The following is a 72,089-nucleotide window of genomic DNA, read 5'->3' on the forward strand; positions in this document are numbered from 1 at the left end:
GCCTCAAAAACATTATTCCAAGTCTGTTGGCTAATAGCATGACAAAAGGAATCGAGATTTTTATTAGTTATAGACTGTGTATAGATTATTCGCCTTTTTCTTTTGTTAATATGCACGGGCTTGTTAACTAACATGAAGATTCAAGATGATCACTAATATTTGTGTAAACAACGTCTGCGGTTATTAAATTAGTGTCAATATTTGTAATGAACACATCTAATAAAGATGTACTTTTTAAAGTCACTCGTGTGGGCTTTGTTATTAGGCTAAAGAAACCATTCATTGCAATTAAAGAATGGAGTTCCTTTTGTGATTGCGAAGTTGAAAGCATATTTATGTTGATGTTCCCACCTAAAACCATATCTATAGATTCATATGATGCATAGCTAAAAATATTTCCAAGGAATGCTAAGAAATGACTGAGGACGCCAGATGGTGGCCTGTACATGACACAAAAAAGTTGGTTGGAACTTCGCAAAGTGAGCACTTTGTAATCAGCAGTTGTTGCCGTGTATTCCTCGACTATTTCACAAGATATTGTATCTTTAAGTAGAAGCGTAAAAGGACAAGTCCACCGAGGAGCGAGAGAGGCGGCAAATCCTTTTGAGGCATCACTTAGCGGGTGCCAGCGGCGTAGTACCTCATCCCCAACCTCCAACTGCAAATGACGCCTGTCCTTGTTGTAATGGCTGCAGTGCTCCAGGGGGGCGAGGTATAAGCTCTCTCTGGCCTCCTCTAGGGTCTCAGCGAGACGACTGGAGAGATCCTGGGTTAACCTGGAATAACTGGGAGCCTGTAATTCAGAGTCATGGGTAAGGGCATGTTCAATAGGAAATCGAAGCTCGCGACCAAGAAGTATAGCCGCCGGCGTAAAACCATTCGACCGGTTTACTGTGGTCCTTGTGGCGAAGGCCATTCCCTGCACACGCGAATCCCAGTTTTTGTGACGCTTCGTAAAAGCCACGAGCAGGTTTTTCAGGTTTCTGTTGACCCGCTCTGTGATGTTGGCCTGAGGATGGTAGGGCGTAGTCTTTTTGTGCTGCATGCCAAGAGCTTTGCAGGTGTCAGCAAATATCCTGCCCGTAAAATACGTCGCATTATCAGTGATCAGCTGCGCCGGAAAGCTGAATCGAGTGAATGCGTGTAGGAGTTTATCCCAGGTTACCTTCGAGTCCAGTTTACGCAGCGGGTATAATTCTGCCCATTTAGAAAAATGGTCAGTGGCCACTAGCAAGTAGCGATTTCCTTCCACAAATCTAGGATAAAAGCCCATTACGTCACAGGCAACAAATTCCCGTGGGCAACGGCTCTGCACAGGTTGCAAGAAGCCCGGGGGTTTACCTCCCCTGGCCTTCGCTGTCTCGCATGTAAGACAAGTACGGACGTATGTCACGACATCCTTTCCCATGCGGGGCCCAGTCACGATGCCACTCAACGTTTCATTGTTTTCTTGCCATTGCTGTGGCCTGCAAAGCGTGTGTCGTGAAAATACTCTAAAAGAGCTTGCGGAGACTCTTCGGTACAACAACACGAAATGGGGACTCACCACCGTCTGTGTCAGCAGCGGGTATATACCTCAGGAGAGGTCCATTCTCTGCTTCCAGGTAGCAGTCATAGCTGCCGGTAGGCGCTGTGCTTCCTGCAGGGTTGGCGCTGTCCAGGTCTTTTCGTATCTGGATGCACTGCGGATCGCTTAGCTGAGCTTAGAGCAGCTGTTGACGGGAAACCAGTGTGCCCAAGGCATCAGCGGATTCTGCCATCACCAGGACTTGCGGTGCTTGCTCGCCATCTGCGGGTAACGGAGCACGGGACAGGGCGCCGGCTGCCTTGTTGAAGGTGCCTTTCTTGTATTCCATCCTGTAATTATGCTTCTGAAGAGCGAGCGCCCAGCGGGCTAGACCGCCGGCTGGGGTTTGCAGCTTTGACAACCAAGACAGTGCCCGATGATCGATCTGAATCGTAAACTCAGCCCCATCCAAATATATGTCAAAATTGTTTAGCGCAGATACAATTGCCAAGCACTCTCTCTGTTACCGTGTAGTTTCGCTTCGGCGATGAGAGTGCGACATGCAAATGCCAAGGGGCAAAGTTTTCCCTCGTGTTTCTGAATTTCCTCGTGTTTCTGAAGCAAAACAGCACCGATTCCATACTGACTTGCATCAGCCTGCACTATAAAGGGCCGGTATAGGTCTGGGGGCCGCAGACGAGCAGTATCGGTGATAGCCGTTGACAGCGCCCGAAACGATCCCAGCTCCGTGTCTGTCCAGGACCAACGGGCACCTTTCCGGAGAAGCCGAAGACGGGGTCTTGCCAGGTCCGCGCAGTTTGGAACGAAGTGGCAGTAGAAACCCATCATGCCCATGAATCGCTGCAGGCTCTTGACGTTTGTTGGTGGTGGCAGCTGCAATATGGCCTGCAGTTTCTCCTCGTCAGGTCGGACTGTGCCCTGTTCAACAATGAAACCAAGCAGGTTGATTCTGCGTGAAACCAACTGCACTTTGCGGGGGTTAATGGTGATGCCCGCGGCCTGCATTCGTTGCAAAACAGTGGTTAAATGGATCAGATATTCACCTAGGCTTTCTGAAAACACCATGACGTCATCAATATATGCCATTGCATAATTGAATTTCGCGTCTCCGAGTCCTATATCCATCACGCGCTGAAAGGTAGCAGGTGAATTGCATAAACCGACAGGCAGTTTGACAAACTCGAATAATCCCCGATGGCAAGTGAATGCAGTTTTTTTTGTCACTCTGGTCAATCGGTACCTGACGGAATAGGGTACGAATCTCTGTTACGGCATTCAGCCGCTGATAGACCCATAAGCGTGCTATGCGTCTTTCTTGGGCGCAAGAACAACGGGAAAAGCCCACGGGCTCTTTGAGGGTTTTACTGCACCGGTAGCCAACATTTCATCCAGAGCGGCATCCAGGAGTCCTCGCTTGTAGACGCTCAACGGCCTCGGGTCGAAATGGAACGGCCGGGAGCTGCCGGTGTCAATCCTGTGCATCAGCATGTTAGCTTTTCAGGAGCCTCCGTGAGCATGGTAGCGAAGGGCTCAAGTGTCGCCCGGATTCTGGATCTTTCCGTTTGTGACCCAGTGAAAGACTGCAGGACAGTGATAACACCACTTTCTGCTACTCCGACTGAGGGGGTGTCGGCGACCAGAACATTTGAGTGACGTTCTGTTATCTCTGTAATGAACTTTAGTGGTTCTGCATTAATATATAGGTAGCTGCCTGCATGTAGGTCGACAATGATTCCTGCCTTCGAAATGAAGTTACTGCCCAAAATTACCGGACAAGAGAGTCCGCGAAGATGCAGAAAGCGCTACCTAATTTTCCGACCATTCACGGTAACTGTCAGACGTGCTGCAGAGGATGCCGAGGCTATCTGTGGCGATGCCGTGGCTTTATGGTCACGTTTCGTAACTGCAAATGTCTTGCATCGCGTGCTCGCTTTACCTCAGCCAGGTCTTTGAACTCAGGATCCGAGCGCTGCCGCAGTGCAAAACCGCTGGTTCTTACTGGTCCCAAGAGGGCGTCTTCCTCGTCTTCTTTTGACGGCGTGTCAATGGGGGCCAGGAATACGCAGTCTACACCAGAATGCTTGCGGCCGGTATTACAGACAGACGACTGTGATGTCGAAATATTGAAGGCGCAGGCTCCATCGTTCAACGCGGCTGGAGGGATCTTTTAAGTTGGCGAGCCAGCAGAGAGCATGGTGAACGCAAACTACCCTGAGTGGTCATTCATAGAAGTAGGGGCAAAATTATGATGTGGCCCAGATGACGGCAAGACATTCTTTCTCCCTCGTTGAATAGCTGGCTTCAACTTTCGACATGGAACGGCTAGCGTACGCGATAGCTTTTTCCTTTCCGCCAGTTTTCTGACCAAGAACGGCGCCTAAGTGAGCGCTCCTTGCGTCGGTGTGTATTTCTGCATCGGTGTTTTCATCGTAGTGTCCAAGGGTAGGAGGAGACTATAAGCGACGCTTAAGTTCCTTGAAAGCTTCCTCTTGCGGCGCTTCCCATTTAAAAGGCGCATCAGCCTTTGTAATTTGCTTCAATGGTTCGGCGCTGTGCGAAAAGTTCCTGACTAGTCGGCGGTAGTAGGCGCACAGCTCAAGAATCTGCGCACGGCTTTGTTGTCGGAAAGCTGCGGTAACTGGGCGATCGCACCATTTTTCTGTGGATCTGGGCCAATGCCATCATTGATAAGGATATGGACCAAGAATAACAGCTCCTCGCAGGCGAAGTGTAACTTTTCAGATTTTAATGTCAGTCCTGATAACTTGATGGCATCCAGCTCTGTCCGTAGCCTTTTCAGGTGTACTTCAAAGTTTCACGAGGAGACAACGATGTCATTCAAGTATACTAAACAAATCTGCCACTTCAAGCCAGCCAGGACAGTGTCCATTAATCGTAGTAACGTGGCTGGTGCGAAGCTCAGGCCAGATGGCATTCGAAGAGACCGTCTGCTGTTATGAACGCCGTCTTGTCACAGTTTCTCTCATCTACCTAAATTTGCCAGTGCCCGCTCTTCAAGTCCATGGACGAGAAATACCTAGCGTTGCAGGGAGGTCAAGAATGTCGTCGGTGTGAGGGAGCGGGTCGAAATCCTTCGTAACGTTATTCAAGTGGCAGTAACCAACGCAGAAGGGAAATGCGTCGACTTTCTTCTTTACTAGGACGACTAGTGCCGCCCCGGTGGCTGAGTTGTCTCCGCGAAACATTTACTTAACTTGATCTCGGATGGCTTGGCGTTCACGTGGTGATACACGGTAGGAGCTTTGACGAAGAGGTTGGGCGTGTTCGTCTGAGATAATGCGGTGCTTTTCCAACGGAGTTTATCACACCTTTGGCGCTGAGGAAAAGCACTCGCTACAGCTTTCAATAAGACGGCGAATCCTGTCGTGTCTGTCTCGGGATTGTGCTGTGTTGATGCCGAACGTGGGCTGCTTAGATAGGTTGGGCGCATCGTATTCGGGTTGGCCGGGAGGGGCGAACACATCTCGACTGCTGGAAAGCTCTTCGAGGAAAGCGATCATCGTGCCCTTGGTAAGGTGCCGGTATTCTTCGGTGAAGTTCGTCACCAGCACCTGCGGCTGTCCTCCTCGGATATGGGCGACAACTCTTGCTATGCCAAATCCTCTTTCCAAAAGCGACTGGGTGGTTCCTTCGACGACACCGTCGGCGGGTTAAATGTTTGCGCTACACACGCTGGCTACGACGCTTAATCGGGGCGACATGGTCGAGGACGTTTAGGGCGACGTGTTGCGTCGAAGTCGTCATAGCAGGTATCGCTTAATCCACTGAGATCTTGATATGCTTGGATTGGAGGTCGATGATCGCCCTATGTTCATTTAGGAAGTCCATGCCGAAAATCACGCCGCGGGAACACTGCTGTGAAACCATGAAGCTCATGAGGCGAGTATGCCCATTTACGGTTACTCTTGCAGTGCATTTCTGCGACGGAGTAATGAGGTTACCACCAGTGCTGCGAATCAGGGGACCCTTCCAAGCAGCCGTTACTTTCCTGAGCTGGGAGGCAAATGGTTCACTGATGGCTGAATAGTCAGCTCCGGTGTCTACTTAGGTAGTGACCGTCGACAGCAACTTCAAGGTCGCTTGTTAGCGTCCTCCCATTGCAAGTGGGCCTTGGTCTCAGCTCCATCGTTTATTGAGGTCACTGCCGGGGCGCACCGTTGTTATTTCGTTGGGTGGTGGTGTCGGCTTACACTCTGGTCGTCTTGTTGTCGATGTTGTCGTACGTAGCGTCGGTGTCACTTTAGAGCCTGGGCGCGTGATCGTCGAGGTAGTCTTCAAAGGGTGCGTCGTTGTAAAAGCGGTGTGGTCGTCTCTCGTTGTCGGCGGCGGAGGATCTTGGGTTTTTCGCCGTTGAGCAACCTCACATCCGAAGGTTGCTGCTTTAATCTCCCCTACGGGGGTAACTACGTAACTACAGCCCGGTGATGTAAATCGTGAGCGGTACGGCGACGGATAGCGGGATCGGCAGTTTGACGACGCGTACTCTGCCCAGCACAGGTAGTCGTGGATTACATGTTGTCGCTCGCAAGGACGGGGGTCTTTGGCGTCGATGGCGAAGCCGCGCAGGCCGATGCGTCTGTATGGGCAGTAGCGTAGGATGTGGCCGGCCTCACCAAAATAAAAACAGAGTGGTCGATTGTTTGGTGTCCTCTAGGCGTCACATTTCCTATGGCTTGAGGGTCGTTCGAAGACTTGGCGGACGGGGGCCAAGTGACGCGTTTGGGTGTAGCTTGTTCGCGTCGAGGGGGGTTTGGTTGGTCGCATCGGGGTGCCGGACACCGAGAACGTGCCTCGTGACCAAGCTATCGCCACATCGGCCTACCTACATAAAGCACCACTTCTGCAGTGTACCCTTCAGTGGGCTTGGCAGCACGGAAATGATGGGCCACACTAACGTCCGAAACCTTCCAGTCTTACTTGTGCAGCTCCTCGGCCTGTGGTGCGTCAACCTTCTGGTGCCTTCCGGCCAGCCGTCCGTGGTCTCATCGCCTTCTTTGAGGCCAGCAGCCATGCTGGCATTGCAACCTTGCCACGCTTTCCAGCCACAAAACAGCTGCCCTGTTTAGACGAGCGCTGCTGCCACATAGTCAACGCAACGACCTGTTGCGCATCACTTTGTGCGCAAGCGTGTCGTTTTGCTGTGGAAAAGCCGTTCCAACCACAGACACTGGGAACTTGCGTCGTGACCAAGCTATCGCCACATCTGCCTACCTACCCTTTCTGCAGTGTACTCTTCAGTGTGCTTGGCAGCACGGAAATGATGGGCCACTCTAACGTCCGAAACCTTCCGGTCTTACTTGTGCAGGTGAGAAATCGTCATTTTATCTATGCGAAACGCTCAAGCAACCGTTTACTATTCGTGCTGCCAAGCACACGTTGTGCATGCAATATTGCTTATGAATGTTCTTGCGTTATATTCGACTTGCTTCTGATGGCCGGCGATATTGAATCTAATCCAGGACCATCCACTGAGCCATCTGTATTCGACTCACTTAAAGCCATCCAAGCCGTCCAGTCTGGGCAGCTAACTGTGCTCGAAGAGCTAAAATGAATCAAATCACCTCTTACCGACCACGAAAATGCAATCAGCGAAGTTATCAACCGCCTTTCTAAGGTCTAAGAGGATTGCGTTTCCTTCTCTTCAGTAAAATCCGAAGTTCAGTTCAGTTCAGCCGTTCAGTCGTGTCCGACTCTTCGTGACCCTATGGACCATGTCACGCCACGCTTTCCGGTCTGTCACTATCTTCCTAACATCACATAACTTCATCTGCAGCGCTATCTTCGAAGTAGATGCTATCAAATCTACAACAATCGAATGCAAGGCAGAAATTGCTGCGTTAACTGCTCGCCTCAATGATGCCAAAAATCGTGCACGAAGAAATAATCTGGTGTTATATGGTTTGGAAGATTCTAATAAAGAATCATGGCAGAACACTGAAAAATAATAATCATGGAGCCCTGCAGCCAGTACCTTATTGTATGTATCGTCCTCGTGACATCGAACGCACCCATCGTCTTGGCAGTTTTTCTTCAGGCAAGAAACGACCTATCATTGTCAAATTGGCACATTTCGAAGACAAGCAACATGTGCTGTCTTCAAGTAGTAAATTTAAAGATACTGGCTACAGCGTCTCCGAGGATTATTCTCCAAACACCCGTCTTGCGCGTAAACGTCTCTATGAATACGGTAAAAGTAATCAACTCACCTTTAAAGTACGATATGGCAGGCTAATCGCCGGGAATCAGAATCGCCCAGTAAAACAGCCTCATCCCATCCAGTTATCATTCTTGTACACAAACATCCGTAGTATAATTCCAAAGCGCGATGCATTATCTAACCTGATAGAATCATGCAGCGCTAACATAGCCTTAATAACCGAAACCTGGCTTACACCTACAATTAACGACACTGAGATATTACCCCCCCCCCCCTTCCTAAATTTGATATATTCCGAATAGATCGTAGTGACGTAAGGGGTGGCGGAGTCCTTATTACTACTGATACTTTATTACGTTGTTCTCGAGTAAACATTTTATTTCATTCGAAATAATCTGGCTTTGCTGTGGCGCATCCTATCCACGTCTTTTCATCATGGTATCTTTTATCATCCTCCAAATCATGACTCTTCATGCAATGGCTTGATTTATGACACCTTGAGTAGAATAACGCAACACTCCATCCCAATACTTCAATTCTACTTTTTGGCGACATCAAATTTCCTTCTATCATATGGTCTGATTTTGCTTCCACGCTTTCAAAAAGTAACCCTGTCAGTGAATTTGTTCACACCTGTCTCACTTTCGGGCTAGAAGTTATTGGCCGACCCACTCGAATCACTGACCATTCTGCTAATAGCCTGGACCTCGTGCTGACGTCACAACCAGGTAGCTTTTCAACCATCACTTACCTAGAAGGTTCTAGCGATAACTTGGCAATTCATGCTACCTTCTCTTGTCATGTACAAAGCAGCAGAAAAATAAAAAAACAATTACCCTTACGATTAAAGTGATTACGCCGGCTTCAACCATGACCTCGCTACTTTTCTCGACAAGTTCACATCTGGTTTTTCATACCGCTCCCTCAAAGATAACTGGCTACTAAAATGCAACGTCTAATCACCATATATGTTCCGACTATCACCCTAACTGAACGCCCCGGTTCTCCATGGTATAACAAAACACTGAAAAGACTAGGCAACAAGAAGAAACGATTATTTCATGCAGCTAAAAACTATCGGCACAGCCCAGTCCTGGAATAAATATTGTCACATAATGATGACAAGGCCGTTGACACCAAAAGACACAGGCTTGATACTACTGAAATAAACTCTTTATCGGGCTGACTTGCGCCCGCAAAAGAACTAAGCAACTCTGCGGCGGCGATAGCAACAAACGTGCTCGTCGATCGTCGAACCAAGAAAGCCCGTCACAGTCGTCAACGCTCAATTTAAAGGCTGCTCAGAACCATCTAGATAACATCGCAAACTGTTACTGGCACAACCTGGAACATTGTAGAAACATACGCGAGTGATCGGAATCTTCGAGACAGATCTCGGCGCATCGTTCGCGACAAAGAAAATGATAACGCGTCGTATTGCGACAACGAGCATGAACGAACACGGGATAGAGAATGGATACGAGTGCCAGAATCACAGTGATAAGGCCGCATGCCGGCGGCTGTTAAAAACAAGAAATACAGTTCTGAAGGTTTCGCGGCAATATCACACTGCAGCTGCTAATTATGATTTCGAGGTAGCCAGAACCAAGAAACATTTTATCTCTACCCCCTTGCCTATTATTCTGAAGGATAACCCGAAACGTTTTTGGAAAACTATAAAGCACCCTACTTCAAACATAATTTCCCTTACTGATAATTCAAGACTCACCCTTTTCGAATCCGACGTTTCAGATATTCTAAATGACACATTTTGCTCCGTATTCACACAGGAACGCTTTGACAACCTCCCTGAAGCCCCTTACTTTCCCCGCCGCATATGTAAAGTATCATCTTTGAACCACACGGCAGTGCTAAAATCATAAACGCACTAAAAAATTCTTAATCAGCAGGTGTGACCGGTTTAAACGCAAAATCTTAAAGAACACCAAAGACCATTGTAGCATAATGTTATCCTTAATTTTTCAGGAGCCGCTTTCCTCGTGCTCATTACCGCGTGACTGGCGGATCGGCAAGGTTATTCCAGTCTTCAAGAAAGGTAACCGATCTTCACCCCTGAACAATAGGCCAATCTCATTAACCAGTGTTTGTTTTAAAATCATGAAACATATAATATATTCGCACACTGCCCATTTTTTATCATCAAATAAATTATTTGATCCTAATCGGCATGGCTTCCTAAAAGTCGTTCCTGTGACACTCAACTTGTTCTTTTTCTTCACGATATACATTCATGCCTTGATCGCAACAATATCATAGACTCCATATTCCTTGATTTCGAGAACGCATTTGATAAAGTCCCTCATAGACGCCCAATACTTAAACTGTCACGCCTAAACCTGCATCTTTCGGTTCTGGATTGGAATCGTGCATTCCTAACTGATTGCTATAAATTCGTCCGTGTTAATACACACTCATCATATCTCTCTCCCGTCTTGTCTGGCGTTTCGCGGGGTACCGTTTTAGGTCCTCTTCTCTTTCTTATCTATATAAATGGTTTACCCTTTAACATCAGGTCTAACGTCCGGCTATTTGCCGATGATTGCGTTATCTACTGCCCAATAAACACTTCGACTGACATCAACATCCTTCAAAAAGATCTTGTCCGCATCGAGGAATGGTGCGGAAGTTGGCTTATGTCACTAATAGCACTAAGACTTCTCTCTTTCCATCGCCGGCGTAACCACTAGGATACTACTTACACAATTGCCTCTAATCCTATAATATCAATTGACACCTATCAATACCTTGGTATCCACTTAAGCAAAGATTTAACCTGGTCCCATCACATACATCATGTTACTAATTCAGCAAATCAAGTTCCATAAAACTACTCCCTTACCTAACTTTTATCCGTCCAAAAAATTAAATTTGCATGTTCCGCGTATGATCCTTTGTATGCTTCTTATCACTCACCACGCTCGAATCTGTCCAGAACCGTGCAGCACGATTCCTTTGTTCTGAATACTCTTATCACACTAGCGTTTCTGCAATAAAATATAAGCTCTACCTTCCCACAATAGCCTGTCGTCGCAAAATTGCCCGTCTTTCCCTGTATCACAGATTTTATCATAGCTTCATCCACGATGTTACACCCATTACACGCGCTCATAGAATATCCCGCAATTGCCACCCTAATGCAGTCTACCCTGAGCAATCGCACACTGTAACATATCCGCAGTCTTTTTTCATCAGAACAGCCAACGACTGGAATGACCTTCCATCCGAGGTAGCAACCATCATCAATCCACTTCACTTCAAATCTGCTATTGAAGATCATCTGTATCCACATTAATATTGTCTTGTCAGCCCGCCAATTATGTAATGTCCTTCGTATACCTTTGAGGAGTAATGAATAAATAAATAGGTCACTAAGGCACGTTCGTACGGCTTGGTTAAAGCTGGGCTTTATATGTGGGCTGAGGAAGAAGAAAAATGGAAGAAGAACGCTCGGTCACCCGCAGCCATAGAGTTCCTTACACTAACTAGAGGGAAAGCTGAGGGCGCTGCACTTCAGCCACCGTGGGCGCGCTAAGAATCATGGGCCGGTGTGCTACCTATTGCGGGACAGTCGGTTTTTCTCGGGTACGTGGAGTGGCGTTACTGCGATGTTTCTTTTTCGCCATCATCATCATCTGAAGGCGCGTACATAGACCGTGAAAGCCATAGTAGCGAAGGCGCAAAACCAGACGTCGCCAATAAATAGTTTCTGTTTCCCGAAATGCCACTAAAAACTTCCTTAAGTGATTGCATAACCATGAATATTTTCATAACGTTTTTATGTTGCAAAGTTTGCCTATTAAGTGCGAAATATTGGTATTTGTGCTGCTCAAAACTAAGCCAATAGGAGAAAGAGCCATCGCTTATATTGGATAAATCTCACACTGGCATGCTGTTTCTCTCTCTTTTTGCCATTTATAATCACAATATTCAATGTTAGGACATTATTTAAGGTAAAACAACGTTTATCTTTGCATTAGTTTTGGCCAAAAGTTGTAGTTCTGCACTTGGTAGCTCTCCGGCCCATGATGCTTTGAGCGTCCATGGTGGCTGAACTGGCCGTCTGGAAACTCCATGTAAACTGCTACAGACGGCCGCACAGTTTTCCCTCTAGGTAAGAGTAAGAAACTCTATGCCCGCAGCTAATGCTTTCGCTCAATATTTGGTTCAGCAGCGTTGAACCGTTGTAATATTTTACGAACACCATGATGTGTCCGGCGTCACTTAAACACTTTGACAATGCCTTCTCCGGGCAATGCCCGCACTGTGGGGAAATGTCCTTGGACCTCTTCTACATGCTATGGGCGTGCTGCTCCAACCAACCCTGCCTTTGCACCTAACCCAAACCTCGCCCGGGAGGACTGGAAGGCGACCCTACTCGCCTGCTCCGGATTGAAAGCCCAAAACGCGCTGATCAAACGAGCAATGACGGCAGCGGAAGCCACTGGGATTCCGTACTAGGAACTCCACCTAGTGTTTGTGAGGGGAAGGGCACTAAGCCTGATTAAGAAACGTTTTCAATACTACCACCCCCACCGGGGCGCATCTCGGCGCATCTTGTTTGCAAAAAAAAACTGATAAAATTGTTATTTATTTAAACAGCACGAACAAAAAGACAAAGGAAAAGATAAAATTTTGGATTCGAAAACATTTATTGTTAGCAATGAGCGATTTGTGGGCGCTACACTTAGATGGCCTCAAGTCCGTTGCTCTCGGCGACCTTTTGAGCCCACTCAGTAGCCCGAACTTGTATTAACGGGTCTGAGCTGGCCAGTATAGCCTCCCATCGCTCTAAAGAAGGGACTGCAGTAGTAGGTCCGCTGGTGGCGGCACGTTTTTTCGGCTCCATCATATATGATCGTATCTTGCTATTTCGCCGCAGTGTTTACAATTTGGATTGTATTGTGCTGGGTACATGTGCGCTAATTTAGAAGGGCTGAAGAAGGCACGCGTCTGGAGCCGACGCCAGATTACTTCCTGCCTTTTGTCTAGTTTCTTGTCTGGTGGAGGATATATCCGTCTTTCTAGTTTAAAGTGATTAGTGTAGTCATGAAATGAGATCAGTGCATCTCTCGAGAAATTGGGGGAATCAACAAGATAAAAGGAAGCCACAGTGCTAGCACTGACTCACAACTATGCCTAAGCCTTTACTCTAAGGCTCAGATAAAAACAAACACGACGAAAACGAAACAATCATGTGAAACAACCCCTGGGTTTATCTGCTGCACAAAAAGTCACTCAAAAAAGACATTTCTTTGCTTGAAAGAGCAAGAGAAGTCTTGCTGACACACTTACTGTCCGTTGAAATAAAATATGATTCAACTATCTCTCTCGTCATCTTTTATTTGTGGCGATACAAAATCCTAACTTGGTCAAACAAGGAGTGCACTTCTTCTTGTCCTTCTTCATTGTTTCACATGAATGGCAATGTGAGACCAGAAATGTTTTGTCCTTGCCACTTTCTAAGTTGTTCCGGTGTTTCAGTAGTCTCTTGTTAATACAGCGTCCTGTTTGTCCTATATGACAGGCTCCACAAGAGAGTGGAAGCCTGTACACAACACCAGTCTTGCATCCAACAAAGGGGTCTCTATGTTTCACCCCACACCGAACCGAATCAATAAATCTAAATACTGTAATCGATCGTCGACTGGTTCTTCAACAGTAAATTCCAGCCCGGATCCACACTCGGTAAAAACATCAATAATGTGGAGTTATGCTACGTTATGCTCTCCGGTCCTGACGCCGTAGAGCGGCGAATACTAGAGTGCTCGCGGCGAACTTCACTTAAGGTGATGTCGGCATAAAGTTCAGAGTTAGGCGGAGGTGGACTTGGTATATCTGCTGACTGAAGGGATGTAAATATATAAGTGCACCGTAGTTGACCAGTTACGTTAGCGCCTTTATGGAGTTCTAGTTTTATTAGACAATGTGTGTTTACTTGTTTCTGTGATTTAATGGTTTTTGAATAAAAAAAGAGCGCGTAGGAGGGCCTATGTGCGTTTAGTGCCGAATATAACCTTGATGTCGTTGCAAAACGTTGCCCAGTTTGCGCGATCTAAGGGGTTCGCGTATTCTGCCTCGCGAGTGAGAGTGGCTATGCGGACTCTCAATTCACGATTGTGTCGCTGGTGACGCTAGCGCTTGAGAAGTCTTTGTCGGGCCTCCCATAGATGAGCCAGGGGCGGATCAACCTGCGGTGCACTAGGGGAATTTTTAATGTTTTTGCTGTTTGCCTGGATGGCCTCCACCAGGCGGTCTGTCCTGTCGGTAACCGTACGGAATTCGATAAACTCAGCCGTCACGTATGAGCGCAATTAATCCCAGTTAGTGAGAAAGTGTGAGCGATTGCTAAAAATCTTGGAATTGCAATGATAGTAGTGGAGACTGGGAAGTGGTCACTTCCAATGCTGTCTTGTAGCACTATATGAGACTTAACAATTAAGTTCGGTGTGGCTCACTTGAGATCCGGTGTGGTATCACGGGGAACACTTGTGCCGATGCGAGTCTGCACAGTGGGGTTTGTGATTAGGCCGCGGTTATAATCAGCCGTTGCGGTAGACATGAGGTTACCTTTGGGTGTGTCTGAGATGTATCCCCAGTGCGTGTGGCATACATTAATGTCCCCCACCACAAGGAGTTGTGAGGTGCAAAAGGAGCCCAGGATTCCCGGAACAGAATAGTGAGGCTGATTGTTCTCCCGGGGGAGCTAAGCTCTATCGCGGTATGTTGAGTGCCTTTACTGTCGGGCGTGCTTGCCGGTGTGCGGTCTAGCACTGGCATTAATGCGAGTGTGAGGATTGGCGTATGCGTATAAGGGCTGCCATCTGATAACCACGGATACGAATGCGATTTGTTTCCGTCTCTTGCTAAGCGATGACATGGAGGGATTAGGGGACTTTGCTATATATTGATACGGGGCAGAAGGCTATAGTTCAGGAAAATCGCAACAGCTGATGACAGACGTAAGTGTTCTGGCAAGCACCAAAAGTGGAAATTTGGGCTGGTTGGTGCATGATCCGAGGCTAAAAACAGCGCTAACAGAGACGAAGCAGAGAGAGAGAGAGTGTCTCTCTCTCTGCTTCGTCTCTGTTAGCGCTGTTTTTAGCCTCGGATCATGCACCAACCAGCCCAAATTTCCACCCGTTTGAACTCAGACTCGGTAATATATGCCGATGATACCAGTGCATTTTTCAAATCCAATATGACAGTTCTGAACTTGCTTTCATGTCCCTCTTTCTCCTTCATCTCTCTTAGCGCTGTTTTTAGCTTCAGATCTGGTGAGTCAGGTATTCGTATGATGTCATTTGCGTATATTGTAAGTAATAAAGGGTCCAATTTTGAAATCTGAGGTACACCCCGTGTACCTCAGAGAAAATTGAATTTAGCTCAACGAATTGGTTTCGATTTGTTAAATAATTTTTGATGAAATCACCAGCGACGCCACGTATTCCGTTGATTCCTAATATATATAACAACATATTCTGATCAATAAAGTCGAAAGATTTTCTTAAATCTAAAAACGTCCAAATTGAACTTTTTGTTTTTCAGTGTTTTCTATTATTTTGTCTTTAATATTTAAAGGGGCTTGCTCTGCCGACTTATTTTTCTGAAAGCCGCATTAGTACATTGAAATCGCTTATGTTCAGCGAACGAAGACCATAGCATCTCATAACACTTTCAAACACCTTTGAGAATATATTTGAGACGGATATTGGTTGGTAGTTTGAGGCTTCATCTGTCGCACCACCTTTATGAATTGGTGTCACCCGCGCAGTCTTCCTAAAGATATTGACATATTAACCATGGAAGCTAGGACGTTACTTATTTAGTTTGAAATGCGCTCAGTCGGCTCCGGCCTAAATCCGTGTGGCCCAGCCAAGCCGGTACTCTTCATTTCGTCTATAAGATTCCGTATCTCGGTAGGCTCAGTGGCCTCCATAAATATAGTGCTAGTCACCAGTGAGATGTCGATTGCATAAGGCGCGCTTCCACTGTCGGCAAGTGATCCAACTTCCGTTCATGCTTGTTCATATATAGTGTCCGTGACCTGATACTTGACTTTCTACTTTTTATTTTACTCACGGCGTCCCATAACAGTTTTGGCTCATTTCGTATATCAGAGAACAATTGTTCAGTAAAACACGTTGTTGGGCTAGTTGGTGCATTGCATGAAGTAAGACTAACCGGCCAAGAAGACGCACACAGGAAAAATCGACACAGAAAGAAAGAGGCTGGTCTTTCTGCCTCTTTCTTTCTGTGTCCATTTTTCCTGTGTGCGTCTTCTTGGCCGGTTAGTCTTACTTCATGCAACAATTGTTCATAGTACTCTTGTTTAGCGTTTTTCAACTGACGTTTTAATGAGTTCCTGATTTTTTTATATTTTGCAAACAGTGCTTGATTTCGTTTTTTTTTATATATATAAAAAGATGGTAGATCACATTTTTCTTTCTGTCACTATACGGATGACGGTTTGCCCAAGGTTTTCGCACTTTATTGTGCTTCGTTCACACTGTAGCGGGAAAGCCGCATTGCAAGAACTTTGTATGCTTGCAAGAAAGATTTTGTAATAACATCACTTGCATTATAGACCGGTCTAGCTCCTGAAATGATGCTAGCGAACGATCGTTTATTATTCTGTGATAAAAAGGCGCACGGGGAGCACTATTGTTAGATGTGAAACTTGTAAAACAAAATGGTAAAATGGTCGCTTATGTCGATTGCAACAACACCTGTTAATATACCCTCTTCAGTTATGCTTGTAAAACAATTGTGTTTAAAGTGGCACTGTTCTCTGTGACTCGGTTCGGTAATGTAAAATGATTTGTACAGGCTTGGCAAGCTAGAAGTTATTCAGTTCCCATGACCATGTGTCTTGAGGATACATGCCTATGTTTACATCTCCCATGATCATCACCGGTTCATTGCTGTAACAGGCATGCGATAGCATTGAATCTAAAAACCTACACAATTTTTCTTTGTCGCCAGTAGGAGGTCTCTAGATTACCGAAACTGTGACCTTTGCTATGTGTACCGTAAGGCATTCCCTATCGCCGGTAACCACCGAAAATTTTTAGACAATGGTAAAACGTATCCTATCTTTTATGTACATACCTCCTCTTCTTTTGTTGGTTGTAGTTAAGTGTTGAGAGCGACACCCATTAAAAAACGACACTTCTTTTAGAGATAACATTTCTGTGAAGAGTATAGTGTCAAGTTTAACTTTTATTGATGCCATCAGATTCACAGTTTCATCGACTTCGTTTCCTACACCCCTGGCATTAACATGCCTCGTAAAAAAGGGTTTGAAACCTGCAGTGTTTTCATTAAGGTGATATACGTCGTAAGAGTCACTTATCGATGTGATTGCCATGATGAATGATTTTCGAGGTAGTAATACTGTGCCTGACAGCCTATTTGTTCTCGGATGTCATCTATGTTTCACGTTTTTCCGTGCCAACACAGTGCAAACGAACTGCCACCTTACCTCGGATTTTTTCTTGCGCGCAGCCTTCAACAGTTTCTTGTCCTTGTATGTGTGTGTGTGTGTTTGGGGAGGGGGGGGGGGGGGTGGCGTTCATTTACATACACCATGGTTTTAGAGTCAATACCGAGCTCCTTACATGTCGGCCACTTTTTTTAGCCTTTCTTCGGTGTACGAAGCCAACTACAATATTGTGGACATCTGCATTCTGTGTCCGGACCCAGTGACAAGTGTCAGTGTCACTTTCATTAATGCCTTCTTCATGGGCATCGGTTATTTTTTTTTTTCAATAATATTCATGACTTCATCTTTTTTTTTTTTTTTTTGGAGTCCCCTTGTATTCATCCTATGATACTGTTCACGTTCATCGATCCTTTGTGTCAGCTTTCCATTTTAATCGTTCAGTCTGCTATTTTCATCTGAGGAACTGTTTAATATCAACCATCATAATTGTAAAACAGCGCGAACAACGGTCGCCACGATCGAGGAGGACACGGGACTCGTTTTTGTCTACCGTTGTTCGTGCTGTTTTTGTATTATGAACGTCTACCAACTTGCCCAAATGAACATTGTGCTTAATTAATATTAACCCTCAAGGGTTGGAATTCCTTTGAGAATTCGCTCACTTCATAGCATGTATCAGCAGTATTTTACACTCTCTTTAAGTTCTCTCAAATCAGTTCGCATGTGCCGTTTGAAAGCTTCAAGCTCTTTAGACAGTTCTTTTGTATCATCTTTTCCACAATACTCCACCGAACCTTGCCGAGCTTCGGCAAAGCAGTCCAAACACAAATACAAGCAGTTCTGGGGCGGTGTACAGGAGGTACAGTCGTGAGCAAAAGTGGTATACAGCACTCAGTCAGTGACAAAGATCGGCAAAACTGTATCGAAATGCCATCTAGCGACAGCAGAAGATTCAGCGACATCGGCACATGCATGTGGGTAAAATGGGGCACTGCCACTATTGTCTCGATCTTAGAATGCTCTTCCCTGATGTACCCCACAACGCAGTGGTTTCATGTCGAATTGTACGTAATTTATCTGCACTATTTGAAACGTGATGAGTAAGAAGAGCTGATGCTCTTAAAACGTAGGCAGTCTTGACACACCTGAAACAGACGTAATTCCTTTGTGAGCGATGTGTGCGGTGCGCTGTCGCGCTGCCAAATGACCGCTGTTTCGATCACTGGCTCTTTAGCATAGGCAAGGGGCGTTGTCTGAGCCGGTGCTGGCTTCGGCCCCTCCGAGCCTTCGTTGGCACTGGTCCCTCCAGGCGCGCGGCAGAGCCTTGTCCTTAGGGGTAGTGGGAATTTGAGGGAGCAGTCAGTAATCCAAGGGGTTGTCGGAAAGTGGAGGCGACGTTCAGAAACGACACCGCTGAAATCCAGCAGCTAAAACAGATGTAATTCTTTCGGGAGCCGATACTGCCAAAATCTCGAGATTCAGCTGCAGCTGCTAAGGTATTTTAGTTTCATGAATCAGTGATGTAGAAAGTTTGTGACCAATGTGCATATATGTATTTTACAGCCCGTAGTTTTCCACTCATACTGTTCCTTCTTCCGCAGCCTCCCGCTTCAGGCGCGACCCTTCCCGTGTGCTGCGTCAGACGAACATTCATGGCCACTAGTAGTACTCTCTCTGCTCCTTCCCGTTACACACCCGTGGGTCCCGCATTCTTGTGCATGTATTGTTTGTTTTTTTTTCTTAGCGCCGTACCCTACACCCACCACTGTACACACCGTCCATGCAGACAGTCTCCGCGCCAGTCACACTGCGTTACGCTGACAGGCTAGCACTTCCGAAGTAAAAATCCAGCCTTTAACAACTATCGCTGTAAAAACTATAGAACGACATAAGGCGACCAACAAAGACCCCATTCTGAGTTGGGATATGCAGCACATGGTAATCCAGTTCTGAAATAGCCTGGTCTTCTTTGTCAGTACAAGCATAAAATAGAGGCCTGGAAAAGTGCTTGCGCTGCTCGCAAAAATAATCGAGTGTGGTCTCGATTATGAGCCCGCACAAATGGAAATAAATAAGCGGGCTCAAACAACAACAATTGGCAACCGTAGTGAGGATCTAGTAAAATAACATATAAGCTACATGATTGAATACGCTCAGGTGACCGCTGGGAGTTGTGACAACCCAGTGAACACCGCCAGCGCTTAACCGGCCGACTGGTAAAGTCGGGGATTATCGGTCTCGAAAATGAAGCCGGCACATCTGACCAAGAAACGGCGGCCGACGGAAATAGCATTTAATGTCTGCCCTGCTCAGGCACTATTGGATAAACGTGTAGAGAAGAATTGGGCTTATCTTCAAAGGGAAGCCGAAAGACAACGACGTAAACTTAAACCGAGTGTACGTATACCTCCAAGGCAACTTTCTTTTATGCGCATTACGCCGGTACTTACTAAAGAGCATCGGGCCGACGGGGGTCAACCGAGCTGCAAGCCTCACCGTAGACCACATGTAAAGCTGAGCAGTGATTCGTTTTTGTGGAAAGCTCGAATCTACCCCACTGTCGAACGTCTTCCCGATTATCCAGTTTGGCTTACCCTTCTACTGCGTCCGTCCCGGAACGTCCTTTACCGCGAAAATTTAGTTTCCCGCGGTCGCGCTCTCACCGAGACACGGCCCGCAATCAGGCGGGCAAACTTGCGCCGTGTTCTCTGCAAACTCAGCTGATCCACTTTCGGCGAAGTGGTCATATTCCCTTTCTAACCCGGCCATGATGCTCCCAATTCTCCCCCTCGAAAAGAGATTCTTTTCTGCCTACCGGTTTCTCTTCCCCACTAGAGTGTGCTTCGCTTTTTTGAGTTGAAAAAGGCGCACCGAGAAAGCTATTCTATTTATTCAATCAGCATTGCACGAGCAGGGACCCTTCCGGCAATTAGTTCACTTTGATCACAGCATGCTACCATACATCTGTACTTCCGAGTTGTTTGTTCTTGAACATTCAATCATCTTTTCTTCTTCTAGCAGAGAATATGCTCTCAACTGCTTCGGAGCAATAAGAACCTTTTTTAGTTTTTATATACCGTTCATCATCATCATCATCATCATAATTCTGACTATACCCACTGCAGGGCGAAGGCCTCTCCCATATTTCTCCACTTAACCCGGTTCTGTGCTAGCTGCATCCACTTGACCCCTGCGAACTTCTTAATAATCTCATCCGCCCACCTAACTTTCTGCCGCCCCCTGCTACGCTTTCCTTCCCTTGGAATCCAGTTTGTTACCCTCAGCGACCATCGGTTATCCTCTCTTCGCACTACATGTCCTGCCCATGTCCATTTCTTCTTCTTAATTTCCACTAGAATGTCGGTAACTTGAGCTATTTCTCTGACCCACTCTGCACGCTTCCTATCTCTTAATGTTACCCCTACCATTTTTCGTTCCATAGCCCTCTGGGTTGTCCTCAACTTAGGTAGAACCCTCTTGGTTAGCCTCCACGTTTCAGCCCCATAGGTGAGTACAGGTAAGACACCGTCACCTTCGGTTAACAGTGGAAATGAAAACCTTTGTGGTGATACGCACTGACGCGGCTGTGTCTATGGATAACCGGGGCATTTCTATCATTCTTATGCTATAAAACAAAGAAATCTACACGTGTGAGTGTATGCGAAATTGCCCAAAAGGGACCGCACAGACAGAGGACAAAAGAATGAACCGCAGAGGCCTTCATATAGAACTAAAATTTATTCTAAAAAGCTCACTCAGTCCTGGGGCAAGTTGTCAGATGAGTCAACATCTAGAGCGTTAAAAGGCCGGATAAAAGCGATACAATATAGAAATCCTAAAAGCTATAAAATATTTCCTCTTGAGCAGTATTACATCAGCTATCCTTCATAAACGATCATGGCAAATGAGTAACGAGGGAAAAAAGAACTTGTGATTTACATCTGTTGGCGAGGCAATTCTGAAATGCCGGATCAGTAACTGTCACGCACTTCTGTTCTTTAAATTATTTCGTTTATTCTTCCTAAATTCTCTTCCCGTTCTGTTATTGCTTTTCCACGCAATTATTTGTCTATTAAATGTTTTTTGTGCAAATTCTACGCGCAAAGTGCGAGGAAACTTCCTCTTTTCTGAATCATTCGTGGTCGTTTTCTGAGTCGGTTGTAGTGACAGAAACGGCTGGACAGCGAATTCTGGACGGGAGGAAAGACAATGACACATACGCTGACTGGTAGCCAAATTATTGTGACAGGGGAGGTACCAATACAAATAAAACGTGGCGAGCACGTGAAGCGATGATCCGTCGTCGTCAGTCGGGATAGTATTCTATGACATCGTTGATAAATGTCAGTTACTGAGTGATGAGAGCCATCGACTGTTGAATGACGCACGTGTCACTGGCAGCCAGATAGTTCTTGCAACGTGTTTCAATCTAACTTTCGTGATAAATCGCGGGAATCGCATTCGACAGTCTCTAGCGACAAAAGACAAAATAGTACTTCAGAGTAACAGCCTGAGGGTCGAGGTGGTGCATGATGAAATGACACAAGTGGTGTCTCTCTCTTGTATGTGTCCTTGTTGCGCCGCCGTTCATTTCGACACAGGACAAGTTTGACTGAAGCAAATGTTTAGGGGCTCATAAATGCGTTGTCATCCGCTTTCAGCTCGTTCTCTTTTTTTGCTAGGTTGCTCAGTTGGCCTCTTCATCAGTAGAGTTAAGATTTGGGAAGCATGTACTCCCGTCCTCCGGATACTGCTGCCAAGACCAAAGTGTGAGAAAGAAGAGGGATGTGCACGGGCGTCCTGCTGACTGGCTCGAGCCTGTTCTTATACCGAATGCAGGCGTACATTGGGGAGCGCGAAGGAAGTGAATGAACATACACTGGTAGAGATAAGGAAATTCAAATACAAGTGCAAACAAATGATAGAAAGAACGGCTGCGTCACAGCAATAACGACCGCCCAATTTGATCCTCAAGCAGAGCCCGCAAGGGCATCTGCTGCCGCAATGGGGTCAAATTAATCATCATTACTAAAACCTCACGCGAATTCAGCATGTAGCTCTAATGATGTATATGAAAGCAATTATTTATTTCCAGCATGTCATACTAGTGACATATTTTATCGCCCGTCAACGGAAAATATCCTCACGAGAGGAGCGAAGGCAGACTCCTTGAAAAGGTTGCATACAGAATATATCTTTTTCGAACACGCAGTCTGTCTTTACTTGCGGTGCGTTCTCTGTGGCGCTCGAGCATGCATCCATTGCTCGTATAGCGTCCGCGTTCTTTCCTTTCGCGTGTAATATAGCTCTTATGCGAAATTGAATTAATGCTTGCATAAAATTTTTGTAAATATCCTTTTAGTGATGCTTGCCTTCTCCTTCTATGCACACCCTTGGCTAAGCTAATTTGGGACATTTGACAACATGCCAAAGTAAACAGAACTGCCAAGCCTCTCTGAAAAGGCGGTAGTTTAAGTAGCTGCTTCACAAACTCTGTCATCACTGCTGCGATTTGCGCGCTTACTGGTGACGTAACGAAAAGGCTGCATAAGTATTTCTTCAGTGGACAACGTTTCTTGGGTTACTTCTTGCGCATATCAACGTTTGTTTCTGGCTAGATGGTTCATGTTTTCAAAGTGGGGTCCTGCTAAGCGCAACACATAAGGGAGAGAACAGGCGTCAACTCACGAGTGTTTATTCAGAAAGAATGTGCGTACATACATTTCAGAAATCATTCAATTGAAATAAGTTTACTTTCTTTTTTCAGAAAGAGGGAGCCGAGACAAAAAGCCAATTGGCCTGAACAAGTCCTAGCACTCGATCATCATGTCGTCATCTTACACACGTGCTGCTAAGGATAGGATAGGACAGGAAGGACGTTAATTTCTCTAGAAAGGTCTTGTGCTAGTAGCAGACGAGCGGTCACGAAAAGTTTTTTGCTTCAAATGCACGGAAGTGTCACTGATACACATATCAGCATTCTTTTCTTATGTAAAAGGAGTTCACGTGCCAGTGCTACGACTTCTGCCTAATATGGCTACATTGGTGCATAGGCGAGATCAATAAATAGAACAGCATTCCTACAGAATAGAATGCACATTTCATTACCAAAGATTTGTTGATATGTTCATGTCCATCTCCAGTGTGACAATAAACCATAATCATTTCTGCAGTGAGAATCGAGCCAGAGCGCGAAAATACTCCCTGAAAGAATCGACTACAATCCAGTAATGCTAGCTCCTGTTTTGTTTATAAGCGATACCCCTGTTACACGGGCGTTTTCGACGGCAGTTCAGTTGAGCGTCAGTTGAACGCCGTAACGGCCATGGAAACGAAACGGTGGTGGCTGCGCTCACACGGCACTTTCCATGTTCGGTCGGTTCACTTCGAGCTGGTTGAACAGCGCCGTCATCCTTGCGTACACGGGCGCATTGTGTTTCTGTGCTCGCAGTTCGGCAAGGTGATCCTGCCACAAGTTGATAAGTTAATGCGTAAATGACTCTGTCCAGGCAAAGCGTTTTTGCGCCGGTGCGCTCGCCTGTAGCGGAGACACGTTGCTGCTGGCGGCTGCCGTCTTGCCTATTTCACGACGAAGCGGATGGAAACGGCGGCGGAACGGAGACCGGCGAGCTCTGTTGGTGTCAATCGCCGTTGGATTTCTAACGGCCCTCGCGCTGCCGTGTAACTCCGCCTAACGGCCGTTAAGGCCAACTGACGTTTTTCTTAACGGCCGTTGAAGTGCCCGTGTAACAGGGGTCTTAACTGTGTGGAAAATCCGACGTCGTCAACGTTTGCCGCATTATCGGCAATGTGATTGAAAACTGAAGGACATGGCTGTGGCAAGTATGACTGTAGCAGCTCACATGGCGGACTGATGATTGCTGCGCGGCTGCGTGAAGTAACCAGACCACGTGACAGAAGAAACTGTCAACATGGCTTTCAGCCAGGGTAGTGAGGGACAGTCTAATCTTCCAAGATCCCTATAAGGCACGCTACCCCAAAACGACGCAGGTACTTCCGTACGGCTTGGTTAAATTAGAGCTTTATATGCGGGAAGGTGTATCTTGTAACTGCGTACTTTACGACTGTATGCTAATAAATATGTGTGTTATAATAGCAGCGCAGATGAAAGAATTTGTGCCTAAGCGATAAGCGAAGTGGATGTTCGTGAACTGATATCGGCAAGAGTAGCCCTCGGAGGAGCTATAGACGTTGTCGGGTCAACGGCAGAGCTTAAGTGTTCATTTTTTTCTCTTCATTTTTTGTTATGGTAATGGTTTTTCGATTGATATATGCATCATGATCAATTAGATTTAGCTAAGAGTGCAGCGCCTGCGCTTTGTTGTCTTCTTGCTCTTCTGCCACCAAGGAGCTCGTCCTGTTTCTCCAACGTGCCGCTGTGTTCTGGCTTTCTACTCTGTGACATTCCCTACGCGGAAGATGCACTTGGACCTCGGGGTGTAAATCTAAGTCTCTAAATGGCACCACAAACCCATTTGGCACGCCATTTTTCCGCTCGCGCACTTCGGGTTCCAAGTACTCTTCCGTCACTAAGCTTCCAAACCCCGTGTCGGGACTGAACTAGTGAGTGAACTCATCGAAAACAGAGGGGGGGGGGGGGGGGGGGGGGGGGTTCTGCGTGTCCAGAAAGCAATTTCAGGCAAAGGAGACCGCACTGTGCAGGCCGGGAGGGCGAACAATGGCGAAGGGGGGCATCCCTCTGGCCATTAATCAAGCAGGGCAAAGCCTCATCGAGCGACCACTCTCACGTACTATCAGTTTGGCCTCCTAAACCACGCATTGCCGGCGACAACTCTACTGATTTTTTTTTTATTGTTTTATAACTACGAGACTTCTGCTCGTTAGGCATCCACACGCGTCGGAAAAGCGAAAGTTCCAATTTTTGGGTACGGCTATTCGAGGCCTTCCGCTGTGCGGGATGCTACTAGTCGCATCTTCAGATAGAGAGTAGCAGACGATGAATTCCAACAGCCACATTCAATGTTAACGACGGTACAGCTCAGAAAGCCAGACGAACCTTCAAAATGAGTAAGTACACATTTATTTAATTTGTAAATAAGGTTTCCCAGGAGATACGGCAGGTGCATCGTTGTGAGCTTTCCAACATTTGAAGTTTTCGGTAGAGTGGAAAGCTGGGCCAGTTGGTGTGTATTGGCAAACATATTTTTACTGTAGAAAATATGGGGCCCTAAACACTTATTCTGCAAAAAAAAAAAAAAATGGCGCGTCGTTCGCGGGGCATCTTGCGTTATCGCTGCGGTCGCTTTCACGGCTGGCTCTCTTTTCAAGCCGCGTAATCACATCCCTCCGCGCTGAATGCCCCGACGGAGGGACGCGCTCAGACCGCATCTGTCACACCGCCCGGAGAACGGGTCGCCCACCGGCATCCGCCGATCGACGCGGATAATGATCTCGAGGCGTGCGCAGTCATGGGCGGCTAAATAGAAGCCCGGCCACTGATTGCTGCCGTCTCCGCTTGCGTTGCGCCGATATTTGCCGCCCTCGACGCGGAACTGATTTTGCCGCCACCCCAGCGAGCATCACCGTTCGTTACACCAGCAGCGACGCCGCAAGCAAAGCTGCGCCCCACCGCTGTCATCATCCGCGGTAGGGCTGCAGCTACGATGCTTCTTTTGCTACGACGGCGAAGCAAGCCAATATTGCACGCCCGGCCTGCTGCTGAGGGGCGCCGCGAAGGCTGGCTGTGTGCGGTGAACGAACCCCGGCTCAGCCAACGGCGACCACAAATTTCGTGCGCTCTATTTGCCTCGCGGTGCACTCCCCTCGGGGGAAGTGAGCGACGAGGAAAAGGCACAAGGGACCCCCTTTGCGCCTGCAACTTCTTGCCTATTGTAATGCCCATTGTCACACTCTGGAGGAGAGGAACGGTGCGGTGCGCTAGTTCGGGGGCGAACACAATGCGCCAAGAATTGGTTCGACGTTGGCACCGTATAACAGAAACAATGGCACCGCATAACAGAAAGATGCTTTGGCACAACGTAGGACAGACTGCATAGTTCACTCTGAAAATCGTGCTTGGGAACATGACATCGTTAACCACGGGGAAGGGTTCTAATTCAGATAAGCATTTCTTGGCCTGCAAAGACTGCCAGTCTCGGCTGAATGGGGTAAGAATTATGGGCTAGAGCCGCAATTCAATCGCAAGTGAAGTACTGGAAGCTATTTATATTTATAAAGACGGCATGACTGTATCAGCGACTGTTCTGTTATGCTTATACAATAGTGAGGCAGGCTATCTTGATAAGCTGTTCTAACTTTAGGGCTTGGTATTTACAGATTGTTATATGTGTGACTTTTTGGCTGAGCATGCTCGAGGTGTGCCCTTTCGCCCTCAAATATGTGCTTCGTTTGTGGAATAAAATCAGTTGCCAGTTTGCGCTCATCCCATACTCTGTCTTGTGTTTTTTCTTTGCGCAACGTTCGTCTGATGTACTGTACTAACTAGCCCAAAACCGCGTTCGATATTAAAAGGGCAATATGTTAGCGGGGTATTTATAGTTTTATTCCTAATGGATGGAAGCTTATTAAATGGATAACATGAGGTGCACAGCACGAGAGTCAACACACATGAGATAATCGGATGCGAGGTTCCATACCCACGCCCCACGTGAAATTCCTGGGTCTGATTCCGCTATAACGATTTTTTTTTTCTGGGAAGGTCGAGGCTTCCCAGGTATATCACGGTTATTTGACTTAGCCCGTGAGGTAGTGAATCCGTAAAAAAAATATTATACTGTTCTCTTGAAGCTCGCACTGCGGGAGCTGTGCAGCGAAATCTCTTTGTGCATCCATTTTTCGTTTCGCCACAAGAGTTCATTTCAGCATTATATACTGCCGGCCCCAGTCTTGGGCTTAGGCAGGAGTAGGCAGAATAAAATACGGGAACAAAAAATGAACATCAGGAAAAGCATTACATGATTTTTAAAAAAATGCAGTGATACAACGCCCACAAGGAATAAGTTTGCTCAGGACAGGTGCAGAAAAAGTTGCCAGCCTAACACCGTCAAGCACCTCTTGATCTGCTCAAGTTCAGGTGACACTTCAAGAGCTAATGGAGGAAAGAAATCAAGCACTAAAAAGGCAGACGAAAATGAAACGTGACATAGAGAACATGGCGCATAAATGGCGTCCAAGTTGTAGCGATATGAAAAAATACACCACGCATGCTGGAACCCCAAAATTGTGATTGTGTTTCTAGCGCCACATTTCTGGGTATTATGCATGCTGGAACGCTTGATCAGGAAACGCAGTCTATGAAATATAACGGGTAAGAAAACAGAGCACTCGGATGCTTGTGTATAACATCTCAAATAGTACACAGTCTAGATGCTGTCGAGCATGCCACAGAATGACGGGAAATTCCACTGTACTGGCGGTGAGCGCATTCCACTCCCTGACTGTCCTTGGAAAAAAAAAACGAGTATTTAAATAGGCCAGTTCTGCAACAAAACTCCAATTAGTTTGGATGATTTGATCGTGTTCAGTTCGTGTTCAGATCGTTCAGTTCCTAGGCGCCCGCCTAGAAACTGAATTAATGTACATATCCTTATCTATTCCCAGAATATCGTGATAAAGTAAATGCAGTGCCAGAAATTGAAGAATGCAATCAATCACGCTTTTTACCTTCTGTAGTAGTTAAACAAGATGGAATAGTTAATTTGCTTCTTAACCTAGATGAAAAAAAGTCTGCTGGTCCGGATGATGTTCCGAACACTTTTTTGAAAAGATACGGAGAATGGTGTTCATATTACCTCACAGATATCTTCAAATATCTACAAACTGGAGAGGTTCCGAAAGATTGGAAGTTTGCGAAAATCATACCCATACACAAGGCAGGCGCGAGAGATAAAATGGAGAATAACAGACCGATATCCCTTACCAACACATGCTGTAAAACTCTTGAATATGTATTATCAAAGCATCTCATCGAATTTATTGAGGATAATGGAATTCTAGGTCAGCACTAACATGGTTTACGACGCGGTTACTCAACTGGCACAATCCGAACAGAAGTTATACATGATATTAGTCCGACAATTGATGAACTTGGGCAGACAGACATTGTTTTTGTTGATTTTAGGAAAGCTTTTGACCGGATTTCCCATCCTAAGCTGTTACTCAGGCTTAGGATGATATTGCAGAATGATAATATTGTTAAATAGATTGAATTTTACCTGTACAAAAGGCAAAAATTTGTTTTCCTGAATGGTTCGTCTAGTGCTTCTGTGCAGGTTCGGTCCGGTGTTCCACAAGGGTCGGTCATAGGACCTTTGCTTTTTGCTATCTATATTAGTGATATAAATGTTGGCTTTCACTCGGGTGTAACAATGCGGCATTAGGCAGTGACACAATTATCTATACTAAAATAACATGTTCCGACGACCAGGTTAGACTTAACGAACATTTGGATCATTTTTACCGTTGGTGCAAAAAGTGCCAAATGGACGTAATTAAGGAAAAACCAGTTTTTATGCGGGTGACACGAAAAAATACTTCACTTGTGTTCAATTACAAATTTGACACTATTCACTTAAAGGAAGCAAAGGATACAAGTATTTTGGTATTTACCTAACTAGTGACCTGAACTGGTCTGTACACGTCGAGCATGTTTGCAATAAGGCGAACTATAGGCTCTTTACATCGAGGAAGAAAGTATGTGGTACGACGCCAAAAGTAAATTGTCTTGCGTACAAAATGACTGTGATTCCGCTTTTGAAATACGCAAGTCATGTCTGGCTACTTTATACCAGAAAAATATACAAAAATGTGAGTGGTTCAGAACCGTGCGCTTAGGTTTATTTATAACGCCTACATTCAGCGCACAGTCTGTTACATAGGCTGTTTTTCTCTTTTCAAATCTCAACTCGGTACTATCACAAGAAACATATCAAAGCAGATGCTAATTTTCACTCACGAAGAAAGCAAGCGAACTGCATTACACCTTTATTCTACAGAACCGATTGCTTCAAATATTCTTTTTTAGTTCAGTCAATAGACGAGTGGAACAAGCTGCCAAATGATATTGTCATTCTTACAGAACGTACAGCGTTTGAAAATGCTATGACAAAGTACTTGCTAGCGGTATGATAATTTTCTGGTGTGCTGTGTAATTTATTCGGGTAACCAAAAAAAAGGTTATCGCATGTACTTATTGAATTATGATTTGCTTCTTGTTCTATGATAATTAAGGCTGTACGAGTTTCTTTAAAGTGGTGTGTTTTGTGCATGCAGGTACCAATGAACTGCATAGTTTTATCGTTTCTTTTTCTTCGTGTATGTAATATTGTATTGTACATATCCTGCAACTCCTGTCTTGGCTCATGCTGACAGTATGAATAAATAAAAAACATGTACTTCAGTCTCCTTTATACCGTCGTATAAGGTATTTACTAAGGTAATCGCTAATAGAATCCGGACAACCTTGGACTGCAATCAAGCAAAGGATCAAGCAGGGTTTCGGAAACGGTACTCTACTATCGATCATATCCATACCATCAATCAGGTGATAGAAAAATGCTCGGAATATAACCAGCCCTTATACATAGCATTCATTGATTACGAAAAAGCATTTGACTCAGTTGAAACCTCGGCGGTGATGCAGGCATTGCGAAATCAGGGGTTAGACGAGCCGTACGTGAAAGTGTTGGAAGATATATATAGTGGCTGCACAGCAACCATAGTTCTGCATAAAGAAAGTAACAAAATTCCCATAAAGAAAGGTGTTAGGCAAGGAGACACAATCTCCCCAGTACTATTCACAGCTTGTTTAGAGGAAGTATTCAGAGATTTGGAATGGGAGCAGTTAGGGATAAGGGTAGATGGAGAATACCTCAGTAATCTGCGATTTGCTGATGACATTGCCTTGCTAAGCAACTCGGGGAATGAACTGCAAATAATGATTGATGACCTAGACAGAAAAAGTAGAAAGGTAGGCTTGAAAATCAATATGCAGAAGACTAAGGTAATGTTCAACAGCCTCGGGAAGGAACAGCAGTTTACATTAGGTAGCGAAATACTGGAAGTAGTAGGCGAATATGTCTACTTAGGACAGGTAGTAACCGCAGATCCGGACCATGAAAAGGAAATAACAAGAAGAATAAGATTGGGATGGAGCGCATTTGGCAAGCACTCGCAGATTATGACTAGCAGCTTACCGGTATCGCTCAAGAGGAAAGTATACAACAGTTGCATCTTGCCTGTACTCACCTATGGGGCTGAAACGTGGAGGCTAACCAAGAGAGTTCTACTTAAGTTGAGGACAACCCAGAGGGCTATGGAACGAAAAATGGTAGGGGTAACATTAAGAGATAGAAAGCGTGCAGAGTGGGTCAGAGAAATAACTCAAGTTACCGACATTCTAGTGGAAATTAAGAAGAAATGGACATGGGCAGGACATGTAGTGCGAAGAGAGGATAACCGATGGTCGCTTAGGGTAACAAACTGGATTCCAAGGGAAGGAAAGCGTAGCAGGGGCGGCAGAAAGTTAGGTGGGCGGATGAGATTAAGAAGTTCGCAGGGGTCAAGTGGGTGCAGCTAGCACAGAACCGGGTTAAGTGGAGAAATATGGGAGAGGCCTTCGCCCTGCAGTGGGTATAATCAGGCTGATGATGATAATGATACCGTCGTAATTTAAGCGTCTGCAAGATGCTTTCTTTATAAGAACTATCAGAGATGCTTGCCAGCTATAGCAATGAAATACAAACCTAACCGATTTTCGTTGGATGCTTTTTATTTGTGTGATGTTTTCCTGCGTGTATGGGTCCCATACTATTGAGGCGTACTTAAGAATTTGTAATATCTGTTTTCTACGCTAAAAGACGGATTTCTCGTGCAGTCTGTCGTAGCGACCTCCTCAAGTAAGCAAGCTTGCCCGTTGCCTGTATTACAGGTGCTATCTGAGCCTCAAAACGGCAATAATTTTACCAACAAGTCAGGTATGCCTATGAGCGCTACTCTCATTAACATTTTCTGAAGAACAGCGCGACTTGGACAAGGACGGAAGGAAGACAACACGGACAGGCGCTGACTTGCAACTGAAGTTTATTGCTCGGAACGTGGTAATATATATATCAGGCTCCAAACAACAAGAGAAAACATAGAAGCGATACACATTTGATTAAACACTTGAAAACTCGTCTATCTATCATCCCACTATCTTGCGGCAAGCTGTACGTCGGCCAGACGGGCAGATGCCTTAATGAGTGCATAAGAGAACACAATAATAATGTTTTCAACTCCGTTAAAGGGCATCTCGGCATCCATTGCAGAGATTGCGAAAGTAGCGAAAGTAACGACTGCCAACCTTATTTCCAAAAAACAAAAGTGTTAAATAGGCATCGGGACAAGATAACCCGTGAAATTATTGAGGCCGCACAAATCGCATGGTCAAATGACGCCTGTGTCAGCAGCCCGTCCTTGGCGTTGTCAGCAAAGGAGCTTAGATATCTAGCTACAGGGAAGTGACGTGGTGGCAAAACACGAGTTTTCAAGTGTTTAATCAAATGTGTATCGCTTCTCTGTTTTCTCTTGTTGTTTGGAGCCTGATATATATATTACCACGCTCCGAGCAATAAACTTCAGTTGCAAGTCAGCGCCTGTCCGTGTTGTCTTTCTTCCGTCCTTGTCGAAGTAGCGCTGTTCTTCAGAAAATGGCATACCAACTCGCCCAAGCATCAGTTCTAACAATCTCATTAACAACAATAAAAAAATCTAGAGCTGTTTCACTATATACTCCTAAACTGTTTGCTAGGCGAGATGTGATGAAGGAGAAATTCGGGGGCACAAAATTTCCGCCTCTGAGAGCGTGAGGAGACAGCGTTTGTTGCTCCCATCTGCTTGAGATTAAATAACGCAAGAGGCTTTTCATTGTTCTCAACTTGCTCTGACGATGAAGGAGGACACGCCAATGATGCACTGCTTTCGTGAATCGCTTTGAGCGTCTCCTTCATGTGTGCGATCCTGGTGGTTGTGGAGAAAAATTCACAATTTCAGGGAATGACACTGGCCGTCGAGTATAATTCTGGCTACAGTCAACGGAAATCGACGATTGCTTACATAGCAGGACGCGCGTACAATCACAACGAAGCGCCGGTGTAACAATGTGTCCTGTCGTTTCTTTATCGGTGTGCCGTCGTTGATGCCCTGGAAATATTAGTAGTTATGCCCACAAAGTGTTTTACTGAAGTACCCTGCTTGATATTTTGCTTGGTTGTAGTCTAAAGTTGCCCTGATTCTATTAGCGATTACTTTGGTAAATACCTTATACGTAACAGACAGTAAGCTAATTGGTCTAATTTTTCAAGTCCTTAGCATCCCCTTTCTTATGAATTAGGATATTGTTTGCGTTCTTCCATGGCTGCGGTATCGACACCAGACATTGCGTGTATACAGGGTGGCCAGTTTTTCTAGCACGATATCCCCCCCGTCCTTCAACAAATCTAGAGAGACCTGAAAACCCCCAGCTACTTTCCCCCTTTTCATAGTTAATAATGCTTTCATAATTTCGTCCTTCGTCAATGGCGGAACGTCTTGCTGCGTTTCCCTACCGCCAATCTCGTTATTGTCGCGACTTCGTTGGCTGCTGTAGAGATCTGTATAGAACTCCTCGGCTACTTTGACTATCTTGTCCACATTCATGATGACATTGCCCGCCTTGTCCCTTAGCGCATACATCTGATTTTTGCCTATGCCCAATTTCTTCTTCACCGCTTTAAGGCTTCCGCCGTTCTTTACAGCATGCTCAATTTTCTGCATGTTATACTTCCTTATATCGGCCACCTTGCGCTTGTTGATTAGCTTTGATATCTCGGCCAATTCGATCTGGTGGATTGAAAACTTTCATACTCTGGCGTTTCTTAATCAAATCTTTTGTCTCCTTAGACAGCTTACCGGTATCCTCTCTAACTATCCTACCGCCTACTTCTACCACACATTCGGTAATGATATCTCTGAAATTATTGTTCATTGCTTCTAGGGCAATGTCACCATCCTCAGCTAGAGCTGAATATCTATTCTGTAGCAAGATCCTGAACTCCTCTGCCTTCCCCCTCACCACTAATTCGTTGATGGGTTTCTTTCTTACTAATCTGTTGCGTTCCTTCTTCAGATTTAGGCTAATTCGGGACCTCACCATCCTGTGGTCACTGCATCGCTCTTTCCCGTTTACCTCTAAGTCCTGCACAATGGCGGGGTTAGAACACATTATGAAGTCAATTTAATTTTTAGTCTGCCCGTTAGAGATTTTCCATGTCCACTTCCGGTTCTTCAGTTTGCTGAAGAAGGTGTTCAGGATACTGAAGTTACTGCGCTCTGCAAACTCAACTAGTAACTCCCCCCTGCTATTCCTAGAACCAATGCCATAGTCACCACTGTCTGATCTCCTGCCTGCTTTTTCCCTACCTTGGCATTGAAGTTGCCCATTAGTATACCATACTACGTCTTTCCTTTCCGCATTGCCAATTCTACATCTTCATATAAGTTTTCGACTGCGTGGTCATCATAACTACATGTAGGTGCGTAAGCCTGTACAACGTTCAGTTTATACCGCTTATCAAGCTTATTTATGAGGCCTGCAACCCTCTCATTAATACTATAGAATTAATCGATATTACCCGCTATATACTTATTGACAAGGAAACCTACCCCTAGTTCTCGCTTCTCCGGTAAACCTCAATAACACAGTACATGCCTCATTTATACAGTATATGCCTCATTTGGCCTCTTAACCTCACTAAGCCCTATGACAACCCATTTCATGCCCTCTAGTCCCTCTAACAGACTGCTAAACTAGCTTCACTAGCTAGGGTTCTAGCGTTAAAATTTACCAGGGTCAGTTTCCAATGGCGGCCTGTCCAGCGAAGCCAGAGATTCTTAGCACCCCCCGCTGCGTCACAGGTCTGAACGCCGTTGGTGACTGAGGGCCGAGGTTATGTAGGACTAATCATGGGAGGTTGTGGCCAATTACTGCGCCAGGGTGGCCAATTCTTGTTCTGGTGAGAGAGTGCGTTGCCGGAGGTGCTCAACGGTATCAGGCCGCACCCCGAACCCTTCAGCTCAAAGCCTCATCATGACTCTATAGGCCTAGGGAAGGCCGCCGCGCCCCGCGGCTCCGGAATCCGGAGCTCCCTAATCCGGCGAAAAACCGGCATCAGGCGCAAGGAACCCGCCCGGGAGTCCGCAGGAGTAACGCTTACCTGCGTTTGGTAGGTCATATTCGAGAGGCCGGCCCGGTGATGATAGGCGCAGGCAATGGGCGCAGGTGTTGGCCGCGAACAAAGATTGGCGGTGGAAAAAAAAAAAAAAAAAGGTTAAAAACCGGTCCAGATCCCACAGGTCACCTGCAGTGGTCGTGAGCGACGGACGTAGCTCAGGAGGTGGCCAGTTTCTCTAAAAAGGGCCTGGAATAGGCCCTGAAAGCCGGGAGAAAGAAGACGTCCTTCGTCTTCGTTGTCGACCAGTCACCGTATCACTTTATTCTTAAGCCGTCCCCATTGCACCAGTGCAGAAGCGAATTCCAGAATAATTTATTGTTTTGCCAATGCTATTGGCGTAATTTAAATCCTAACAACTAAGAGAAAAAAAAGGTTGAAGTTGCAGTTTATGTTGAAATATTGTGGAGTGAGCAGCACACCAGTCAGCCATTAAGTCACGGTTATTTATTCTAAGGCCCTCGGGAAGCAGCACAGCTTTCTCACTTTGGATAGCGTAAATATGGCAGGTAAAATGAATCCCTTGTGCGAATGGCTGAAAAATATAATAATTTGGTATTCCTTAACACTTAATGAAGGAAATGCAACAGCGCCACATACTGCTTATATATCACACAAATCACTAACGTGCAAACGACTGAATGGACGAATGGGATAAGCAAGCGAACAGAAGTACGGACGATTCACGTGTACGAAAACCGGAATAAATTCTGCCCTGATTTAAGGCTTTTTTGTCTCAAACAAGCCCAACCGCCATCAATATTTTCACGAACCTCGCCTACACGAACCACTGCACGATCTCCGAAACGCGTAACAATTTGCATCCTTTTACACATCTCACATCTTGTCCGGGTTGTAGACGAAGGAAGTTGGCACGCTGCCAAGTTCGTCGGGCGGGCCGCGGCCGCCGGTGTCTCCGTTAACAGAACAAGTCGCCGCACAGCATCTTAGCCAACGCCGATGAAGTGAGGAACTAGCAATGAAATGTTTACACTCGAAAATAGGTTTCCTCTGCATTGTCCGTACGCGCACACCAGCCTTCATTTCTTATCGTCGTAACCACGAAAAGTCTCAGTGCGCCATCGCAATACGGTGACATGTGCACAATCATATTTTCTAACAACCTGTAATTAATGGAATTTCTTGCCGGCATTTTTAACTAGCACCAATTATCCCCTCCAGCTCAAAACGTTCCTTACCGCGCTCAGTAATCCGTTTGTGTCCGTCAACTGATTTATATGCTGCTTTGGCGCACCACATCACATTACTGCTCGTCAATTTCTAATATGGATTCCAGAAAACTACTAACCATAATTTTTACCTCTGTTGTTTTGCATTGTATAAGTTATGCTTGGCGTTCATTCTCCATTGTTATGAAATCCTCTTCCCCTTTTTACTGTACCCTGTATATCTATATAACAGCGCTGGAACAAAACGAAACACGAACGAAGAACCACAGACACAGGCGCTGTTATTAACACATACAGCGCCTGTTTATGTGGTTCTTCTTCGCTCGTGTTTATTTATTTATTTATTTATTTATTTATTTATTTATTTATTTATTTATTTATTTATTTATTTATTTATTTATTTATTTATTTATTTATTTATTTATTTATTTATTACAGGTTCCTGCAGCGCCCGAAGGCATTATTGCAGGGGGGGGAGATGACAAATAATCTTGCTAGAAACGCCAGTAAAATAAAAATACATAAAAATGAAGAAAATAACACGGCACAAGTAATAATGCAGAATGAGAAACATGCATCTAAAGGGGGCAACTGCGCGACGTACAAAGTGATGAAAACACTCAAAAACAAAGTGATGAAGGAAACACACGCAAGAGAACTGGGCGCTAAGCCAGAGGTAGCTGAACAAGCAGCGATAGCACTAGCTCTAAAAGACTCGAACTTCATAACTGTATACAGCGACTCTAGAGCAGCCACTCGAGCTTTCGCCAAGGGCGGGATAGACAAGACGACGCTACGGATATTAGGCGGAAGTAACATCACCGTTCACTCCATCGTATGGTTCCCGGCACACATGGGCAGCTTAGGGGGCGGCCTGCGGCGCGAGGACTCATCGACCGCGTCCCTCCGGTTTCCCCCCTACTCTACGTATAGAGTACAGTGATCAAATTATTCACGTACAACGAGCTCACTAAGCACTTTTATCTAGGCAGACGAGCATTTCCCCTCCCGGATAAGAAATCAACCCGCAGCCAGTCAGTCACGTTACGCTTGCTCCAAACGAACTCATACCCCAACCCCTGGCGCATGAAGCACATCGACCCAGACTACGAAGGACAACATGTGTGTGAACGGTGCAGTGACCATGTAGACTTAAACCATATGCTGTGTGGTTGTGCATCGAGCGACACCTACGCCAAGAACAAAGAACATTAATGGGACAAAGTGTTAAAAAATGCTTCACTACATGATAAGCTTCGGGCTGCCCAGGAGGCCCGCGCGGCGGCGGAGAGCTTCGGGCTCTCTGTGCCGACGTGGGAGCTGCCCTCTACACCTGGCGCCTAGCCGAGTGTCCTCCAGGACCCCTACTGTGGGAAATAAAGTTTTACCAAACCAAACCAAACTGGGCGCTACGTCACACATCTGATAAAAAAGCCAGAAATAATTTTTCCGTGCAGCACTCAGTGATGCCAGCTGACAGTCGGTTCCACTCATTGATCGTCAGTGGAAAGAATGAGGTTTTATATGCATTTGTGTGGCATTTTGTTTCTGGAATCTTCCACTGATGATCAAGTCGTCTAGATAAAAAGTGAGGTTGAAGCAAGTACCGGTCTTTATCAATGCTGAGCTTTTCAAAATAAATGCGAGACATGATCTGCAATCTGAAATGTTTTCTGCGATGAGCTAAAGATTCCCAACCAAGATGATGCTTAATAGACGTGACACTAGATGAAAAGTTGTAATTGTTAGACACAAATCTGGGCAGCATTATTTTGGACGCGTTCGAGCATGTCAGATAAGTAAATAAACTGGGGATCCCATACAGGGCATGTGTATTCAAGAATTGGCCTTATGTAAGTGAAATACTGGAGCTGCTTGAAATTTGACTGCGCTTTGTTGAAATTACGCTTTAAAAAATTAAACATTCTGCAGGCTTTCGATGTAATATGCTCAACTTGTCTCGTCCACGTAAGGTTAGATGTGAAATATACGCCGAGATACTTATATTCAGAAACTTTTTGCAGGGAACATTATTTAATGAGTAACAGGTCTGTAGAGGGGAACGCTTACGAGTGAACGAGACAAGTTTGCATTTTGAAATATTCAAAAACATTTGCCATTTTGAGCACCAGTACTGGATAAAATTTAAGTCTCGCTGAAGTTTTAATGCATCAGAAGAACTTTCCACAATATGCTAAAGCACACAGTCGTCAGCATATAACCGAACTTGGCAGGTGAGGTCAAGAACAATATCATTATTAAAAATGAGAAAAAGAAGGGGTCCAAGGACAGACTCCTGGGGCACACCTGAGGAGACGTTTACGGAATCGGAGTTACAACCATTAATTACAACACGCTGCATGCGGTCCTGGAGATATGAATGAAGCCAGTCGATGATATTAGGATGCAGACCCAGACAACGTAGCTTATGTAATAATAGCACATGAGGTACAGAATCAAAGGCTTTTTTTAAAATCCAGAAATACACAATCAATTTGATATCCGTGGTCAAAAGAGGAAAACAGATCATTACTGAACTCAAGTAACTGGGTGGTACAGGAAAAACCCATTCTAAAGCCATGCTGAACTGGCGTAAAGAAGTCATGAGAGTCAAGGTGTTTCATGACTGCGCTGTAAATTATATGTTCCAATATTTTACAACACACGCTAGTCAGGGAAATGGGTCGGTAATTAACAACAGACATTTTCGAACCGCTTTTATGCACTGGGACAACATTAGCATTTTTCCAGTCATTTGGCAAACAAGCCGAGTTAAGCGATGTTTGGAACAAGGTGACTAAATAATGAGCAATTTCATTCGCACATGATTTTAAAACAAAGGTAGGTACACCATCAGGGCCGCTGGCGGAGGCGGCCCTGATGTTACTAAGCAGTTTTAAAACTGCCCTGGTAAGTAAAAAAATTCCAGGCATGGTTTCGGTAATAGATTCACGAGTGTTCGGAAGTTCTCCGATGTACGCTGGCGCAAAGGCAGACTGAAAATATGCTATAAAGCGGCAAGCTTTATCACCATTAGTAGTAACAAGGTCGTCATCGACGTCTAAGTTTGGGATTCCGACTGGTTCGCGTCCGTTGTGTTTCAGAAACGTCCACAATTCCTTGGGGTTACTACGCAGTTTAGAACCCAGATTAATAAAGAAGTTATCCTTATGAGCTTTAATTTCAGTTATTAGTGTACTGCCAAGGTCCCGAATTGACTGCAATACAGCAGGGCAACGATTCTTTTTATACGATTGAAGAAGGCGATGTTTTTTCCTGACAAGCCGTCTGATTTGTCGCGTGATCCATGGTTTGTCGCGGCGCCGCTTACCAGAAAGAAGTTTTGTTGGGATGTATGTATCAATTAGGCTGCCCAATTTATTTTTGAATACCTCCCAGGGTGAAGTGCAGTCTAAACTGTGGCTTAGAGTAATAAAATTGGGAAGGAAGGAAGCAAGTTCGTTATTCATTGATGTATAATCGCCCCTGGTAAAAACAGACTTTCCTAGGGAGACCTTTTGGAATTAAATAAGGAAAATGCCTAACATAGCAACACAACTGTGATCACTCGTATGATAACAGTGCCGCGCACTACCGATGGCCGATTACAGAAGTGTAAATCTAACACTGAAGATGAGTGCTGAGTTTCCCGAGTAGGCTCAGTGACGTACTGATATCGATCATTAGTAGTAATTAATTCACAAAAAGCCAGAGACAATGAAGATTGGTTCGTACGAAGAGGTTTGTAGTCAACCCATTTGAAATCAGGCATATTGAAATTCCCGCCAAAGAGAAAGTCATTTTTTAAGCCAAGCAAGAATTCAGACAGTGACCTGAAAATGTCAGGGTTGGTAGCGGAAGGGGGACGGTAGACGGAACCAATAGTCAGGTCCCTTCCATTGCTTAGGCGTAGGTTACACCAAACTGATTCGCAGCCAACTAGGGGCGCTGTTATTGCTGAAGAGCGAAAGCATTCCTCAACAAGTAGAAATACCCCTCCACCATGCAAGTGTCGGTCGCGACGATACACGTTATAACCAGTTGGGAAAACTTCCGGTCTCAGAACGGAATCACCTAGCCACGATTCAGTGCCAATTATAACATGAGGTTTAACGAAGGAAACATGGGCAGCAAATTCATCAGTTTTATTTTTTATACTCCTGCAATTCACGATGAGAATTGTAACTTCAAAATTTGATAATGCCGAAGGCGTAGAATGAAGATCAGGCCCATGCTGGTGAGCGGGCAGTTGCCTCCCTTTTTGCTATTCCCTAAGCTCAACAACTCGGTCATGTTCACAATCATAGACAAAGCACTTTTTATTTACGAAAGTCTTATCGAATCGCAACTTCGAAGGAAAAGCCTGGTCACGAGCGTATTGTGAAAGCTAGAAACGTGCCTTTCTAACCGCAGGCGTGAAGTCTTCACGCAAGGCAAACTTAGTACCCCTGAGCCTAAAACCACATGATAAGATATTGTCCTTGCCCTTATAACTGCAAAATTTAACGACAATAGGTCGGGTTTTGCCTTCAACAAAGCGACCTATTCTGTGAGCCCTTTCGATACTTTCAGATGGAACATCTTGGAGAAGAAAAGAGGAAAAGAAAGCGCGCACATTTTTTTCAGATTCAGACCAACTCTCTGTTGCGGCATCTTTTAGACCTAGAATAAGCAGGTTATTTCTGCGGGACCTATTGGATACATCTTCAAAACAGGCCTTAAGATGGGCAATATCGCTGGATAAGGTGTCAACACAGGGTAATGCATTCGGAGAACGAGCATTTGCAGTCTGCCGTAAGGAATGCAAGTTGGTCTCTAGTGGAGAGATACTGCCCAGGAATCCTTGCAAAGACGTACAGTGGGCGTCACAGTTGTGTACAGCGCGCGAGTGGCGGCCGCCGGAGCTCTCCGAAGCCAGCCAGCGACGTCTAACGGTAATTGCTGATGTGTCCAGGCACGAGCGGCCACACATACAGACAAGCCTTGCTCTTTCACCGCCCGCGGGAGCGGACGCTTACGCAGCGTCTTCTCCTTTCCACTGCTCTACTTGTTTCCGTGGTAGGTTCGCTTTCGCGCGGAGCGAAGCAACGGACGCAGAATTCTGGGTTAGATTCAAGAAAAGTGGCCACAACTGAGGCTCACCTGATGTGAAAAAAAGGCAAAAGGCATTTTCTTTTTCTGTTCACCGGAAACTTACATACACGCATGTCGATCGTTTTACACACAATTATCCATAAGTATGCAGTGAATATGGACGAATAAAGTGTGACTCGTTTTCCCCATGGCTCGCTATCCAGCACATGCGAACAAAAGAATGTCAGAATAAACGCTGCACCCGGAATGAGAAAAAGAAAAACAAGGTGGTTTATTGTAAGACAGTTCGCCTTCTCCATGCGAAAAAAAAATCAATTGGTCCCCAAGAGCACTTGTACGAGCCACTAGTGCGCCGTCGTGTAACATGCGTCGAACTCTGCGCAAGAGAGTCGAGTTATGGCCTCGTGCTTGACCTGCCATTCTTATCCGTTGACGGCTGATGGCAGCTCAGTAGTTGATGGGACCTCCATGGGCAGCTTTCAGTGCTCGGATTTGTCGCGGCAGTGAATTGTAGAGGGCGTCAACAATGTTGGGTTGGTGCCGCAGGTGCTCCCACTCGGTTTTTATGGCCTCCCACAGTTAGTCCGCAGTCGCTGAGGCTAAATCTGGTTTCTTCGACAAATTAGCTTTCAGCATACCCCATATGTTCTCAATAATATTGAGATTGGGGCTTCTCGCAGGCCACTCGATCCTCGTCACTGCAAGGTCGTCAAGCAGTTGCACTATTTCTCGTGCTGTGTGGATGGGGGCTCCATCTTGCTGCAGCCAAAATAGACCGTCCAGAAAAGGCCCAGCCAGAACATATGGAAGTAGAAGGGTTTCTATGATGCTTCTGTAGGTTGCGGATGTCATGCTCCCGACAATTCTGTGCAATGGGCCCAGCCCTTCGAGGCTTATCGCGCCCCACACGTGCACACTGGTACGGCCACTTGAGCGAACGTTCCACAGATAGGGCTCATCATACCTGCAAAGGGCCAGTTAAGAAGAGACGCGAGCAAGAGTAAATGTAATTTCAGTATATACGCTTCCAATTGAACATCAGCTGAACTAGCCAATGCTGCGTTTTAAAAATTAGAATTCGTGTTAGCTTGACAATTAAAATTGACCTATTGCTAGTAAATGATATGCAAATTTGCAGCATGTGATTTAATTTGTTAGCTTGCTTTTTACAATGAATATAAAGTGCCGAATATGAGAACTTACCGGTGCTTAAACGGACGCCACACCTTTCGCTGTTGGTCCCATCTTGTTGTGAAGGATGCTTCATCCGTGAATATAACCGCTTGCCAATTTTGCTCGTTCCAATTTTCAACAGCAGATGCAAAATCTAGGCGCATTCTTTTGTGGTTCACTTCCAGAAGAGTTTTCTGCGCCGCAGTTCTGCTGCGAAGGCCAGCAGCATGGAGGCGCCGTCGGATTGTGGGAGCTCATCCCTTATTTGCCGGGCACTAAGGAAAGGATCCGTGACAGCAGCAGCAATAATCAACTCGTCTTGTTCAGAAGTTGTCACCCTTGGGGACCTTCCTCGTGGCGCGTCAGCGATTCGACCTTCTTTGTAATAGGCTTGTAGAATCCTGTTTACTGTCCTCATAGGGTGCTTTGTTAAGTCAAATTTGTCTTTGTGACGTTGTACGGCCCATAATTACAATAGCTCGGCGTTCTTCCGCAGTTAATCGGGGCGCCATCCCGGAGCACACTGTTTCGCACTGCTTCTCTGTGACACTTCGTCCTAGTTGCCAGCTAGATACCTGTGTGAGCCTGTGACGTCTGCCGTTTATATTATTCATTTCGACTGGTAGACGGACGCGCTGTGCAGATAAAATGACAGAGCGTGTTACAATTGGTAAAGCTACGGCTGCTGCAAAGCACTACAAGGGGCGCTGGGCCCCCAGCAGCATAACTGTTATGGGCTAGCGCAAAACCCACAGCCCCGCGGCTCTGGCGCGAAAGCCAAACTTTCGCGGAAACAAGTAGCTGCGGCAAGACGGAACACGATGCGTAATCATCCCCTTCCGCGGCCGGTGAAAGAGCAAGGCTTGTCTGTATGTGTGGCCGCACGTGCCCAGACGCATCTTATCTCGGGCCCAGCAACTACCGTTAGACGTCGCTGGCTGGCTCCGGAATGCTCCGGCGGCCGGCGCTCGCGCGCTCTACACAGCGGTGACGCCCACTGTACTTGTAGCGCTCTGCTGCTGTTTGAGCATGTGGAGTTCCTGAAGAAACTGCATCTGACGTAGTTCTAGACGTTTCAATACTGCGTAAATCCCAGCAATAGCTTCGCTATATCCGAATTAAACTGAGGAGTATCGTAATCGGGGTTGCTCTATACATCACCAGGTAATAACAGTAAAATTTGACATAGGAGACCATGACCATACTTCCACATAACAGTACACTTTTTCATACAACAAAGCAGGCCGTCGGGGCACGACACCGCAATAATAAATCGATTGGGACTGCAATAACATGCAGCGGGAAACCGGTAACCAACCTGAGCGAGAAACAGCGGTGAGCGCATGGCGGCTGCGACGTCGTGCCCCCTCTCGCGTTCTAGCGCTGTTATTTAGATATGCAATACCAACTAGTCCGACACCTTGCTCTCGTGTACCCTGTACCCTGAGGATAAAAGAAAGAAAGAGAGATAGCAAAGAAAGATAAATTGGTTGGTTTGTGGGGTTTAACGTCCCAAAGCAACTAAGGCTGTGAGAGACGCCGTAGTGAAGGACTCCGGAAATGTCGACCACCTGGGGTTCTTTAACGTGCACTGACATCGCACAGCACACAGGCGCCTTGCTTTTCGCCTCCATCGAAAAGCTACCGCCGAGGCCGGGATTCGATCCCGCGTCCTTGGGAACAGCAGTCGAGCGCCGTAACCACTGCGCCACCCCGGAGGGGCCAAAGGAAGATAAGTAATGGTATAGAGGAAGTAAGAGGGTAAGTTCAGTGGGAGCTAGCGGAACCCAGTTAGGGGACTTCTAATTTAAGGAAGGAATAAAGTAAGGAGCGAACTAAGGGTCAACCGAGTGCGTGTGTAGACAGCGAAAAGATGAGTGGGCACACTGATGCGCGAACCAAAGAAGCAAAATCAAAGAACAAACGAAACGACCAATGGTTAATGATTTGTTGCCAAAGTGCTGCCGCTTCTTCGTGCAGCAAGTTCAAATTCCGCGCGAAAAATTCTTAGTCTTTAGCTCTTTTATTTAAGCATCCACGAAACCACAGATTCACAAAACTGCGCTTAATGGACGTAGACAAAAACAGCGCAGGAAAAATATTTTTCTCTCATCATTGGTCACAGTTTACGAGAGAATGGCCCTCAAAAAGCGCGTACTCTCCATAGGAAAGCACTGTTTCCCACTACGTCACAGGCCGCTGAACGAGCTGCGATCTCGTACCGCGGCTTAGACGAACTAGGGGACTTTATCTGGCACCGGCATTGAGAAAGGGATAGGGTAATGAGCGGACACTTCCATAGGGCCCAGCGGCCCAATTGACTGTAGCGCACCAAGCGACTGATGCTTGAGCACATCCGCTTTCGGTTGAAGGCGCGCAGTTTGAATGCTGAAACGTGCTGCGCCATGGCGCGCAGTTTGTAAGCTAGCAAGCGCCTGCCGTACTGCCACGCCCCGTTGGCACATTACTTCTATGCTGTACGGTGTGGTATTATTTTTCTATTTATTTTCATCAATAAAATAAAAGATTAGGTCACTTTTACTGCTGACTGGCCATCAACGCAGCTGCGTCAATGCCGTTGCCAAACAGTAGTATTGCAGAAAAGATGACAAGAGCTCTGTGAAATGAACTTTTATTTTGCTTCATACAAATACAAAACAGATACAATTCTGTCAGTTTGGTGCACGAAAGCAACCAGGAAGACAAAGCGTAGAATACATCAGCCCACGTGCAAATTACACAAGGCAAGGAACAATACATAGGTAGACAAAAGTAGCATTACATGCAGATATACAAAGTATGAAAAATTATACACAAGAAAATAGACACACTATGCTCAAAATATATTCGCGGCTCCCTCACAATACCCTGTATTGTATTTTAAACACAGATTTCCAACAAATATACTTTAAGTAGTCTTGGGTATTATGCCACAGGCACATTGCTTTTAGCTTAAATGCGCACCCTTCCCCATACAGTCACTGTGTTTTTGGATACGACCTTGGCAGCAAATTCCAGCAGACGGTTACGTCTTTCATCCTTAGCATCACCTTTTTTCAGATAGTTTGAAGGGTTCCTAATCACAAATATTCTGTAAGCCCGAAATAAGCTGGAAAACGTTTACTCATGTGACAAAGTGCCTTGTATTCATTTTACCATGACAATATAACTTGCACTAGTTAAATAGATAGCCAGAATGCTCAACAGTGTAAATATAAGAATGGTTCTTCTATTATTCGAGTCTTAATAGTCTGGGTCTCTTTGGGACGATAAATATCAAGCTTAGCTCGCAATATTCTCAGATGGTCAAATTGTTGGAATGTGAAAATAAGTGCTGATCTTAATATTTCATAAAACAATTCAGACATTTATTTCATGCATATTAACACATTTTTCATGTTAAATAACAATTATATTGTTGTAGAAATACCTGATGGGCACATAAAATCACGTGAAATGGCTAGCCAAAAGTGAAAGCTCAAACATAACTCGTGGAATGCGGGATTGGTCCGGAGCTCTTGCACGCATGCTGCGATTGACTCACCAGGGCACACACCAGGACTACCGAATCCTGGCATCAGCTGGAAAATTTACAGTACAAAAATATGTCATCATGATACACCTTTTACTGACACTGTGTAAACAGATTAAACACGAAAAATCCTAAAGGAATAAAGTAACGAATATTGGTCAATGATTTATCGAACCTCAAGTGCATACCCACATAAAATACACAAATCAATCTACACGGCGAAGAGTCCTACCAGTAATTTCCAAGCATTGCTCCATTTCCCGATGTTAGTCCTTGGTTTTAAAAGCTGCATTGACAGCCGACTACGCGTTTCATTCTATAAACATATTTGATACCTGGCGGCAACAAGACAGGGGATACCACAGTGCGCGTTAGGAGCACTGAAAATAAATGCGCGGGTGGAATACATGTTTTCAGAAACAGAGAGGAGGGAATTATCGGCGCGCCACTTCTTTCGTATCAAGCTGTTTGGAAGCACCTCGGCATTTCGTTCTCTATTGCCTCTTTTTTTTTAAGGAACATTCCCCGCTGATTTTTCATTGGAGATGACGATCCTTGAGACAAGTTTCTGGTTCTCCAGATTTGTGCGGTACCTTTTTTTTTCCTGCCGTGTTAACAATAACGGTTCCGTACATACCACGCGAAAACGCTCGTCTTTAACACATTAGCCTACTGTCGATGTTCAGATTTCACCCCGCCAACACATCACCTAAAAGCGATTGCGCCCTGGTGAAGGCCATAAAAAACACCCCAACACGTAAAACTCAACGAGAAATCACGCAAAAGTAACTACTAGGCAAACCAAGCAAAGAACGTCAGGCGTGGGTTCGCTCTTACCTAACTGCGCAGTAACCGGCGAGCCCTTGTTGCGCCATTACCGAGCACATATAGGCACTCACCTGTGGGGCTCAAACGTGGAGGCTAACCAAGAGTTCTACTTAAGTTGAGGACAACCCAGAGGGCTATGGAACGAAAAATGGTAGGGGTAACATTAAGAGATAGGAAACGTGCAGGGTGGATCAGAGAAATAACCCAAGTTACCGACATTCTAGCGGAAATTAAGAAGAAGAAATGGACATGGGCAGGACATGTAGTGCGAAGAGAGGATAACCGATGGTCGCTTAGAGTAACAAACTGGATTCCAAGGGAAGGAAAGCGTAGCAGGGGGCGGCAGAAAGTTAGGTGGGCGGATGAGATTAAGAAGTTCGCAGGGGACAAGTGGATGCAGCTAGCACAGAACCGGGTTAAGTGGAGAAATATGGGAGAGGCCTTCACCCTGCAGTGGGTATAGTCAGGATGGGTAGATACTTGGGCTTGTTGGTACATGATCGAAGGGAACAAAATGTAGCGCACCAAGACAAGGACAGAGAAAGAAGACACACACAGCGCTAGTCAGGATGATGATGATGATGATGATGATGATGATGATGATAGGCCTTCTCTTCACAGCTGCGCCAGCCAGAGTGACCAGCTAAATTGCTTGAAATGCAGCGTAGTTTGCAAACAGAAAACATCTCACCTTGCCTTTGCTGGAAGCTGCGGAGTGTCACGAACTGGCCGACCTATGACGTGCGCACCAGCGCCTGTTCACGAGCTGCGCAATTCAAGAAACCGGCCGGCGCGGTCAGCATAAACTGCTCGAAATGCAACGTTTTAAACCAAAATAACGTTCCTCACCTTGCCGTCCTGACAAACTGCAGTAGTTCCGTTTCGAAGGCCAAGAAAGCCGCGTTCAGACCTCACGAACACGCAGCCCGCATAGACGGCCCTATCCTTCCGCAGTCTGCTTCGGTCTGCGCTGGCAGCACCCACGCGCGCGGTGCGACAAATGCTGGTGGCGAAATCTATTTGGAGGAGCTGAACTAACGCTATCAGCCATGCGTCATTTCCTGGGGCCAGATTTCGCTGAGTGTCCGCTCTTTACCCAATCCCTTTCACTATGGATAAGGCTGCTCACCAGGTACGCTGCTGATGTGTCGCAGTGACCGCAGTGCGCCAGTTTCGAACATCACGCTCTACTGCGCGTCGCGTCATGCACTCTATTTTGCCCCGTCGATCCCGAATATCGCGGCGGGTGCAGTTAGCAGTGACGCTGGTCTTCTTTGCAGGAAGCTGTGACGCAAAATATTATACATGAAATATTATACATGACGAGGCACAACACCGTTTGCGGCACCAAGCTTCCTTCGCGTCTAATGCGCTCAGTTTCTGTTTCGTGCGGAAGAAAATGTGCTAGAATTTCTCACGTTTCAGGGCTCGAGAAATTTGGATTTTCGTCGTTTCAAAGCCTCATATGGCATCGTCTTGTCCATGGCTTGAAACTCCACAATGATAGTATACAACCAGTGAAGGTTATTCATGACAGTTTAGCTTTTTACTTGTATAGGTTTGCAGTGAATTGGGCCCGCCGACGCTGACAGCTTGGGGAAATATTTTTTGTTTTCGTAGTTTCAACCACTGACCTTTAGGAATGAGATTTATGTGTCAGCTTGCATTTGATTGATTGGCTGTCGCCTTCACTGCTGCTTAGTTTATAAGGACTGCGAATCAACGCATTATGTCTCGTTTTCTTCCTCCATCCCGTGTGTTTATCTTTTTTTTTTTAATGTTGCACCAACTTGCCCGAGCTTCCGCCTTGACACAGTTAATGTATATGTGACGGCTTCCCGCAGCTCTTCTGTATGCGGTATTTTTGAGGTAAGAATAAATTATTATTATTATTATTATTATTATAAGTGGCTGGTGTTTGGTCGCTAGTAGAAGTCGACAAATACGAGGGATGAAAAAAAAACATTGACAACGAAAGGAAGAATAAGTGTAAAGCAGACGCGTTGCTGCACGATGCTCAGTAACGATGCCGTGTTAATCCCATTTCGGGCGCCGACAGGAATCCCATTACAGTACCTCTTGAGGAACACTCAACGTCTTGTGAACTATTCACGAGGTGCCGTCAGCTGACAGTGTTCAAGCCTCGCGGAGTTGAAGAAATCAGGCGCCGCCGTCACTTCGAGTGCCTTGTGCAGCGACGCTTTCTGGGGAGTCGCGAAGATGTATCGGGGATACGCTGTTTGCAGAGTCAAGCTGCGCACGCATACCACACTAATCCTATTTCTGCCTCCAGCCACGTTATTGGCTCATAGCCGGTTGGAAGAGATCGCAGTAAAACCTTTACTCGCCTTGGGTAACCGGCAGCATTTGATTCAAGTGAGGGTGGCCACCGGTGGCGGAGAGACGAGGACGGTAAGCGTGTCTAGAGTGCAGCCATTCATGCAATCGAAATGCAATCGTGCCTGGGCCTCTCGACAGCTGGAGTGAATTCAAGTCCCGCAGAGCAGTGTGTAAGGGCATCTAAAGCTTGTGTCCTCCTTCCCAGTGAGCGTCTTTCTACTACACTCATTTCGTGCTTCTTACACTAATATCATTGAAAAGCACAGCACGTTTGATAGCTTCTTGAAAACCAAACAATGAAAATCTTACAGGTCGACCCCAACTAACACTCAAATGTCCAAGTATACCACAGTCTAGTTTCGCCTATCTCTCGAATCCAGCTGAACTGAACTTAATGTGGGTACCCTAGGGGCAGTACGACCTCCTTGTGTGTGTGTGTCAGGACTCCTTCATGGAAATATAGCAATTGAAGTTGCTCTTAAACCTAGGAGTAACGACAGGGTGATTTTTCGCAATGCCAGCATATGAGCTGCTTCTCAAAGATCCGAACCTCGGCCCGCCGTAAATGAAGTGTTTTCTTGGAAATATACTGACGACTACATTGCAGTAGCAACACGGATAAGAATAAGAGAGACGGACTCAAACACGGGCGCTGACTAAAATCATCAAGAGAGTTAACTGCGGAGCTAGTTGCTTGTCAGACATAATTAAAAGGTGTTCGGCACAGCACAGACACACACAAGCGCCCGTGATGTCTTCTTCCTTGCGTGTGTCTGTGTTGCGCTGAATACCCTGTAATTATGACTAACAACATCGTTTATTATCTTCACCTGGCTAATATAGACAGCATTTGTATGAAACCACATGCGAAAAAAAAAAGAAGAGAGAGGAAAACGAACTGATGAAACCATGGCATGACTACCTCGTCGCTCTATACCTCCAATCATTATCGTGCTCTTCGGCGCTCAGAAACAGCAACTCTTTCTTGATTAGGTGTACAGACGGCATGCTTGCACAATTATCGAAGAATCCTGATATGACCTCTGCTATCAACCTTGTGGTGGTGTCCCGACAGTTTCGCAGTTATTTTAAAGTCAGGTATACAGTCTTTGGACTGGTTGCAGTGTTTGGTGAGCTCACCTGAGTTTACATATTTAAAGTTTCTTGTGTGCTCCTGCAGCCTCGGGTTCAGACACCTCCTTCTGTGACCGATGTAAATATTTCCACACGATAAGGAATGGAGTACACAACATCTTTGTAGCAGCTTAAAGACGCGCACGTTGTTTCGTCGTGCAGTTGGGCTCTCTACTGCATGGTGTCTAAATTGAAGGATAACTGCTGCAATTTCCTGGGCGCCGAAAAGACCGCTTCAATCCCCACTCAACTCCCAATCTTTTTCAGATTGTGTGATATAGTAGGCAGGTAAGGTATGACAGATGCATTCCTTCGATAGTCGTTAGCACTGGGTAGATTCTTTGATTTTCGGAGCATACTTTCCGCTACTGCAATCAGTAGATGTGCAGGGTACCCGGCTTCCCGACGACAATGCACTTGCCTCTGAAAAGCATCCTCCTTTCGATGTGCGCACAATTTCCCAAGTGCGTTCGTGAAGCCGTGGCCTAGTGGTTAGAGCGCCCGTCTCGGCTGCGGAAGGTGGTTAGTTCGAAACGCACCGCCGTAAAAATGGATACAAGCGATCCCCGGCCTGGCGCTCGGCTCTTCTAGGGGTGTGCGCTTGAGAGAAGCTCCGCAAACCCCGCTGCGCCCCTCCTCCGCGGTGGGCTCAAACCCAGTTTCGAACCTCGCCGCCTGCAAAAGTGGTTCAGTTTGTCTTGCAAAGGTACTTCCTTTGAGCTTCACCTGAAGTGCTCCCTTTGAGCTTCAGATGCAGCAGTCTTAAAAAAAAAGCAACTATTTGAGACCTATGTCCCCTTTCCCAAACATTTTACCCCAAAGAGCCGAACATCAGGAAAACTTGTACCCTTTGAAAAACCGGTGGGTACCCGGCGGCACCAGGGATCGAACCTGGTACCTCCCGAACACGAGGCGGATGCTCTACCACAAGGCCACGCTTTTTTTTTTCTTTATTGCCTGACTTTTGCAAGACAAAACAAACACACACACAATACATTGATATAATAAGCCTGCCAAGGGCTGGCTTATCTAAAATTCCTTAAGATCCATCAAAGGTTCTACCTTTGGCAACCACTCAGGATTATCATCGTCAAACTTCACAATGTCGATAAACCAATGGAGAGCCTCGCGGAAAAAAAATCGTGCAGGACGCGCATCAGGATCACAGTGATATCCTGCCATGCGTGAACGCCATATACTGTGGAGGCCCATTAGCATGATTGAATCATATGGAACCCCCTCCTCATTTTGCGTGGGTAAGTACCGTATTCCATAAGGATTAATAGGTAAATCTTTCTTTATGGTTTTTTGAAGTACGTCACAAAAATAAACCCCTTCCCAACAGTGAGGAAATACATGATCTATCGTTTCTGGCTGTTTACAAATTAAGCAATGTGCACCTCACGGAAGAAATAACCCTTTTTCTTGCAAAAACACTTTTACTGGCAAAGTTCCAGTATGCAACTTAAAAAAGAAAGTTTTAGCCGCTGCCGGCACTTTCATTCTCTTGACCCTCTTCAGTACATTCCTGCCAGGGCCTCCCCTGTATATGGCCCTATAGATGGGCTCCGCAAGAACAACGTCGCACAAATCTTTGTACACAAATTAAATGGCTAGTGACGAAGCGAAGTACGTCTACGTCATAGCTGATCCGAAAGAAGAGCCATGAACGCTACCCTTAAGGCGGAGCTAAAGTGCCTTCCAAATTTACACCCTCGCTACTGGAAGGACAATGACCGCCTTTTCCCCAGCGGAAACTTTATTCGGTGCGGGCTGAGCCATGTGCGCATCATGAGGGTAAGATGATGTTCACTCTGCGCTTTTTTCGGTAGAGTTTGCTTTCTCATTCACCGTAAGGGTTCCTGTCTCACTGTATTTGTCTGCTACAGTGTACTGGAATGTGCGCACTTTAGCTTGACAGGCCATCCAGCTGGAATTTCTCATTTCTGAAAGAAGTACCAGCTGATTCAATACCGCATACAGAAACTACAGCAGTCCGCACAAAGACGTCGCGATAGGAGCTTGGCCCAAATAGTAAATGATTTAAGCACATATGTGTCATCATAAGTTGCTGCACTGGTTGAAGTTCAGCAGCGTTAAACGCTGTGATTGCCTTTGCCGCAGCTGCAACAAAGCATTTAACCTGGAACTCCACATTCATCCCAAAAGGGCTATAGATAATATAGGCAGTTTTTCACGTGAACATATCCGGACACTGCAGCGCTGGTTTAAGGTGTGTTCCCTTGGAAAAAGATTTTTCCTTAAATATTTGAACTAGTAAGAAGCAAGGAGCTTCGTTTTCGGCACCCGGGCTTACAGGCACTATAATGTTTAATGAGATGTATATTCAGAAATTAAGTCCTGCAACATACCTTTCGATAACGTTGAATGCCTTGTGGAATACTGCAGTGCAATGCAGGTGGAGGGAAGGGGGGGGGGGGGGGGCTCTTTGCGATAAGTCACTGGTGTTCACGGCTAGAGGCATTGGAACATCATGAAAACAGCTAGCTTCTTACTTATTTTGGCGCGTGTGAATGCCTTTTTAAAGATTTTATTGGGAGATTTGTGTCGCGCGACAATATTGGTCTAGCCCTTTCTTTCTTCCATCCTTGATGAAAAAGTAAAACATTCTTGGCAGTGTGCAGGGGTGCTGTATATGATGAAATGTTTTCCTTCTTCGCATGAGTTAGGCTTCATTAGTTTGCGAGGCAAAGAAAGGCCAAATTTTGTTACGTGGCTGCCCATGCGAAGGCAGCAAGCACACAGGCAAAAAGCCTAAGTATACCTGAGTCTATTCAGATGTCCGACGTTTTATTGCGGTTGTTAGTGGAGGGTTGTTTGTGGCATGCATATATTTCAATTGTGTAGTATCTGGGTTGATGGAAATCTTACTGCCTTGGCATGATGTGTGCGAACTGACTGCTATTTGTAAACAGGTCCTTCCGCCAAATACAATACGCTTTCATGTAGTAGTGTATTTGTACAGAGCGCTGTCATTAATTGTTGTAGAGACTCCCGCGCGTTCGTTTCCTTGCGGGCTATTCTATATTTGTATACCCTGCATCTGTGTTCATAATTTATCTTGTAAATAACCACACACACACACACACACACACACACACACACACACACACACACACACACACACACACACACACACACACACACACACACACACACACACACACACACACACACACACACACACACACACACACACACACACACACACACACACACACACACACACACACACACACACACACACACACACACACACACACACACACACACACACACACACACACACACACACACACACACACACACACACACACACACACACACACACACACACACACACTGTTATGTGTCTTTTTGATCTCCAAGCTTGCCCGTACTGATAATGCGACATACTACTTTGTGCTTTTATTAGAGCTGTATATTACATCTTGTTTTAAGGCATTCTGTTGCGTTTACTGCACCATGCTGCTGTTTTATCCCGTCTAAAAGCTGACATTAAACTGCTGTTCCTTTTCCGATACTCCAATACTCCGTTCTTCCTTTCTGTTTTTCGTGGTGTGCAAGCACTACGGCTCGTTTGCCACTCACTAGGCCAGTGCACGCCTGAAGAATGAATGTGGATGTAAATAGCGATGTAAAGCTACAAGCTTTTACATCGCTAGCACAGAAAGGCAAGGACAACGACGATGGAGACTGAGTGATGCTTGGACAAGTCGGCTAAGAATAGACCCTGTTTAACACCAAGAGTTGCCTTAAAATAGCTGTCAAATTTTCTGCCAAAATAAATTTCCACAATAGTTACGGGGTAAATGTTTTGATGACGTGGCCTAGCATTAGAAATCCGCGACAAACATACGTCACTGTAACGTCATACTTATTGTTTGTTGTTTATTAGCAGTAGTATTTAGACCCGTTCTTGGGCGGCGTGGCGGTGCAAAAAAACTCGTGCCTCACACAGTCGGTCCCCATGGAGTCTATACAAGTTTCGCTACCATTGGATCTACCTTGCAATGAGTAGAAACATATAGCACAATGCGCAGCATTGGCTGCGGTCGCAGCATCCGTAAGAAAAAGAGCGAATGATTAACAGTGTCATATACCGGGTGTCCAAGCTAACATTAGCCAAAGGTTAAAGAAAAAAATATGCTAATCACTTTTGTTGTCTGACAATATTTAGTAAATTAGAAAGGTTAACCTAAGTAAACAATTCATTATTTGCGAAACAAAAATACCTGTGTTGCGGAAGGCTGCTAGAAGCTGTGTGCAACTGGTTTCCCTGGCCTCTCTCAAATATTTTATTATTTAACATTTGTCTCATTTTAACTGCGACAACCGGTATGCATGGTGGCGATGTCACCATGGAATAAACAATAACAAATACCTATCCCCCAAAAGGCACCTGCCTCATCAGCGAAGAAAACTACAATGACGCGAACAAGACGTGATTACCAATTGTGATTGTTGGTTAGGAGCGTTGAAAATAGTAAACAAGCAATTCAAGATGTGGGTATGCAAACGTGTCACAATAGAATGTGGAGCACGTGCGCTGCACATGACCCTACTAATCATGTCTGCCTTCTTGTGATGAATGCCGTCCCGCGGCTGCAACGTCAATTAAATTCTTTTAGAGCGAGACGCTATTTTGCCAGGTTTCGTCATTGGATGGAACCTTGAGGTTAAGAATGATCAGTTTATTTAACGTAGGCCGCTTAACCTTGCATTGAACAATTAACCCAAAGACGTTGACATTTGACCTTCACTTTCATTTTTTGACTGACCATTGACCCCAATTATCTTGGCTTTCGTGATTAATAAGGAAATTTAAGAGAAATCGTGACCAAGCCAAACGGAGCTTTTACTTTGTATCCAGGTTTAGAAGAATTAAACCAGCACGATATTTTTTTCTCGCAATCTCGCTTTATCGTTTCCGCGACGCTCTACCAGCAGCACGCATTCGCGTCGTAATGCGACATGAAGCGAAGGCCAGTTACCTAAAATTTGGAAAACGTCGCTTCCCAGTGGCCTGTCACACTGCATTCGACCCATCCGTTGCATGTTTAAGAGCCGCACAGTAGCGGTGCGCAAATGCCTCGTCCCGCGTCTTTTTTGGCTACGAACAACTTTCCTTTTGTTCTTGTATTTGGTTTGGTTGATTGAGTTTAACGTCCCAACGGTAGACTATGAGAGATGCCGTAGTGAAGGGCTCCGGAAAGTTAAACCACCTGGGGTTCTTTGACGCGCACTGACAAAGCACAGCACACGGGCGCCTTGCTTTTCGATGGAGGCGAAAAGCAGCTCACTCATCCCATCAGTGGCATGTGGTCGTTTTTCTTCTACTTTCTAGCTAATTACCTGCACGATTATCACTTCACAATCATTAACACAAAAATATTTTCTCTTCTTTGGTTTTTACATATATGTATTGCTTTAAAATGTGAGAACTCTAAACTGGGGGTGACGTCAATGCGGCGTAAGCTATTCCACTCGAAGACGAACCCAGCCTCCCTCATTGCACTCCCGGCGGAAGCTGGCCAGAACGAGTCGCCGATCTAATAAAGGCCGTTCGGGGCTTTCGTTTCGAGAGCGCTTGGAGTGAATCATACTAGACTCGCCTCCCGTGTTCCGCGTAGTGAATATTCCGTTGGCCACTTAAGGGTGGGGCTCGAATCGAAGTTCCGCCCTCCTGACGAGTGCGCAAAAACAGCTCTCTGTATGGATCACAACGTATTTGAACCGTGAGCTTTCCTGCGTCTGCCTTGTTTTTGGCGCCCACGTTGCGCGAGGCTAGGTGGTGGCTCATGCGTGAAGCCCCGTGCGCGCTCAGTGTGGGAGCATTCTGTGCATCTCCGAGTTACGCGCGCTACTCTGGAGGGCCCCATCAAAATAGCCCACACCTAAAATTACCTCTTCAATCCAAGTGATCTCGCCGTCGATATTTTGTTCCTCTTGTGGTGTTATATATTGGGTAATTTTGCTTACACAGCTGTTAAGGCCATCGTTAATGTGGCCATGACAATGCATCGCGCAGATTGGCAAGAATACAATGAGTGATTGGTTCGCACACACTAGCAATGCTCATGATGTCACAAATTCTCCCTCCGAGGGAGGGGGGCGGGGAGGGTGAGATTCTGAACCGCTCTCAATTTCGCCGCCCCTATGTTTGTGAGCGTGACGTCAATGTGACGGATTGCGAAATCGTCTAATTACCAGTGACTTGTTGCATGGCTCCGCACCTGAAGCACCTGTTCCGCGGTCAAGGGTGTTGATACACAGTTGCCACGAGTGTGGCCGATGTCTACAATGATCCGTTTCCTAACTTACCAGCGAAGTGAATACGCAATAAAAAATTAACAATGATTTATTCTGCCAAGGAATTGTGTTCACAACCTAATAACAATAGCAGAACGGGCTGTGCTTGAAGTTTTGCAAATAAATTTGCACATTACTAACCTTTGTCTCCGTGAAGGAATGCTGACGGCGTCGGAGTGCACATGGCAGCCTGCAAAGCAAAATCTGATTCCCTGGCTATTTCCTACCTTTCACGCGTCGTCTAAAATCGAGGTCCTGTGCGGATGCCGTTAGTAGCTGGAAAACTCTGATTGACAGTAGTGACGGCTACGAACCTGCAATGATCAGCGTGGTATGGCAGGAAAATCGACTAAGTCAACTTGCTGAAGTGAATCAGTGTTGTCCATCAGTGCTTGCTAGCGATGACAAGAGCGAAGAGCAGGAGCTATGTGTATGATCTGCTGTTATATTTCTTTTAAATATAGAGGACCGTGAAGGCTACGCTATTACATTTGCCGAGAGGGAAGCTTACAGTTGCAGTAAGGCAGGTAGCAGCTGCTGTACAAAACCTCGCAACTGCACTGCGGGAAACAAGATCCGACTCCACCACATACTCCTCGTACAAGCCACAGTGACATTCACTCCTGTGCTTCACAGCCAGTTGACGCCGGCCACATCGGGCTCGGTTCCTGATATTAAGCCGAAAGCCTTTCTAGGCTTATGCAATGAAATCACGTGCGCGAGAGTTGTATGCGAGAGTTGTGCGCAGTATCTGTGCATGGGATCTGTGCATCGGATCAGTGCGCTGATGTGTGACTTGGTCTATCTGTAGCGAGCTCGTTCGCGATGCCGTTCACCGTCACTTTGAACGTTCTCACGATGTAGATCTCCTCAAAATGTCTTTCGAAGACAACACACGTTGGAGTCAACTAGCGGTCCTGTCTTTTAATGAGCCACTTCCACTCCGCAAGCTGCGCAGGGTCCGATGGCACACCGAACATAGAAACCTTGTCCTGATTCGAGCGGTAGCCACTCCGACAAAGCGGCACGAAACATGTTCTTTCCCTGCCCTTATGCTTTATTTTTAGCATCATTAGTCGTTGAAAATTTAATTCCCTCACATGAATGGAAGCAAAATAACGACTAAAACAAAAGAATAGCGTAGACGCGTCCAAAGCGCTTCGAACCACTGAAGGAACGTCCAGCGCAACTGCGGCAAATCAAGGGCGCGCCGCGCCGGCGGCCGACGGCGTCGACGGCACTGGATGGATGGATGGATGGATGGATGGATGGATGGATGGATGGATGGATGGATGGATGGATGGATGGATGGATGGATGGATGGATGGATGGATGGATGGATGGATGGATGGATGGACGGACGGACGGACGGACGGACGGACGGATGGATGGATGGATGGATGGATGGATGGATGGATGGATGGATGGATGGATGGATGGATGGATGGATGGATGGATGGATGGATGGATGGATGGATGGATGGATGGATGGATGGATGGATGGATGGATGGATGGATGGATGGGTGGGTGGGTGGGTGGGTGGATGGATGGATGGATGGATGGATGGATGGATGGATGGATGGATGGATGGATGGATGGATGGATGGATGGATGGATGGGTGGATGGATGGATGGATGGATGGATGGATGGATGGATGGATGGATGGATGGATGGATGGATGGATGGATGGATGGATGGATGGATGGATGTACGGACGGGCGGACGGATGGACGGACGGATGGATGGATGGATGGATGGATGGATGGATGGATGGATGGATGGATGGATGGATGGATGGATGGATGGATGGATGGATGGATGGCGCTGCTGAGGGTGGTTGTGACGTCACACCCACCGGCTCACAGTCGGGAGCGTGCCTCAGAAAACTTCAAAAATACAGCCATCCACTCAAAACTAACCCGAATTATGCGTCTGTACTAGTGTAATCGTGTCTTGAAATGCAAATGTGGTGTTTTCTCAATATTCTTGGATATTTGTTCAGTATACCTTTAAAATAGCTTTTGCTCGTATAATTAGGTTCAAAGCTTGGTTAAACGTCCACCATTTTTTTTTTACAATTATCTTCCAGCACCGCCGCGGTGGCTTAGTCGTTAGAGCGCTTGACTGCCGAGCCGGGTGGCTGCTCCTGGCCCTGCGGGGCTGTGACTGTTAGGTCAATGCCGCTTGCGGCGGGGGCTAGCCTGTCACCATATTTTTATCTGGTCTAGGCCGTCATTGCACCCGCCACCGCTTCGGTGGTGAGCGACGGCTGCTGCGACGCGCGTCTTTCTCTCCCCTCTTCTTTTTCTTTCTTCTCTATTTTCTCTTCTGTCCGCACGAGAAAGCAGAATGAATGAATGAATAAAAAACTTTATTTACACAAAGGGAATTCTCCCGGCGTTGGTGGGGCCCTCAGTCCAGGGCCCCGGTGGCCTTTGCCGTCTTGCGCGCTCTGTCAATCAGCTTGAGCTGGTCGTCAGGCGTCGAGCAGGACAGCGCAGCCTCCCACTGCTCCGGTGTTGGTGTGGTGTTTATTGGTGCTACCTGTGTTTTTTGACAGGCCCATGTAACATGGTAGAGTGTAGGGGGTTCTCCGCATAGTGGGCATTTATTTTCATATGTAGTGGGGTGGATTTTACTGAGTAGACTCAGATTGGGGTATGTGTTAGTCTGTAGCTGTCTCCAGGCAACCGACTGCTCTCTATTGAGGTCTTCGTGGGGAGGTGGATAGATCCTCCTTAAGGCTCTTTGATGTTCAAGGATGGCTCCATAGCGTCTAGTTGGCGTATGCTCGGGCATTGGCGTCGGCACGTCGGTTACCTTTGACAGTCTCATGGCCTGGTGTCCACGTTATGAAGCATCTCGAAAAGCTTATTTTTCTTGCTTTGAGTATGCGGATGGCCACAGTGGATATGCGTCCGCTGCTATACCTTCTGCATGCTTCTTGAGAGTCCGTAATTATTTTTGTGGTAGCCTCCTCACCCTGGTAGGTGATAGCGAGAGCGATTGCCGCTTTCTCAGCCTCGAAAATGTTGTTGCTCTTGATCGAGGCGCAGTTGACTTCTTTAAGCTGGTGATCAACCACACTGGCTACCGCTCCGCGTTGTTCTTTGTATGTGGTCGCGTCGACGTACAATATGTTTTTCTTTCCCTGCGAGGCTTCTTTCGTGTGCCTCGAATCTTGCCTCTCTTCTGGCCTTGTGTATTTTCGGATGCATGTTTTTCGGAATCGGGTTGACCTTAATGAACTCTCTTATTTCTTTCGGTATGCTGCCCGTGCTGTTTATTTCTCTGCAAGCATCTCTCATGCCCAGTATATTTAGCGTGTTCCTTCCCGTTTGCGTCTGCATGAGTCTTATTTTCTGCGCGAGAAGGTGGGCCTCGATGTGCTCTTGCACTGTGTTGTTTATGCCCAGTTTATTGAATTTTTCGGTCGAGGTGTTGACCGGTAGTCCAAGAGCGCATTTGTAGGCTTTCCTCAGGATTTCCTCCAGTTGTTCTTTTTCCGGTTCGAGCGGAATGTGGTAGGGGACGCCATATACAATTCGGCTTACAACGAGGGCCTGTACTAGCCTATATGTGTCCTCCTCGGACATGCCTCGTCTTTTGTTGGAGATTCTTGCTATCATTCGCGTGGTCTGCGCGGTGGTACTTGCTAGCTGCCTGATTGTTTGATCTAAATGGCAGTTGGTTTGTATCCGCATGCCTAGGATTTTTATTCGCGACACTTCCGGGATCTTCTTTTCCCCTATGTAGATGTCTATGGAGTTGTGCAGATCGTACCCTCTTCTGTGGACTCTGAGCACCTCAGATTTCTCCGGAAGTGGCTCAGCTACAGAGCCACCAGCAGGCCCATGCATTTTCTTTTCCTTCTTCCTTCAGTCGCAACAACTTCCGAGCCCTAGGATGCCGGGTCAAATTCCGGGAGCGAACGCTGCATTTCAATGAAGACGAGAAGCAAACAGACCGTGTACTGTGTGGTGTCAGTGCACTTAAGGAACCATGGGTGGCCGAAATTTCTGGAGCTCTTCACTTCGGCTTCTCAGTCACTTTGGAGCGTTGCACTATGACCACTGCAAAAGCTACCTGCCAGCCTCTAATCCGCGGGCGCACGACTACCCATCTTCCCCAGCACGCGTGCCGGGGACGGGGAAGAGGACGCCCATTTCCGATGGAAATAAAAGTTGTGCAACCAACCAACAAACTGGAAAAGCTTTCTCGGGACCATAGTTGCACCCCAAAAGCTAAAGCGAACCAGTCCACTGATGTGGCATCACTAGCCAGCGTCGAAGCTGAGTGCAATCTTCGGCTATCATCGTAGCAGTCTGCGTCCACTCAAGACTAAGCTATCTGCACTAGCTTAGCTAAATACGGTTGGTGGGGGGTGGGAGGGGGAGGGCACATAACTTAACCACCTTGCCCGTAAGCACTTTGCCTGTAGTCAAAGCTTTAGCGAAGTAGTTCATAAATCCAGAAGAATAGCGTTCGGGCTAGTTGCCACCGAAACCAGCTCAGCTCACGTAAGGGAAAGAGAGGCGCTCTTTACCGACCTCCTTACTTAGGCTGATCGCATTTCAAACGCTCGGCGACTCGTTCACATTTCTAGTAATGTAGCGAAGGACGATGGGTGCGTTCTGTAACATCGAAGTGTGGCGCGGAGTTCCCCTGCCCCGCTCCATTCGCGCTGTGCGCAATATCGGAGCTAAGAAGAAGCTAAGGACGGCTGCCGATTCCGGCACGCGTCCACGTGACATGTCGATCCCAACGCCTACCTAGTGCTGCTACCACCGAGGCTGTGCGCGAGGAAACGCGGTAAGCCTGTTTTGCGCCCGGTTTATAGTCGAGCTGCACTCAAAGGCACCGATCGTTGACAAGAATGCCTGGGGTGATGAAATGGGAGGGTGGGAGCAGGGAGAGGGAGTAACGACTGAATCCATACGGCTAGAGGAAGTGTGTTTGAGAGAGGGAGTACGCAAAAAGGATTTCATAAAAAGGATCCTCGGGTTTGAAATGCCACTCGAGTGATTGTTTCCCTCTCCCGGCCCCGCGGGGCTATTATACAGCTGCCGCTACCTGCCTCCTGCGAGCGTCGCCCGCACGCGCCCAGCGGCAGACGACGCTTTATTGCCTCTCGAACAGCGCGCTCATGAAATTTGATTTGGGCGCGGTCCGACCCCTCCGGCGGGCATTTATTTGGAGGAGTAGATCCTGCTCAACGCTAAGTGTTCTCATTTTGAAATATACGTGCGTATTTATTTTAAAGCCACCTCTTCACCCTCTCTCCCTCCCCCACCCCATTTCCATTTTTTTTCTCTACAGGCTCCCGTGACAGCCTCTTGTGAGTGAAGATACCGGCGCAATGAGTGACTCTACAGAAGAAACGCGAAGAGATAAAGCGGGGGGTATTTGCCGTATCCGTAGACTCGTACGGACTAATGGCGTTACTTCCGGTTCGTGATCGAGGATTTGTTGCGGGAAGTGGTTCAGTAACAAAGTTGTCTAGAGGATGTCCTGTGAGTTGTCTACTGCCGATTCTCTTCGGTGAAATAGGAGCGCGAGGATCGGAGGAGAGCCGCAGGGCGGGGAAATCTAGAAGCCATTTTGGCAAAACGTTTTGTATTATTTGAATGTTAGAAATTGTGCAAGCGATAAAACGAGAGCAACCATCAGACTGCAGCCACGAGGTTGCTAGTTTGAACAGAAGCCAGATGTAGTACGAGTAATAAAGCACAAGCATGTCAATGAGAGAAGCAGTTTGCAAGCAGATGCACAGGGGACGGATCCGTACTCTAATAGAAATATCCGTGGAAGTAACGTTATGAATATGTTTCAATACAGTTATACGCCGCCACTCTGTAGACCGCGGACGACAGCATGGACACTTCATTGTCGAGTTAAATTAAAGCGCGAGCGAAATTACGAAAAATTTTCCCGGCCTTTTACGAAACGTCGACAACGGCAGCTGTCCGCGAAACTTAAGGCCGTCCGCTTCAGGAAGGCCCGCCGTGATGATCCCGAGGAGGACACGGGTTATGATATCTCAAAGCTACATCATAAGCCGATGTAGCTTTGAAACATTCGACAGTACAAAAAAACAAAACGAGCTTCGAGGCGGATTCATCTTTCGCTTGATGTGAGTTAAAAAGAAGCAAAAAAACGACACGTCAGGCTTCTTCTATCAGTTCCTCACCAAAGTTATTGTGGGATGAAATGGCTTCCATTTAACGATATTGAACTTGAATTACCCATCAATACTACGCCTAATTGGCCCCTAAACGCGGTCTTCACGGAAATGTAAGAAATGGGACGTTCAGTAGCGTGCTTTCTTAGTAACGTGACCATATGCAGATCGCCAAGGCACCTCGGTGTGAGTGTTCGGAAAGCATTATTTTCATCAGAACTTATTTCTCAGGAAATCAAAGGGCTGCCTTAAAGAAAGATTCGTGCCTACAGCACACTTTTTAGGGTGCATTTTTTCCCAAATGGTACTGAACTGTAACGTTGGTAGGGCAAAACAAAACAAAAAAATATTCACATAATCAGTTCTGCGCCCATTTCTTTTAGCCTTGTCCATTTAGGTGCGAGCTCGAAGCATGGAAATTGGACGTGAACAGTTTGCATCATCACTGGTCAGTGTTAATTTTAGACGAAAATCTCTTATGCAGCAGGCTCGTGTACGTAGGCTAATGTTAAATGTTACTGCCACTTCCTCGATTATTCACACCAGAAGGCTTGCCGGGTTTATTAGGCAGACAAAAACGACATCCCTGTCGTCAATCGGCAGATCTTGTGGGACGTGGGAGGCAGTGCCTGAAGCCGAAGGTACTTTTGCACGTTATTATAATTCCTCTGAGCCGCGAGCACTAATTTCTTATGTGTATGTTTACACAAATCCCTTCCACAGATAAAGCTAGTAAATTGAGAAAGGTAACCAACGACGTAAAAATGTCTTGCAGCGTGCCAGATCAACTTATTTACAAACTCTGGAGTCTACAACAAACCAAAAAAAGACCAATTGAGTTTTATCGACCTGCAAATGGAAACGTGGTGGCAGCGGTGGCGTTGAGATAGAACATCCGCCTCGCATGCAAGAGGACGATGGTTCGAATCCCGGTGGCGAGCAGTTCTCTACCAAACTAAAACAATCCGCGTGTCAAAGAAATTGCCTAATAAGCAAGCATAATATTGAGAGGCGGGCTAGTTGGTGACTAGTATTAGAATGCAGCATGAAGCCGCGCAAAAAGACAAGGGAGAAGGAAGAAACCAACAAGACAAAGCGCGGAACTTCAACTACTTTATTACAACGGTGCGTCACTTTTTATACATTCATCGCAATCACACTATAACCTAAAAAACGATCGTCAAGTAACACTGTATAAAATGCGACGCACCGTTGAAATAAACTAATTGAAGTTCCGCGCTTTGTCCTGTTAGTTTATTTTTCGTCCCTTGTCTTCTTGCACGGTTTTATGATGCATAAACAGGATTGGGGTGCGACCTGATGCCGGCGAACATCTCCGGCAACGCACTCCCTCACCGGAACAGGAGTTGGCCACCCTGGTGAAGTAATTGGCCACAAGCTACCATGAATAGCTTTATAAGTCTCCGGCCCTCAGTCTACAGCGGCTGTGGAGCAGGTGACCACGGCGGCGGTCAGACCTGTGACGCAGCGGAGGGTGCTAAGAATTTTTTGCTCCGAGGACAGGCTGCCATTGGAAAACTGACCCTGGCGACGTTTAATGCTAAAACATTAGCTAGTGATGCTAGTTCAGCAGTGCTGTTAGAGTAACTAGACCTGTACGAAATGGGATATCATAGAGCTTAGTGCAGTTAGAGGCTGAATGAGGCATACACCGTACTGAAAGAAGAGCATGTACTGTGTTATCGAGGCTTACCGGAGAGACGATAACTAGGAGTAGGTTTTCTTGTCAATAAGAATATAGCTCGTAATATATATAAATTCTATAGCATTAATGAGAGGGTGGACGGCATGGTAATTAAGCTTAAGCGGTATAAACTGAACATTGTACAAGCATTACTCGCCTACATGTAGTCATGATGATCAGACAGTCGAAAGTTCCTACGAAGATGTAGAATCGGCAATGGGGAAAGCAAAAACACAGCATTCTGTACTGATGGGCGACTTCAATGCCAAGGTAGGCAGAAAGCAAGCTGGAGACCAGGCAGTGGACAACTGTGGCACTGGGTTAAGGAATAGCAGGAGGGAGGTATTATAGTTGAGTCTGCTAAACGCAATAACTTGCAAATAGTGAATACCTTAATTCTTCAGCAAACGAAAAACCGGAAGTGGACATGGAAAAGCCCTAGCGGGAGACTAAGAATAAAATTGACTTCATATTTTGTCCTAACCCTGGAATAGTGCATGATGTAGAAGTAAGCGGAAAAGTTCGATGCAGTGTCCACAGTCTAAATCTGAAGAGGGAATGAAACAGGTTAGTAGGAAAGAAGTCCATCAATGAATTAGCGGTGAGACGGAAGGCAGAGAAGTTAAAGATCTCGCTACAAAATAGATATGCAGCTCTAACCGAGAAGAACATTAACCTAGAAGCAAGGAAGAATAATTGTAGAAGTAGGCGGTAGAATTGTTATATATGATGTCGGTCAACTATTTAAGAAGACGAAGGATTTGGTTAACAAACGCCGGAGTATAAAAGCCTCCTACCCAACAGACCGGATAGAACTGACAGGGATATCAAAGCTAATCAGTAAGCGCAAGGTGGCCGGCATAAGAAAGTATGACATAGGGAGAATTGAGCATGCTCTAAAGAACGGTCTTGGCTGAAAGCGGTAAAGAGGAAATTAGGCATAGGTAAAAATCAGATGTGTGCACTGAGGGACATGGCGGGCAATGTCATTACAACATGGACAAGATAATCAAGGTAGCCGAGGAGTTCTACACGGACAGTAGCCAAAGTAGTTGGGACAAAAATATATTTCCCATATGTGCTCTTCAATCAGACGTTCCACCAGCAACGAAGCATGATGTTAAGAAAGCCTTAGAAGGTATGAAGAGTGAGAAAGTTGCTGTTACATTATCTGAAAGTGATTTATTGAAAGTCCCTGATTGATGGCGTTATCTTTCACAAAAGCAGCTGTTGGGCGAGTTGGTGTTTTCGATGATCCATAACTACAGAGCAAAAGACGGGACAAAGATGGAGGACACCACACAGCGTTGTGTGGTGTGGTCCCTTTTTCATCTTTGTTCCGTCTTTTGCGCTGTAGTTATGGGTTATCTTTCAAATGACTGGAAAATGGAGAGTGTCATGCCAGTCATACATCGCGTCCCCGCCATGCTGTCACTGATTACTGCCCATTTTTTCAACTTCTGTGTGTTGCATGCTTGAAAAATACATTTTTATTGACATTGCTTGTGAAGCTTTTTGATTCTAAATATTTCAGCACGGATTTAATGCTAAATATCTTATCTTGTGTTACGCAACTAACTGCGACTGTATCTATTTAGAGTTTTGAAAAGCTTTAGATGTAGTGCTTCAATTTATTTTACTGCAAAACTAGCTAATTCCCTAGACTAGAACAGGGGAAAGAAGATGGCTACATAGTATGAAAGAGCACTGGACACGGTTTGAGGGAGAACGTCATTTCGCAAGCCGAGCCAACGGTTCCGCAATTGGACTTGTCTTCGTCTGGGCAGCGCGATCATGACTGGCGAAGGTTTAAATACGGTTTTGCTTCCGAATAAGAAAAGCTGTGGAGGAGGTGTGAGAAGGGTGGGGGAGAATAAAATACGTCAAGGAGTGAAAGAATGTTTCTTCGGTATGAAAATCTGAGCTTGGAACCGGTGACCCCGTGGCCTGAAAAAGAAAATAAAAGCGGATGTAGCAGAAAGAACTACAAAACGAGGCGGATGATTAGTCAGCACCTTAAGCAGCGTCGATGCTAACACGCCTTTCTTGAAATGGGACAGGCATTCCAAAGAGTCCTGGCAAATATTATAGCGGTGAGGGAACAGTTATCAAAAGCTTTCCGCAAAAAGGGGAGAACGACAAAGAAACGGAATATTAACAGATCAGATGAACCACACCTGAAAAGCCCATTATCTATAGAAAACGATTCAAGGAGGAACCAAACTAAAAAAGTGACAAGACGGAAACATGTGTAGAAAAACATGCGCAGCTTATGCTATTGTGGATTGGGGATAGAGTGTACAGGGGCTGTGAACAAACTGTACAACAAACTATATATGGGATTGTCTTCCCGACTAGTTATGGGGCAAAGGAAATATATTTAAAGGATTCTAACCCTCCTTTTGATATACTTATTCCTATTGGTTCCAATGTTCTACACTTATGGATTAGATATGCCAGCCTATATTTTCGGTCCACTGAAGATTTAAAGCCTGACTGGAGAATAAATAAATCGATTTCTTCGAACGTATGGCCTTTCTTATTGAAATACTATGAAAGGGCCTTCGGGAACTTTTTCCTATGTCTGCACGATGACCATTTCATCGATTGACCTGTTTCTTCGAAGTACTGTTTATGACGGAGCATTCTAGAAAGTACATAACGTTCGACAATGTTTTGAGCATGTTTAAAGATGTTTAAAGATGTTTCTAAAGACACTTGACAATTCTTTATTTTATTTTTCAGTGCACGGGATCACGAGTTCCAGGCTCAGAAATTCACACCGAAGAAGCATTCTTTCACTCCTTGCCCTACTTCTGTCTCCCAAACCCTCATCTCTCCGCCCTCCCTAGCTTCTCTTCTCCGGAAGCAAAAGCGCTTTTAAAACCCGCCAGTGATGATCGCGCTGTGATGGTCTCTTTGCCAAAACGTTGGCTCGGCTTGCAAGCTGAGGATACCCCCCGCCCCCAACCTTTGTTCAGTGCTGTTTCATATTTCCCTATACGTCATATGCAGGATTGATGAATGTGCTAGGCGCCAATGCATGCTAGTGAATGGAAAGAAAACTATAGCAACAGTGGGGTTGCATCAGCAGTTCCACAGGGGTCTGTGCTAGAGACTCTGATGTTATATCAAGGATAATTATGCAAACACCGAGCCTTCCAAAAGAATATTTGCCGATGATTGTATTTTTTATAGAGAGATCAGTTTAAGCACTGATTCCGTTGTAATTCAGAGTGGCCTAAACAAAATGTTGTGTCACGTGGTTCATGCGAAGGAGTTTCCAGGGGCGAAGCGACGTTTATTGCCACATGTTCGTCACTGCGTGGCTGGTCGAGATGAGCCCGCGAGCAGGTTGCGGAGCACGCCTTTTATTCGTTTCGCGCGCTTGCGCATTAGCGACTGCGGCGATAAGCCGGACACCACACGAAACAAAACAAAAATTAGCCATGAACCTAAGCTTATAAGAAGGCAGTATACATGCGGTTTTCTAGAAAAAAAGTTCCAGAGAAGTTTCCGCACAAAATACACGACACGCTTATAAATTGCGTCACAGAGTGCAACTATCTTGACGCATTTTTCACCCGCTCTTTATCTTGGAGTCGGTACAACGATTACACTCCCGCTAACGTCTGTCGGCGACTCGGCTTCTTGAGATGTAACACGTGATTATTTCCTCAAAACAGACGAGATGTGTTGTACAAATCGCATGTCAAGTTAATATTATAGTGCGCCTGATATGACTCTCATACCTTATAAGATAAAATCAAACTGAAAAAGTGCTGAAATTAGCAATACGGTACGTGCTTGGCAGACCAGCACAAGAAATGCATTTTAAATGAAGCCAGGAAGAAGAAAAAGAGGTCTTGCAGAAGATGCAGAAGATGTGCATGAAATATAGTATTCACTTGGTATTTGCCCTAACAGCTATCTATTTTCCGCTCATTAGGTATCGCCACGCGTAGACCACGAACATAAAATTCAGGAATACAAACGTAACAGAATATATAGCTAACATAAGAAGCGTTCTTTCTGTAACCTGCCTTTGTTCTAAGCCTTTCTTCCAGTGAAACATTCTATTCCTTTTTAATTATAAAACATGTTTGATGTTTGCCACATTTGGATGTTCTCGGATGTAATCTCGGACCATATCGCCATACGTGACTTGGGCATTTTACGCCCCCGTGTACTTCTACTAGTGTATTTGCTCTGCAAGATATTATTTATGAGCAGTCATGGGCAGTATCGAAGATACATGTATCTTTGATACTATCTTTAGATACATTTTGTGTCTCGGTATCAGGTATCATGTGCTGAAAACGAAAGTATCGAAGTATCGGTATCGAAAATACACTTTTAAAGTATCGTGTATTTTGAAGATACTCTATACTAAAGAACACTTCAAATATTAAAACCGCTGTGAGAATTTGGTTTGACGGCGCTCGCTCAGACGGTAGTACAGGCCATCAGACAGCTCGGCTTGTGGTACCGCGTCAGTTCCCAGCAAATGTCCCGGCCCTTCAGCGTCAAACACGTTTCTAGGTTCCCTTTCTACATTTCCAAGTTCCCTTTTCTTTTTTTAACTGAAGGAGACAAAGGTAAGTATGCACTCACGAGGTGCTTTAATTTGAGCACCGAGTGCGTACCACGAAGCTGCTCAGCCGTTAAAAGACATTCAGAAAGATATGAACAAAGCGGAAACGCAAGGCGAACACGCAGTAGGGATCAGGCACACTGCTGTACCCATAGCCCCTCTTTCCATCCTTTCTTCAAAAGTTCTTCACAAGCACGCAGGTTGCTCCTTTTAGCACAAATAAATTCATGCAGAGGTCACCGGTTAAGTGACGTGTAGTATGAAATGAAAAGCAACATAACAAACAGGAAAAAAAAATCAGATGTATTTGTATGCATGGCCAAGTGCTCGCAATTCGGTTCGCATGAACAGCACAAGTTTAAAGAAATATTTCGTTGGGCTGCTTGTGGAAGCAAGCCCTTCATTGCAACCCTGGCCTCGATTCAATGTGACGTTCTGACAAGAACAGCTGCCCAAACAGAGGAGCTTCAATTACTCCGTGCTGGCGTATTCGTTTAAGTCCTTTCAGATAAACTACGCTATAGTAATTCTCTAAAGATTCCAGAAAGGACGGTAAAATTTCTTAATGTTGCTAATCGTATTACTGCCTTTATTATGTTGTGAGTTCACTGATGTATCAAAGTATCGACGATGCAATACCGAGTATCTGTATTGAAACTTGATTTTGATTCTGTATCTTGTATCGGCACCGGAAGTACAATTTTTCAGGGTATCGATTATCGGTATCGAAGGTGCTTTTTTGAAGTGTCTTGCCCAGTCCTGTTAATGAGAAAGCACTTCTTGTCTCACGAGTAGTGTGGACAAAGTGTGTCGGCAGAGCGTGTCTGCAAGACGTCCGTGTGTCAGTGCCCCAGATAGAAGAAATTTTCGAAGTCCTCCCGGAAATTCTCCCCCTCCACCCCCCCCCCCCCCAAATCAAACCAAACAATCAATCATTAATAAGATGAAAAAAAAAATATCGTGTCCACGCCAGGAACCCAACAGCATGCTATTTTCCTCCATTCCCTAGCTGAGCGCGCAAACCATCCTCCGGCTATTTTTCTTCGCAATGATAGTTACGCACTGAAACAATTAATGATCTTCGCACAAGAACTACGCGCCGATTATTAGGAAATCAGCGTCAGATGTGCAGCAGGACATATTAAGTCAACACAGCTCAAACAAAATGCAATCCAGAGAAAATCGCCAAGAGTAAGTGCTACTCCTGTTCGAACTCGGCCTGTGCCCTCTCTCCTTCCCCTAACAGTCATCCTACCAAAGTGATCTTTTGCAGAAATAACAGATTCCCAGTGGCGAACCATCATGCGCTGTGTAATCCAATAAGAAATAACCTGTATAAAGGATCATGAACACATGGCAGCGCAGTAAGATAGCGTACAGGATACGGTTTTTTTTTCTTTTTCAGTATCCTTTGCATAACATCTATGAACTGTATTGCATCTTTGCTGTCAATGAAACAGAGCTGAATGGTTTCTGGGGAGTCAGAAAGGAGGCAATTTGCCGCAGCCACAGAAATGCCATTTTTCTTATCCATGGTTAAAAGGGCAGGGTCTCAGTATGTAGCTTATGAAAGTATTCGACTTTCTGAGAACGACACCGAGAACGGCACCCAAAGATATCGGAGGGCGCTCAGGGGCACGATAAGCGACAGTAAAAAAAAAAGGCGAAAATAAACAAAATTTTTTTAAAATGCTCCCCAATACACATCATAAAGGGCGATCAAAGTGCTTCCAAATTTGCGCATTCAAAATTCGAAGAAAAACAAAGATAACCAATGACAATGAGACCTGCCTAAAGTGTTCTACACCGGCTGCAGCGGTGGATGTTCGACACCTGCTGTGGACTATGCGCAGGGAAAAGGGCATCGAGGACAAAGATTTTCCAGGAAGTGGGACTGTCGGCGACGAGGGAGGAGGATTTCTCCAAGTATAGCAAATGGACAATACTAAACGCAAGAGCATTCTCCGGCTTCTGGAAGAAACCGCTTTGCTTGATTTTTTATGGCATGCATTTTGGCAACTTTGCGAAATAAAAACAAAGAAAATCAATGAATGACCGTGGATGAACAGAGGAACAGAGCCTGCTTTGAAACGGGGCGGTGTAGTTTTCACGATGATCGGCTCTTTAGAGCGCAGCTCTTTGGCGCCCGTTCCTGGGTTTCGCGTCGTCGTCGGCGTCGACTGCGTCGGCCTCGTAACCAACTCAGCCCGCCTTTCATCCCCCCAGTTCAAGCCGGCGCTTCGGCATCCCCAGCCTCACAGGAAGAGGGGAGGGGGGTATACTCGGCGGCGAACGATGGGGACAGGAGCGCGCAGCAACCGGAGAACACGGGGAAAGGAAGGGGGGGGGGAGGGTTCGCCGGAGGCAGCGCCATCAGCGACTGACTGATGCCGCCGCCGCCGCCGCTAGCGAGTCAAGACAACGTGACTGCGTAAAACACTATCGCCGCCATGCGGAAAGAGGAGGAGCGGGTCCCCCCTCTTCCTGCGGTGCGGCGCGAGGGTGCTCTCCGGTTGCTGAAACGCCGGCTCGCTATCAACGGATCACAGTGCGTGCATTCCGTTCTCAATCGCTTCACTCGCTAGCGGCGTCAGCGGCATCAGTCAGTCGCTGGTATCTGTTCGTCGTGCAACGTTCCTATGGGCCCACGCGCTGCTTCCCGCAACCTCCCAATAACTCAATTGCTCTATTCATTTTTCCGACCCCAAAGCTTCTTTCATGACTGCCAAGAACTATTAGTGGAGTGTTTCTTGAAGGAATACGTGTGAAAAGTTAAAAAAAAATTGTCTGTAGTTGTACATACGTGTCTTGCTCGAAATCTTTGCCTCAATCTATAGAAAAGGTGAAACAGGCGATCAGCTGCGCTCAAATTTCGCATTAGGAAGTAACGTAATCGTGGGAAAATGTTTTATTATTTTTCCTATATCTTGAATGTTGTTATAAATCCCTGAACTATTTCGTCATTTTGGTTACTAAAACTTTTATTTCTGCGCTGTGTCATCTAGCTCTCTGCTTGTCAGCCACCACTTTTCCGATCGCTTTTTGCTAACTTCCACCACAGATTATTCACCCAGCCATTGGTGTCTCTAAACCAGACGGCCTCAGGGAGTGACTGCGTCTGCATCAAGATGCAGATGCATGGATACCACTGCATTCGAGTATAAAATGTTCAATTCATTCTGCGGATTTACCGGACGCTGCACAAGTGTCACCTTCTCGGTGAAATTTCTTTTTATAGATACATGTTCTAAGGCACCGAACTCGATTCAGCTTAAAAAAGCGGGCCATGGTCTTTTGAGTTATAAAAAAAAAAGATTCCTTCGTGATCTGCTTTTTCCAGTTTTGATATATTTCTACTCTGCTTCTTTTCCTTATAATTTATCCACATTTTGCCTTGTGTGTTTTTACCTGCTATTTAACGCTCTGTCTATCTTCTGGTTAGCGGGGTAATCGAAATTCTCTCCGCTTGGCACCTATCAGACCTAATCTGACACCCGTGGCATGTTTTACAATGCTCAGCCACGTCTTCTTCTAGGCCGAGCCAGAAGAAGCTGTATTTTATTCT

This window comes from Amblyomma maculatum, chromosome 8 (assembly GCF_055883805.1).
Source record: "Amblyomma maculatum isolate TAMU_Amacu chromosome 8, ASM5588380v1, whole genome shotgun sequence".
NCBI lineage: Eukaryota > Metazoa > Arthropoda > Arachnida > Ixodida > Ixodidae > Amblyomma > Amblyomma maculatum.